This window comes from Dendropsophus ebraccatus, chromosome 8, assembly GCF_027789765.1.
Source record: "Dendropsophus ebraccatus isolate aDenEbr1 chromosome 8, aDenEbr1.pat, whole genome shotgun sequence".
In the NCBI taxonomy this organism is placed as follows: Eukaryota; Metazoa; Chordata; class Amphibia; order Anura; family Hylidae; genus Dendropsophus; species Dendropsophus ebraccatus.
In genome coordinates, this window is record NC_091461.1 from 88,220 (window position 1) to 142,213 (window position 53,994).

Genomic DNA, 53,994 nt, shown 5'->3' on the forward strand with positions numbered 1-53,994 from the left:
TTATTCCAGTGCTATAATAAAGGTTATGTCTTTTTGCTGGTACTTGTCGTGTTTCTTCTTGATCAAAGTTCCATTTTACTCATAGTTGCCTCAGTGTCGGCAGACTAGTCACTGCCATTTAGTAGATCCATAACAGGTGCCGAGCTGCAGATAAACAAAGAGCAAAAAACGATGTTGCTGTCTTTGCTGATTATCTAATAAGATTTTAACATTGAGGCTGAAATGCCACAGAATAGATGCTGAGCCGCAGCCTGCACACCTCCTCCCCACCTTTTCGCTTACATACCCTCCCTTCCATGACTACTGATGTACACAGCTGGAGACTCAGCCCTGTTCACCAGTCAAGGTGGAGGGTGGGGGAGGTAGCGTGCATGCTGTGGCTCAGCATTACTTCTCTGCAAAGACAGCAGCAACATCATGTGTTTTACCTCCCTATCACCTATCTGCCTGTGTCTGCAGCTCTGTACCTGGTACCAACCCGCCAGATTCCCTTTAACCCCTTAACAGCAGCGTGTGTATAGTTACGCCCTCAATGGGCTTTCATGTGGAAATGTCCACCATTCCGGGGTATAAAAGTGAACTAAGGAGCTGAGCTCGCTTCATAGTGGGTAAGCAATGGCTGCTATTAGCCATCTTGATGCAGTCGGTCAAACAACGGCCATTGTTTCACACAATGTATTGTATTGCTACGGCCGTCGAAATAATAATCATGTCAATTATTTCTGCCCATTGTCCATAGACTTGAATGCAATTTTTATTGCAAACAAGGCCATTTATTTCTGTAAGCATATCCAAAGGCTGCATTAGCACGATTTGTGAAATATTCCACGACCACAGGCGACTTTAGGTCCCATGGAGCCTATTCAGACGATCCGTGCCGCGGAAAATTAGGACATGTCATTTATAGGAGCGGAATCGCGGCACAAATCCCCCCACTAGATCCCAGTGACCCCAGAGATTCCTCCTAGCAGCCCGCACATTCTCACGATACAGTCACTGAGAAGATGGCTACGGCCGGTGTCAGACCCCTGTACACTGAGTCCTCTAGGGTCCGAGCACAAACCATAGCATCACTGCTGGTTACTATGGAGACGCTAGGACCCACCGCCGCATACAATGGCGGAGCCTGAGCTCAACCTTCACCGTCACACCGCCTGGGAGTTGTAGTCCGCTCATTGTGACATCACAGACATTACAAGACTTCTTGGTAGGCAACATAATTGCGGTCGTATTTTTGTATATTTTGCGACAAGACTCATCGGAGAAGACTGCGCATCACTAAAGCAGAAGAAATCACCTACTATCTGACCGGAAGACTACAACAAAATGGCGACCGCGAGACAGGGCGGGAGAATCAGAGCGGAAATGGAAACTGCTTGGGGGACATTATACTTCCGGGGGGAAAGTCAGCAGTCGCCACGACGGGGAAGAGTTCTAGGTAAGAACTGTAGTGTCCAATATTACTTCAGTTTAATACAGAAGGAGGAGAGGACTGCTGTGTATATAATAGAGAAGGGGGGGAGGAGAGGACTGCTGTGTATATAATACAGGAGGGGGAGAGGAGAGGACTGCTGTGTATATAATACAGGAGGGGGAGAGGACTGCTGTGTATATAATACAGGAGGGGGAGAGGAGAGGACTGCTGTGTATATAATACAGGAAGAGAGGAGAGGACTGCTGTGTATATAATACAGGAGGAGAGGACTGCTGTGTATATAATACAGGAGGAGGAGAGGACTGCTGTGTATATAATACAGGAGGAGAGGAGAGGACTGCTGTGTATATAATACAAGAGGAGAGGACTGCTGTGTATATAATACAGGAGGGGGAGAGGACTGCTGTGTATATAATACAGGAGGAGAGGAGAGGACTGCTGTGTATATAATACAGGAAGAGAGGAGAGGACTGCTGTGTATATAATACAGGAGGAGAGGACTGCTGTGTATATAATACAGGAGGAGGAGAGGACTGCTGTGTATATAATACAGGAGGAGAGGAGAGGACTGCTGTGTATATAATACAGGAGGAGAGGAGAGGACTGCTGTGTATATAATACAGGAGAGGGAGAGGAGAGGACTGCTGTGTATATAATACAGGAGGAGGAGAGGACTGCTGTGTATATAATACAGGAGAGGGAGAGGAGAGGACTGCTGTGTATATAATACAGGAGGAGAGGAGAGGACTGCTGTGTATATAATACAGGAGGAGAGGAGAGGACTGCTGTGTATATAATACAGGAGGAGAGGAGAGGACTGCTGTGTATATAATACAGGAGGAGAGGAGAGGACTGCTGTGTATATAATACAGGAGGAGAGGAGAGGAGAGGACTGCTGTGTATATAATACAGGAGGAGAGGAGAGGACTGCTGTGTATATAATACAGGAGGAGAGGAGAGGACTGCTGTGTATATAATACAGGAGGAGAGGAGAGGACTGCTGTGTATATAATACAGGAGGGGGAGAGGACTGCTGTGTATATAATGCAGGAGGGGAGAGGACTGCTGTGTATATAATACAGGAGGAGAGGAGAGGACTGCTGTGTATATAATACAGGAGGGGAGAGGACTGCTGTGTATATAATACAGGAAGAGGAGAGGACTGCTGTGTATATAATGCAGGAGAGGAAGAGGACTGCTGTGTATATAATGCAGGAGAGGGAGAGGACTGCTGTGTATATAATACAGGAGGAGAGGAGAGGACTGCTGTGTATATAATACAGGAGGAGAGGAGAGGACTGCTGTGTATATAATACAGGAGGAGAGGAGAGGACTGCTGTGTATATAATACAGGAGGGGGAGAGGACTGCTGTGTATATAATGCAGGAGAGGGAGAGGACTGCTGTGTATATAATACAGGAGGAGAGGAGAGGACTGCTGTGTATATAATACAGGAGGGGAGAGGACTGCTGTGTATATAATACAGGAAGAGGAGAGGACTGCTGTGTATATAATGCAGGAGAGGAAGAGGACTGCTGTGTATATAATACAGGAGAAGAGGAGAGGACTGCTGTGTATATAATACAGGAGGAGAGGAGAGGACTGCTGTGTATATAATGCAGGAGGGGGAGAGGAGAGGACTGCTGTGTATATAATACAGGAGGGGGAGAGGAGAGGACTGCTGTGTATATAATACAGGAGAGGAGAGGACTGCTGTGTATATAATACAGGAGGGGGAGAGGACTGCTGTGTATATAATACTGGAGGGGGAGAGGAGAGGACTGCTGTGTATATAATACAGGAGGAGAGGACTGCTGTGTATATAATAGAGAAGGGGGAGAGGAGAGGACTGCTGTGTATATAATACAGGAGGAGAGGACTGCTGTGTATATAAGACAGGAGAAGGAGAGGACTGCTGTGTATATAATACAGGAGGAGAGGAGAGGACTGCTGTGTATATAATACAGGAGGAGAGGAGAGGACTGCTGTGTATATAATACAGGAGGAGAGGAGAGGACTGCTGTGTATATAATACAGGAGGAGGAGAGGACTGCTGTGTATATAATACTGGAGGGGGAGAGGAGAGGACTGCTGTGTATATAATACAGGAGGAGAGGACTGCGGTGTATATAATACAGGAGGGGGAGAGGACTGCTGTGTATATAATACAGGAGGAGAGGACTGCTGTGTATATAATACAGGAGGAGAGGACTGCTGTGTATATAATACAGGAGGGGGAGAGGACTGCTGTGTATATAATACCGGAGGGGGAGAGGACTGCTGTGTATATAATACAGGAGGGGAGAGGACTGCTGTGTATATAATACAGGAGGGGGAGAGGACTGCTGTGTATATAATACAGGAGGAGAGGAGAGGACTGCTGTGTATATAATACAGGAGGAGAGGAGAGGACTGCTGTGTATATAATACAGGAGGAGAGGACTGCTGTGTATATAATACAGGAGGAGAGGACTGCTGTGTATATAATACAGGGGGAGAGGACTGCTGTGTATATAATACAGGGGGAGAGGACTGCTGTGTATATAATACAGGAGGAGAGGACTGCTGTGTATATAATACAGGAGGAGAGGACTGCTGTGTATATAATACAGAAGGAGAGGACTGCTGTGTATATAATACAGGAGGAGGAGAGGACTGCTGTGTATATAATGCAGGAGAGGGAGAGGACTGCTGTGTATATAATGCAGGAAGAGAGGAGAGGACTGCTGTGTATATAATGCAGGAAGAGAGGAGAGGACTGCTGTGTATATAATAAAGGAGAGGACTGCGGTGTATATAATACAGGAGGAGAGGAGAGGACTGCTGTGTATATAATGCAGGAAGAGAGGAGAGGACTGCTGTGTATATAATAAAGGAGAGGACTGCGGTGTATATAATACAGGAAGAGAGGAGAGGACTGCGGTGTATATAATGAAGGAGAGGAGAGGACTGCTGTGTATATAATACAGGAGGAGAGGACTGCTGTGTATATAATGCAGGAAGAGAGGAGAGGACTGCTGTGTATATAATAAAGGAGAGGACTGCGGTGTATATAATACAGGAAGAGAGGAGAGGACTGCGGTGTATATAATGAAGGAGAGGAGAGGACTGCTGTGTATATAATACAGGAGGAGAGGAGACGACTGCAGTGCTTTATGCCTCCTGGGTTATGGGGGTCAGTCCTGTATTTCTCACTTCTGATGGTTTCTCTCTCTTACTTGCAGATCATTTCATCTTATTCCTCAGCGTGTCGGTCGCTGGGTCCTCAGATTCTGCGACGTGTCAGGTACAGTTTTTGTCTTTCTTACGGGGGCTGTGAGATTGCTGATAGTGTTTGTGTGGCTCATCTATGACCCGTCGTGTAAATCTCATATAGTCTCTGGACAGTCAGCAGAGCACTCGGGATTCCTTATGTTCGGGGTAGTAGTTGCAGGAGATGCAGTCCAATGTGTGGTCGCCATGTTCTAGAGCTGATGAGGCTTTGGCGCCATGTTCTAGAGCTGGAGGAGAGATAATCATTGTTGGGGTTTTTTGCACCTTCTTGGCTTAGGAGTCCAATTGGCGGTCCTTTTCAGTTTAATCATGGTTCTCTGTGTGCACATTGTTATATAGGGCGGTCAGTCATGTGCCCCGCCCACTGGACTATTAAGCCTAAAATAGGTGAAGGAGATAAAGGACTCACAATTCTGTTTTTGGCACATTTCCGCAGTCAGTACCCTATGGTTAGTGTCCGTACTGCTCAGTTGGTTCTGTCCCTCCCTTTGGTAGACAGTGAATGGCGCCGTCTTGCACACACTCAGTCATCGCTCTGATTAGACTTCTGACTGTGTTCACGGAGTGATCAGGGTCTCAGAACCTTTATCCGAGGAATCGGTGGGGCCCCAGTGGTCAGTTTAACCCTTTGTGTCCTGTGGATAAGCAGAAAAGTCATGAATCTCATTCTAGAAAAGCTCTTTAACCCCTTGTTGCTCTTGTTGGATGGTGTGTCTGTGTCTTCAGTGCAGTCCTGCAGATAGTCCTAGCGTACTGGATGAACACAGAAGCTGCCTGCAACCCAGAGCGCTCACACTGTGGTCACTACTAAATACAGCAATCAACTCCAAAAGCAACATAGGTGCGGTGAGGTGCAGGTCACACGGGTCAGGATAAAATGACCTTCATTAATAACACACAACTATTTTTAAAACTTTCGATTTCTCGTTTAGGTGTGAAGAAACGGCACGGTTTCGAACCATGTTTTATGTTATTAATAAAGGTGATATTTTATCCTGACACGTGTGACCTGCGCCTTACCGTACCTATGCTGTTTGTGGAGTGCTATATTGGATTTGATCCCATGGAGGATATCATAGGAGTGACTGCAGTCCTAACATACTCTGGAGAGTACCTTGTCTTTGCACAACTACTAATGGTGTTTTCCCCCATATGCCCTCGCCCTCTGGTCCACTGTGTATTTGGAATTCTGCACCATTAGAGCGCGGTCTGTTTCTATTCTGTATATGGTCACTAGACATGAGCAAATTTACACTACAAATGAAGTGAATTTCATTGTTAGCTTTGCAGTCAGCTTATCAGCCGCCTATGAGCTCCGCGCTGAGAGCCTGGAAAAGCTAGATCCAGTCCTGGGAAACTTCTCCCACTTTTGGGTACTAATCTGCAGCGTCACGTGTCCTGCGGGAGTAATAATCTGCAGCGTCACGTGTCCTGCGGGAGTAATAATCTGCAGCGTCACGTGTCCTGCAGGAGTAATAATCTGCAGCGTCACGTGTCCTGCGGGAGTAATAATCTGCAGCGTCACGTGTCCTGCGGGAGTAATAATCTGCAGCGTCACGTGTCCTGCGGGAGTAATAATCTGCAGCGTCACGTGTCCTGCAGGAGTAATAATCTGCAGCGTCACGTGTCCTGCGGGAGTAATAATCTGCAGCGTCACGTGTCCTGCGGGAGTAATAATCTGCAGCGTCACGTGTCCTGCGGGAGTAATAATCTGCAGCGTCACGTGTCCTGCGGGAGTAATAATCTGCAGCGTCACGTGTCCTGCGGGAGTAATAATCTGCAGCGTCACGTGTCCTGCGGGAGTAATAATCTGCAGCGTCACGTGTCCTGCGGGAGTAATAATCTGCAGCGTCACGTGTCCTGCGGGAGTAATAATCTGCAGCGTCACGTGTCCTGCGGGAGTAATAATCTGCAGCGTCACGTGTCCTGCGGGAGTAATAATCTGCAGCGTCACGCGTCCTGCGGGAGTAATAATCTGCAGCGTCACGCGTCCTGCGGGAGTAATAATCTGCAACGTCACGCGTCCTGCGGGAGTAATAATCTGCAACGTCACGCGTCCTGCGGGAGTAATAATCTGCAACGTCACGCGTCCTGCGGGAGTAATAATCTGCAACGTCACGTGTCCTGGGGAGTAACAATCTGCAGCGTCACGTGTCCTGGGGAAGTAACAATCTGCAGCGTCACGTGTCCTGCGGGAGTAATAATCTGCAACGTCACGTGTCCTGCGGGAGTAATAATCTGCAACGTCACGTGTCCTGGGGGAGTAACAATCTGCAGCGTCACGTGTCCTGGGGGAGTAACAATCTGCAGCGTCACGTGTCCTGGGGGTAGATACACTAGGGCAGTCTCTGGTAGAGAACATCATAATATAGTTAATAAGGTTGAAACAGACAACAAGTCCATAAAGTTCAACCTCCAGAAACCCCACTGTGCTGACGCAGAAGCCAATTGCCCCATCACAGGGAGAGAAATTCCTTCCCGACTCCACTATGACGATGAGAATAATCCCTGGATCAGCGTCCTATCACATGTCATGTAGTGTCCATAACCAGGGACGGTTTTAGGTCAAATGTGGCCTTGGGCAAAATTTAATATTGGGGCCCCAAGTGCTAAGATATTACACCACTGCGTAGTCAAAGTTAAATTAAGAAGGTGGTTGCTGGGGTCTTAAAAGATCAGGAGCACAAGCCCCCCAAATATTTCTATGCATTGGTACCAAATAAGTACAAATCTATGCTGTCGCTGTGGCTACGAGGGAGACAACAGTGCGGAATACTTACCTGTCCCGCTCTGCCGCTGCTGCCAGTTTTGGAGCGGCCCGCTGTCCGACAATGTCATCATTTTGACTATTTCCACTGATGTGTCGTTCCTACAGGAAACATGCTCAGCATAGACAGCGTTATACTGTGCCGTACGCTATACTGTGCCATGCTGAGCGTCCATTTCATGTCAAAATGATGACGTCGTCAGGCAGCTTAAAAAGCAGCAGCAGAGCGGGGCAGGTAACTATACCGCACTGTAGTGTCCACCGCAGCAACAGCATAGATTTTGTAGTAAGATTCAAAGAGATCTGTTATCTGGAGTATCCCATAATAAGATATGTAGAAGGAGGTTCTACAGCCGAGCAAAAGGTCCGGGACTTTGGTGGCCTTGACGGCATCCGATGGATTTTTACTCCTTGAATGATAGGAGTAGTAGTGGTGGATGTAAAATCAAAACTTTATTGCAAGAATTATGCGTTTCAAGGCACAGCCTCTTCATCAGATTCGTATAAATAATTCATATACATAACATACATTTCTAACATACAAAGCACACTATATACACATATATCATACATGCACAATGTTCAGATGACACACACATATAATATTTTGCAGGGAGCAGATCTAGAGGTGATGGACGGAGCAGACAAGGAAAAGAGCAGGGATGTGGGGGCACTTTGCACATATCCTCTGCCCTTCCATACCTTCCCGACCTGTGAAGACCTGAAGCTAGAGGCAGAGGGGAGGGGGGATTTCTTAAAGGAGCTTATTTAAAGGGGTTATCCAGTGCTACAAAAACATGGCCACTTTCCCCCCACTCTTGTCTCCAGGTCAGGTGTGGTTTGCAGTTAAGCTCCATTTGCTGCAATGGAACTGAGTTTCAAACCCCACCCAATCTGGAGACAAGAGTGGTGCAAAAGTGGCCATGTTTTTGTAGCGCTGGATAACCCCTTTAACCTTTGCTGCTGGCTGAAGTTCAGGCTGCCTGCTCCACCTTAAATGAGCTCCCTTAAGAAATCCTTTCTCCCCTCAGCTCATAGAAGCTCCCAGGACCTAAAGGATAGGCAGGGGATGTGTGCAGACACATGTGACTCTCTCCTCTCATAATAAACATTGCTGCAGCTTGCTGTCATCATAGCAGGGGGCCCTCTTAGAGATTGGGCCCTTGGTGTTTGCTTCCACCTAATGTCGGCCCTGCCCATAACCTGTAATATTATATCATGCTTCCCCTGTACGTATATAATGAACTGAACTCCAGTTCTTCCCTGTGGAAACGCGTCCAGTCTTAGGCCTCCCGGCAGGCGTGCGGCCTAATCTGCGTCCACCGCGGCCTTCTCACTGCCAGCGGCGGTAAGTGTGCCATTTTTTTGCTTCACTGAGAGTTGTGGTGCAGTACTTGTGTATTTTCACCTTTTTCAACTCCACTCTCTCTGGCTGCCCACCTGCTGGTTTTCACTAGGTGTTGGGGCTCCATGAGACTAAACCTGCGTTATTCATGCCTAGGAGAAAGAAACCACTCAGAGGAGAAAGCGAAGGCTCCTCCACCACCTGCAAGGAAGTGTATTAACTGTAATACCAGACTGCCATCTTCCTTCAAACGTAACATCTGCACGTCTTGCATAAATGAATAAATGCTACTCCTTCTCAACCTTTGGTCTCGGCTCCACCGGTTGATATTGCACCCGCCATTATATCCCCTGGATGTTCTGGCTCCTCTATGACTTCTATGAAATCTAAAAGACATAGATCACCATCTTCCTCCTCTGTCTCAGATGTTTAATCAGGTCAGATATCTGACTCGGCTGTTCTGTCTGAAGTATCTGACACAAAGGAAGAGAGGAGAAAATATTTTTTTCCCTCCAATCATACCACTCCTCTATTAAAGGCAGTAAGGAATGCTTTAAGCATTTAGGATAAACAGGAGGAAGTCTCGGCCGCGGATGAATTATTTGCAGGTCTTAGGGCTAAGAAAAAGGATCAAGCTCAACGTCCCAAGTAGGGATGCACGATGCACCGAAAAATCGATTCTACTATCGATTTTTGGGGCATATTTTCGGTTCGATACCAGGATTTCCTGGTATTCAATACTTTATGATAAGCCGCGCAGCAGTGCGGCTTATCGTAAAGTACACAGCAGAAGACATGGCGGGCAGTGAGTTGAGTGCCTGCCATGTGCTCTGCGTGGCCCCCCTGGTGTCACCTCCTCTGTCCACCCGCCCTCACTCTCTCCGCTCCCGGTGGCGCTAACTTCCAATAGCCGGCACACAGCGATCGTATGTGCCGGCTATTTAACTGTATACATGCCGCTGTCACACTGACAGCGGCATTATCCCCCTCTCCTAGCCTGCTCCCTACGTAGCAGGGGTCGCCTACTGTGTGTAGCAGACACCCGCTACTAATGACTGCGGCCGGCAGTCATTTACCCTTTAGTCCAGAGGGAGAGCGGCCAGCGCTTCATGAAGAGAAGACTGAGGGCCGGGAGGAGATGCGGCCACTACATCACTACACTGTAAGGTGGGGGCCACAGGACTATGAGGGGACGGCAGGCCGGGGCCGACAAGACACTCCCGGGGCAGACATCAGCTATGTGAGAGAGGTGAAGAGGGGGTCGGCCTGGCTCTCACTGGGAAGGGGGGGTCTGCAGCCTGCAGTTTACCTTGCTGCCCAAATCCAGGTCACCCTGCTGGGTCAGTGGTCACCATGCCCTGACAGCAGGAATACAGCTCCCATCATCCCCGATAGCTGGTGTGTGTGTGTGTGTGTGTGTGTGTGTTACATGACTACAGCTCCCATCATCCCCGATAGCTGGTGTGTGTCTGTGTGTGTGTGTGTGTGTGTTACATGACTACAGCTCCCATCATCCCCCCTGATAGCTGGTGTGTGTTACATGACTACAGCTCCCATCATCCCCCCTGATAGCTGGTGTGAGTGTGTGTGTGTGTGTTACATGACTACAGCTCCCATTATCCCCCTGATAGCTGGTGGGTGTGTGTGTGTGTGTTACATGACTACAGCTCCCATCATCCCCCCTGATAGCTGGTGTGTGTTACATGACTACAGCTCCCATCATCCCCCCTAATAGCTGGTGTGTTACATGACTACAGCTCCCATCATCCCCCCTGATAGCTGGTGTGTGTTACATGACTACAGCTCCCATCATCCCCCCTGATAGCTGGTGTGTGTTACATGACTACAGCTCCCATCATCCCCCCTGATAGCTGGTGTGTGTTACATGACTACAGCTCCCATCATCCCCCCTGATAGCTGGTGTGTATGTGTGTGTTACATGACTACAGCTCCCATCATCCTCCCTGATAGCTGGTGTGTTACATGACTACAGCTCCCATCATCCCCCCCCTGATAGCAGGTGTGTGTTACATGACTACAGCTCCCATCACCCCCCCCTGATAGCTGGTGTGTGTGTGTGTGTGTGTTACATGACTACAGCTCCCATCACCCCCCCTGATAGCTGGTGTGTGTGTGTGTTACATGACTACAGCTCCCATCACCCCCCCCTGATAGCTGGTGTGTGTGTGTGTGTGTGTTACATGACTACAGCTCCCATCATCCCCCCTGATAGCTGGTGTGTGTGTGTGTGTGTGTGTGTGTGTGTTACATGACTACAGCTCCCATCACCCCCCCCTGATAGCTGGTGTGTGTGTGTGTTACATGACTACAGCTCCCATCATCCCCCCTGATAGCTGGTGTGTGTGTGTGTTACATGACTACAGCTCCCATCATCCCCCTGATAGCTGGTGTGTGTGTTACATGACTACAGCTCCCATCATCCCCCCTGATAGCTGGTGTGTGTGTGTGTGTTACATGACTACAGCTCCCATCATCCCCCTGATAGCTGGTGTGTGTGTGTGTGTTACATGACTACAGCTCCCATCACCCCCCCCCCTGATAGCTGGTGTGTGTGTGTGTGTGTTACATGACTACAGCTCCCATCACCCCCCCTGATAGCTGGTGTGTGTGTGTGTGTGTTACATGACTACAGCTCCCATCACCCCCCCTGATAGCTGGTGTGTGTGTGTGTGTTACATGACTACAGCTCCCATCATCCCCCCTGATAGCTGGTGTGTGTGTGGGTTACATGACTACAGCTCCCATCATCCCCCTGATAGCTGGTGTGTGTGTGTGTGTGTGTGTGTGTGTTACATGACTACAGCTCCCATCACCCCCCCCTGATAGCTGGTGTGTGTGTGTGTTACATGACTACAGCTCCCATCATCCCCCCTGATAGCTGGTGTGTGTGTGTGTTACATGACTACAGCTCCCATCATCCCCCTGATAGCTGGTGTGTGTGTGTGTGTGTTACATGACTACAGCTCCCATCATCCCCCTGATAGCTGGTGTGTGTGTGTGTGTGTGTTACATGACTACAGCTCCCATCATCCCCCTGATAGCTGGTGTGTGTGTGTGTTACATGACTACAGCTCCCATCATCCCCCTGATAGCTGGTGTGTGTGTTACATGACTACAGCTCCCATCATCCTCCCTGATAGCTGGTGTGTGTGTGTGTGTGTGTGTTACATGACTACAGCTCCCATCACCCCCCCTGATAGCTGGTGTGTGTGTGTGTTACATGACTACAGCTCCCATCATCCCCCCTGATAGCTGGTGTGTGTGTGTGTTACATGACTACAGCTCCCATCATCCCCCCTGATAGCTGGTGTGTGTGTGTGTGTGTGTGTTACATGACTACAGCTCCCATCATCCCCCTGATAGCTGGTGTGTGTGTGTGTTACATGACTACAGCTCCCATCATCCCCCTGATAGCTGGTGTGTGTGTGTGTGTGTGTGTGTGTGTTACATGACTACAGCTCCCATCATCCCCCCCGATAGCTGGTGTGTGTGTGTGTTACATGACTACAGCTCCCATCATCCCCCTGATAGCTGGTGTGTGTGTGTGTTACATGACTACAGCTCCCATCATCCCCCTGATAGCTGGTGTGTGTGTGTGTGTGTGTGTGTGTTACATGACTACAGCTCCCATCATCCCCCTGATAGCTGGTGTGTGTGTGTGTTACATGACTACAGCTCCCATCATCCCCCTGATAGCTGGTGTGTGTGTGTGTGTGTGTGTGTGTTACATGACTACAGCTCCCATCATCCCCCCTGATAGCTGGTGTGTGTGTGGGTGTTACATGACTACAGCTTCCATCATCCCCCCTGATAGCTGGTGTGTGTGGGTGTTACATGACTACAGCTCCCATCATCCCCCCTGATAGCTGGTGTGTTTGTTACATGACTACAGCTCCCATCATCCCCCCTGATAACTGGTGTGTGTGTGTGTGTGTGTGTGTGTGTTACATGACTACAGCTCCCATCATCCCCCCTGATAGCTGGTGTGTGTGTGTGTGTGTGTGTGTGTGTTACATGACTACAGCTCCCATCATCCCTGATAGCTGGTGTGTGTGTGTGTGTGTGTTACATGACTACAGCTCCCATCATCCCTGATAGCTGGTGTGTGTGTGTGTGTGTGTGTGTGTGTTACATGACTACAGCTCCCATCATCCCCCCTGATATTTGGTGTGTGTGTATTTTACATGGCTACAGCTCCCATCATCCCCCTGATAGCTGGTGTGTGTTTGTGTTACATGACTACAGCTCCCATCATCCCCCCTGATAGCTGGTGTGTGTGTGTGTGTGTGTGTGTTACATGACTACAGCTCCCATCATCCCTGATAGCTGGTTTGTGTGTGTGTGTGTGTTACATGACTACAGCTCCCATCATCCCCCCCTGATAGCTGGTGTGTGTGTGTGTGTGTGTTACATGACTACAGCTCCCATCATCCCCCCTGATAGCTGGTGTGTGTGTATTTTACATGACTACAGCTCCCATCATCCCCCCTGATAGCTGGTGTGTGTATTTTACATGACTACAGCTCCCATCATCCCCCTGATAGCTGGTGTGTGTTACATGGCTACAGCTCCCATCATCCCCCTGATAGCTGGTGTGTGTTACATGACTACAGCTCCCATCATCCCCCTGATAACTGGTATGTTACATGACTACAGCTCCCATTATCCCCCTAATAGCTGATGTGTGTGTTACATGACTACAGCTCCCATTATCCCCCTGATAGCTGGTATGTGTGTGTGTTACATGGCTACAGCTCCCATCATCCCCCTGATAACTGGTTTGTTACATGACTACAGCTCCCATCATCCCCCTGATAACTGGTGTGTTACATGACTACAGCTCCCATCATCCCCCTGATAGCTGGTATGTGTTACATGACTACAGCTCCCATCATCCCCCTGATAGCTGTTATGTGTTACATGACTACAGCCCCCATCATCTCCCTGATAGATGAAGTGTTAGGCCTCTTTCACACTATCCGTGCCGCGACCCGGCACGGATTACCCCCCTGCCACCCAGCCGCAGAGCATGATGTGCTCTCCTGTCATCTCATCTACTACTCACCTACTCCCTGCACTGACCGGCTACACGCGCTCCCTGGAAGTGGCCGGGACTACGCTGCCAGGAAAAGGTATCATAGTCCAGGCCACTTCTGGTGAAGATGAAGCCAGTCAGCACAGGGAGTAGGTGAGTAGTAGATGAGATGACAGGAGAGCACATCATGCTCTCCTGTCATCTCTGCGGCTGGGTGGTGGTGGGGGAGATCCGTGCCGCGATCCGCACTACGACATGTCCTATTTTTTCGCGGCGCGGGTCGCGGCATGGATCATCGTGTGAATGGTCACATTCACTTTAATGGGCCGTAAAATTGTCCGTGGTTGCTGGTCCGTGGACGTGTGAAAGAGCCCTTAATGTAATGTCAACTTTATTTTTAAAGTTAAAAAAATAAAGGAACATAAATTGGTTCCATCGGACCTGACAGTTGGGGTTTGCGGGGGGGGGGGGGGGAGGGGGGGCATTTCTAATATTGCGGGTTTTTTTGTGTTTTTTTTTAAATATAATTTATTAAGTATCGAATTGGTATCGAGCATTGAAAAAAAAATGTTGGTATTGGTATCGAACTCAAAATTCTGGTATCGTGACATCACTAGTCCCAAGTATCAGGAACAATACAAGGGAAAATCCTCGTTGGAGCTATTCAAAAGGGAGCAAGAATTCTAATATTTTTTTCAAGCCCCGTGATTCAAAGGACAAACAAGGACACAACCTTAGTCGGGGGGAGACTGTCTGAGTTCTGGGAGACTTTAGCGGAAGTCACGAAAAATCGCCGGATTCTGGATATTATCCGAGACGGAGACAAGGTAGAATTCATTCAATCTCCCCCAAAAAAGTTCAGAATCTCCCAACAATTCACTCAGTCCCTTTAGTTGAAGCTTATTCAAAGTGTCAGAAACTTGATAAGCTCCAATGTAGTTATCCCTGTTCCAGTGAAGCAAGTAGGAAGGGGACACTCTCTGTCCGGGGAGAGAGGGGTTACAGCTATGGAGAGATTACCTCCACAGTCCTGTCCCCTGATGCAAGCACCAGCCTGAACATGATATGCTATGATTGGGAAGGTGAGGGAGACTTCCTGGGTCAGAGTACAGGGCTGTAGACCCTGCTATGCAGACCATGCCCCTCCTCCACTCCCCCTCCCACCCAGTACAAGGAGCGCTTAAGCCAAGTCACAATTTTGAACAACTGTGAGCTCTTAAACCAAAACGCTCTTAAACCAAGGTAACACTGTATACTAGAAGTCCCCCTGCATAGATCAATGAAATAGGCACTGGATTGCTTTCAGCTGCTTTAGCCGAAAGCAATCGAGTGCTAAGCCGAGATCAGCGCCATTACGGCGCAGACCTCGGCTGGCCTCAGACGTGGATGTCGCTACTCAGCGACACCATCATGGAGGGGGAGGGGGGGTTGGCGGCGATCTACCCCACTAGACACCAGGGAGTGGGATAGCAAGCATTTTAAATACAGCTGTCAACATTGACAGCTGCATTTAAAATGCTGATTAGCGGGCAAGGCGATCGGACTGCGCCTGCTAATAGTTGCGGTCCCGGGCTGCATGAAGCACCCAGGACCGTGGCGGTTCAGAGCGGGGTCACCGCACGTCCCCGCTCTGAACTCCCCAAGGCGACCGCAGGGCATAAATATACGCCCGCGGTCGTTAATAGGTTAAAAAGAATTAATGATCACAAACAAGATGGTTTATCGTGAACCTGAAATTGTTCTCCATATTACACAGAACGATAGTCGTTACTATGATCGCAAATGGTGCGTTTACACAGGCAGATTTATCTGACAGATTTTGGAAACCAAAGCCAGGAATGGATTTCTAAAGAGGATAAATATCATTCTTTCCTTTATGACCCGTTCCCTGTTTATGGTCTGTTCCTGGCTTTGGCTTCAAAAGTCTGTCAGTTAAATGTGCCTGTGTAAATGCACTATTACTCCATCTTATCCCAGCAAGTGACGGAACGATGTGGAATTACACTGAACAATTAGTGAATGAATGGAAAATGACTGTGAATGATTAGTGAACGAATGGGGAATTACGGTGAATGATTAGTGAAAGGATGGGGATTATCATTTAAATTTGAAAGATAATTTGCACAATAATCGTCCTGTGTAATAGGGCCCTAACAACACAGTACTAAATTCCTGCAAGAAGAATCTGAGGTTCTGACCAGTGTCAGGCAGCTGCTTGTAAGGCCACAGGATACAGGGACCTCTAGTAAAGATCTGGGCTAACTTCTAGAATACGCATTTACTTTAGATATTGACTATTAGTGTAACTGGTGGCTTCCTGTGTTGTTGGCTTTTTTTTCCACCCCATAACCCCCTGAAAGTGTAACCACTCATGAAGAAGCTCAAAGCACCCCAATATATAGTAATAGATTCTCTGAGATTATTGGTTACATAGTTGAAGCTGCATTTTTTTTTTTTTTGTGATTTTAAATTTTTATTAATTTTCAAACTTTACAAAAATTTACATTAATAAGTGTAAGAGAGGCATGGTTTGGGAGCACAGATATCTGCCACTGAAGTGGTTAAACTGTGTCTGGTAAGCCCTGGGTGTGTCTCTGGTAACCATGGGGTTAACCCAGACACAGGTAAAGCAGGATTGATAGCCTGGTTGTCTGTGTTGGCCATAGCTAACATAGACTGATTGTTAAAATACGTACTGGGAGCTGCTTTTTCTGGAGTGAGTGAGGTTGGCAGTGGGACGCTCACTCCACCCGGGCTTCGGTCCTGGGCTTCCATAGCCCACAGCTGGGGGTCATCAGGGCCTTAAAAAGAAGCTGACTGCAGTGCTGAGTGTGGCCGGACCTGGAGAACTGTCTGCTGGAATACGGAAGGGATTGCATGGGCCGCACCATACTCTGTTATTTGTACCCGTGGGCTGGAGTGCTGGTCCCACGTATAGTCAGGGAGCGGTTATGTACTAGTAAGTGCTCAGCCGAGCAGGGTTTGTTTGTGTTTAAGCCTTTGTTAAGGTTTGCTTTGTGTTTTGACGCTAAGTGTGAAATAAAAACACTTAAATTGGACGTTATCCTGTCTGTGTCCCTGCTTACTGCACTGCTACCTAGGATCGACCAGAGCTATTCCCCACATAAGGTATATAAGAATGAAAGAATGAAATGAAGAATGACAGAATGATATTTTTCCTCTTTAGAAATCCATTCCTGGCTTTGGTTTCCAAAATCTGTCAGATAGATCTGCCTGTGTAAACGCACCATTTGCGATCATAGTAACGACTATCGTTCTGTGTAATATGGAGAACAATTTCAGGTTCATGATACAAAGCAAACACATAAACAATTATAAGCAATACTCTAAGTCCCCCCCCCCCCGCCCCGGACATCTGATTCTCTATGTTAGCCTGTTACTTTATATATCACTAATTCTATTGGGGTAGAGCTGCAAATAGTACATGCACCATTTTTGCCAATGTTTATGGGATCTTATAATCCCATCCGTTCCTACAGCTATTGCAGTTTCCATCTTATAATTGTGTTGTACCTTAGCTATAACCTCCAATGTAGATGGGATTTCACTAGATTTCCATCTTCTAGCTATGCTGCTTCTTGCTGCCATTAATACATGCAGCAATATTACCCTGTCTTGGGGTGGAATGTCCTCAGTATCCATTGAAATCAATGCCAGACCTGGACCCCAATTTGGTGGGTAACCAAGTATACTTCGTATGAGGTCCTCTATTTGGGACCAGAACATCTTAATTAAATGGCATTCCCACCATATATGAAGCAGAGTGCCATTACTCTCATGACACCTCCAACATACCGGGGACGTATTTAGAAAAATTTTTGCTAACTTATATGGTGTCCTATACCAAAGGTATAATAATTTGCGGGATGCTTCTAGGTGTCCAATACAATGTGAGACTCTAGATGGAATACTATATACCGTGTCCCATTCATCCTGTGTAAATATATGACCTAGGTCCTCTTCCCATTTCTTTGTAAATGTAAATGATTTTCTTTGAGATGATAAAATCCTATATGTTAGGACGAGGCCCTTTTGACTTTCTTTTAAGTTGTATAGGAGTTCTTCATTTTGTTGTTTTAAGATCAGATAATGAATTATTTGATTTGATCATGTGAACGCAGTGCCTCAGTTGAAGGTACTTCTAGTAATCTTTATTGGAGATACCATATCCATCAGCTATTTCTGAGAATGGTTTAAGACTAAGCCTATTGCCTTTACAGATATCACCCAGATTCTTTATTCCCTTTTCCATCCAAGTACTATAATCAGAATCTAATATCAGTAATTCCATGGTTCTAAGTGGAATCCTTGGTGGTCGTGCAGGTACTAACACTGCATTTTTTACTACAAATTCTAGCATGCCAAGCCGCCGGCCCTTCTATATAACTTCCTGTGTAAATAATACCCTCAACTACATATAACAGCAATATCACATGTACTTGTCACATCCTCAGCACTGTATACATGACCTATACCTGATACCTCACAGTGTGCAGAACCTGCTAGACTATATACTCCCTGGGTGTAGCTGACTCCTCTGACTGTAGACATTGTAGCTGTATTCTCCCTGGGTGTAGCTGACTCCTCTGACTGTAGACATTGGAGCTGTATTCTCCCTGGGTGTAGCTGACTCCTCTGACTGTAGACATTGGAGCTGTATTCTCCCTGGGTGTAGCTGACTCCTCTGACTGTAGACATTTTGTCTTGCAGCATGCCTGTTTGCATTGTGAATGGATGTCCATCCGGAGGACGCCAGAAGGAGCATGGAGTCATCGTTCATGTTTTCCCAAAAGACAAGAATATGATCCGAGCGTGGCTAATCCAGACACAACAAGACTTCGGAGATCTGGACCAGTTTGTGAATAAGGTTTATGAGGGGAAAAAAACCGACAGCTACCGTCTGTGCTCCAAACACTTTGCCCCTGAATGTTATACGCATTTAGATGGATGGCGTAAAGTTCTGAGAAAGGACGCCATCCCCACCATTTTCGAGCCACCCAGTCCGTCTATTCCTTTAGGGGTCAATGGCAAAATTCCTGCGAGAAAAAGGCGCAGAGCACCGGATGGTTACGCAGGACCACTTGGTTTTTGTGAACATTGTGGGCAACAATCAGTACGGGTCCCAAAAGCAGTTTCAGTTGGGGTTAACACAGAATCTGTCATTGTAAGGTGGGACCGGTCCACGCACACTGATCCAAAAATGAACACCAGGGCAGTGGCTGTGGAACATAAAATAAAGACATACCGCAAAAAAATACAGTGTAACTTGCCCTTTAACAGAAACAAAATAAAATCTAAAACTAGTGATGGCAACAAAGTTACACACGCCAGTGCTGTTTCCAATGCAAAACTACATGCACAGGGTGGGAATGTGGTACCCACTCATGATTCTCATCAATCAAGCCGTAACCCTGTAGAAAGAGCAGTCTCTGTGCAGAATATTGTAGCAAGGAGCCCAGGTCTCGGGTTACAGCATGAGCCTAAGCCTCACACCTCAGACTGCATGGACTCTTCCACAGTTGATGAGGTGGCTGGACCCCAACACAAAAAGTATAGCCACAAGCCGGAGATCAGTGTGAGTCCAGAGGGTGTGAATAGAAACTTCATGAATGAAAGAAAATTTATTGTTTCTGAATCGTGCCTGGATGCCCTTATCACGATGGTGTCCTGCAGGGGGCCTGGCCCTTGTGGCAAGCCCATTGTCAAAATCTTCAAAAAAAGAGTTGGGACCTTTGTTAGTGTATATGTCACTTGTGTTGACAACCACCGTACACATCTGTGGGAAAGCCAACCGAAAAAAGGCCACATGCCGGTGGGGAATCTTGCCCTTTCAGCAGCCATCTTATTTAGTGGCTCCACCTTTAGGCAGGTGCACAATATGTTTTACCTTATGGGCCTTGAATGTGTTAGGAAATCCACTTACCACAAGTATCAAAGAAAATTTTTATTTCCAACAGTGAAATACCATTGGGCGAAGGACCAGGCAAATAATTTGTCAGCTTTGGGCAACTCTTCTGTGGGCATCGTGGGGGATGGTCAGTGCGATGGCCCAGGCCGCAATGCTAGATATTGTCTGTACACATTAATGGATGCGTCCACTAAGAAAATCCTCAACTTTCAGATTGAGCAGCAGCGGCCAGGAATCTTATCCACCCACTTGGAGAAAGAAGCCTTCCAAAAATCCATAGAAAAACTTCAAAAGAAAAAAGTCCACATCAAAATTATATGTACTGACAAACATGCTGGCATTAGAAAGATGATCAAAAAGAACTTTACCAAAATGGTCCACCAGTTTGATGTGTGGCATGTGGCCCGATCCATAGGGGCAAAGGTTCTGTCTGCAAGTCGAAGAAAATACTGTGAAGACCTGAGCCCCTGGGTGAGTGTGGTCAGAGATCACCTGTGGTGGGCCGCTAGCACTTGTGATAACAATTCAGAGCTCCTTCTTGAAAAGTGGAACTCTGTGATAAACCATACAGCAAACGAGCACTCATGGTGCGGCAACAAGCTGTACCACCACTGCGAGCATGAATCTGTGCAGGATCGCCAAAGGAAATGGCTTCACTGGGGAAGCGCTGCCCACAATTCACTGCGAGAAATTGTACTCAATCCAGACTTGCAGAATGATCTAAAGCACCTCTTCACTTTTTGTCACCCGGGAGACATAGAACTGTTCCACAGTGCAATTTCTAAGTACCGTCCCAAGAAAGGCGACTTTGTTAGGGACAGTGTGAAGGCCAGGATTCGATTGGCAGCCCTACACCACAACCATAACATTCACAGAGTCCAGCATGAAGTCAGAAAAGTGGTCACAAGAGCTGCAATCAAAAGGCGGCTGGCTGTTTGCAACAGGGATAGGAAGCGTCAGTTCCTGTGTGCAGTTTATGAGCCAAGCAACCAAAGTTTCTTATTGGAAATGCTGAATGATGTTTTGGAATTGGCTGATGGAAACAGAAGCTTTGGATGTACATGAGACTATGAGATAAGGGATCCCGGTAAAACCAGTGACTACCATCTATCCTATGCTGTTGACATCACCGGGTTTACTTACTTTCTTCTGTTAATAGATTAATAACTCATTTGTTCGTTGGAAAAAAAAAATAAATATATGTTTTGTACTAAAATTATAGATATATTTGTAGATGGCTTTTTCCAGAAACAGGTGAAATACATATCAAAATCCTCAGATTATAGGGGAAATCTGGTCCCGGGACCCCTGCCCAACAGTGATAATGGTGCATGCTTTTCCTGGGACCCGTCCTCAGCAGTGACAATGGTGGGTGCTGGTCCCAGGACCCCTACCCAGCGGTGATAATGGTGGGTGCTCTTCCTGGGACCCCTGCCCATCAGTGATAATGGTGGGTGCTCTTCCTGGGACCCCTGCCCATCAGTGATAATGGTGTGTGCTCTTCCTGGGACCCCTGCCTAGCAGTGATAATGGTGGGAGCTTGTCCCAGGACCCCTGCCCAGCGGTGATAATGGTGGGTGCTTTTCCTGGGACCCCTGCCCAGCAGTGATAATGGTGTGTGCTGGTCCTGGGACCCCTCCTCAGCAGTGATAATGCTGGGTGCTGGTCCCGGGACCCCTGCCCAGCAGTGATAATGGTGGGTGCTCTTCCTGGGACCCCTGCCCATCAGTGATAATGGTGGGTGCTCTTCCTGGGACCCCTGCCCATCAGTGATAATGGTGTGTGCTCTTCCTGGGACCCCTGCCTAGCAGTGATAATGGTGGGAGCTGGTCCCAGGACCCCTACCCAGCGGTGATAATGGTGGGTGCTTTTCCTGGGACCCCTGCCCAGCAGTGATAATGGTGTGTGCTGGTCCTGGGACCCCTCCTCAGCAGTGATAATGCTGGGTGCTGGTCCCGGGACCCCTGCCCAGCAGTGATAATGGTGTGTGCTGGTCCTGGGACCCCTCCTCAGCAGTGATAATGGTGGGTGGTGGTCCCGGGACCCCTGCCCAGCAGTGATAATGGTGGGTGCCGGTCCTGGGACCCCTCCTCAGCAGTGATAATGCTGGGTGCTGGTTCTGACACTAGTAAACGGTGTTGTGTCTCTGCGGATATAAGAGAAACCATCAGATAGTAGACTTATTGTAACGGGGGCTTCAAATTGCCAGTTGATGTCGCGTTTCTGGGACAAACCTTTGTTACCTTTTTTGGAATATTTCTATGAAAAAACATCAAATGTTCTCTGAAGTTTAAGGGACGTTATTTAGTGTCCTGTAAATCAATAAAATCACTTCTACTATATATCTGCAGTTTTTCTTACGTTCATCCACAGACTATGACGTCATGGTTTTATTGGGTTATGTAGATGTGGTTTTTATTTCTTGTATGTTTATTCCTGTGGCGTGGTAATATTTTCTTCCCACAACCCCGGGATTTCATCAGATTTGTCTGTGTGCGTTCCCATTCCTGAATACACTTTTGGAAGTTAAGGGTTTATCTGGCCAGAAAGACACATGGCTCCTGCAGAATGTGTAAGGTCTTCTCCGTGACTTCTCAAAGTAAGCTTTATTTATAGGCATGAGCTTGGGGATGTGTCTTTACATCTCACATTACACTTCAACCAATAGGGCTCAGCCTTTAGAATATTGCATCCAATCAGAACTGCCTATTATATGTGTAAACACAGGATATATTGAGGACACAAAGTATAAATAACATGGAGACAAAGAAGTATTATGGAAGTAAGTAATATGGAAATAAAAAGCTTTAAAATACAAGGGAAACAGGTAGGGTTGTGTGCAAAGTTATACACCCCTCCCCCCCCCCCCCATAGAGGAAGAGACCACCTGTTCCCATTAGCTGCGTAACTACTATGTACATATATTTTCACACATAATATTTTTTTAATTCGCACATCAACTCCTCCTCTTAAGCATAATCTAACTTCATCCTTCATATTTTCACCCTTTCCACCTTTTCCAGGGTGCAGCTGGTCATCAGAAAAGGACGACCTTTTAATTGCTTTATAAAGAGATGTCCTATGGTAGCTTTATAAATGCACCCTTATTTCTAGAAATAGAGCTGTCTGATATGACCAGATGTACTGTATAGAAACTTCATAATGTGTTGGTGTAAATTTTTGAATCCTACATAATCTCAATCAATAGAATAAAAACTGACCCTCCCAGCATCACATAGAGGACACCATGCAAACTTCCAAAACCCATTAAACCCAACCAGCTGGATTCAACAAAGTACAAACAATAATTCTATGAGATGGTAACTATACTTCTATAGTGACCTATTACGCATGCTGTATCCACTAACCATAAGGTGTCACACATAGCTGTTTACCTGACTTGTTTCCTATTGGGTTATGGTACCACATACCAATTTACAATAGAATAGCCATTGTATTTTCTTCCCTTCATATCTAGTATTGGTCGAAATTATATACCCATTTCCAACTAGGGCTGCTTTTTAAAAACTGATTCTTGTATTTTAATCCCAAGTATTCCCTACTTTAGGGGCTCATTTACACTATCCGTGCTGCCCCCACCGAGATGCTCTCCTGTCATCTCTGCTGGCGAGGGTGGGGGGAGGGATTTGTGACGTGATCCACACTAGGAATATTTTTTCACGGTGCAGTTTGTGGCACAGATCATGTGAATGGCCACATTCACTTCAATGGACCCTAAAATTGTCAATGGTTGCGGATCCGCAACTACGGACAATTTCACGGGACGTGTAAATAAGGCCTAAGGGAGCTCACATCACTCATTTCAATTGACCATTCAACGAGGGACATTAACCTCGATACTCTTGGCACCATAATACTGGTGTTCACCCTCTGATTCTCTTTGTATGGTGTCCCATCTAGGTAACCTGAAGAACAGTATAAAGACTCTGCAGCTATCGGAGAATGTATACAGGTCTGGTGATGTGATAAATTATCATTTTTACAATAACTTTATGATGTGTTATAAACTTCTTGTCCCAATGAGCTCTCAGTAGCTCATTAAGTCCATTCATTAGTGCTATGAAAATCAATCGATGTAGACACTGAAGATTGACATAATGGATACTTTAGAGATACAGTTGCAGATCGGTTTTCCTTCTACTTTTATCCGTGTTAGAGGGACCAACATATGTGCAAAGTTCCCACATAATCCCCAGACTTGATGGAAGGTAACGGCTACAGTGTCTTATGGTGCGTTACACTGAGAGATTTATCGTACAATTTTTTTATAAGCCAAAGCCAGGAACAGGTCATAAAGGAAAGCCTGGGATCTATCCTCTTCTCAAATCCATTCCGGGCTTTGGCTTCAAAAATCTGTCAGATAAATTTCTGCGCAAATGCACCATTACTCTCAGGGATGTCTTATCAGCAAATGACCTAAGACAACTGGGTCTTGTCCATGTTATTTCCTGTAACTAAAAAGAGATGAATACAGACTGGGACATACTCAGACTGACCCACTTTATGTAGTTGAATGAAATCCACTCATAGTCTCTGAAACAGGTAAGCTAGGCATAGGCCATTAGACAGGTACCATTACTGTTTCACCTACGTTATAACAGGCACAGATGATACAAGCCTGTACACACTTTATTTCAGCATTGTTGAATCCTGGGCCACTAGTGTATGCATACTATAGTGTACATGACTTCCTGTGCTGAATGTGTGAAACCGTGTACCGTGTCACCATGGGGTACAAGGCTGTTAACAAAATACAAGATGTTATCACCTCTCCAGATGTCATCTTCACCCTGTACCACCACCTTCTCCTCATTCTATTGGTCTCTCTCAGCTTGTGCTTGTTTCTGCAAGAGACTGAAACCAGACATTTCCATATACCTCATCCACCTATACACTCTGTAATACTACCACAGGGAGAGACCGGAGCACTGCAGCCTATGCAGTCTCACCCATCAACCAGTTCTCTTGGCTTTTCATACTACTTTTATCTCAGCCTGAACTGTTGTTATAATGGCCATATTCTCTGGCAGCTTAAAGTGTACCTGTTGTTTGAAAACTTTTGACATATCATAGAGACAAGTCCAAAGATTAGTTTGGCCCTCAGTAAAGCCATGCTGGTTTGGATCAATCAAATTGTTGATTCTTAGGTGATCCATTATCTTCTTTTTTAGAAGAGTTTCCATCATTTTCACTACTACAGATGTTAGGCTCACTGGCCTGTAGTTACTGGGCTCTTCTCTACTCCCCTTATTATGGATTGGTATAACATTGGCCGTTCTCCAATCATCGGGGACATCTCCTGTTAGCAGGGATTGGTTATACAGATCTGTCAGGGGCAACAATCACAGATCCGAGTTCTTTAAGAACCCTGGGGTGGACACCATCTGGACCCATCGCTTTATTCAGCTTTATACGGGCAAGTTCCTCTGCAACTTTAGCCTCTGAAAATACTGGAGCCGAACCCATATAGCTGGAGGCAATGCTGTGTCCAACCATCCTGTGATTGTGAAGGCCGCCTTCTGAAAACACTGAGCAGAAGTAACTACACAAATAGTCAGCGACCGCCTTATCTCCATCAATAAACGTATTCTCCCCATTACTTATGTGATCCACCGGGTGATGTTATGACTGGTGGTTGTGTCAGCTCAGCCAAAGGTTTGTGTCGTGACGCCAGGGCTAGTCCAGCACACAAGTGTGATGTTGGTATCTGCTTTGTTGGTCTCCTGTCTTGGGCTCCTGTCACTGTAGTCCTGAGTGGCAATAGACCCACCTGGACTGTCGGTACCGCCACCCACGGAAAGGGGAAAAATAACCCAAGGTGTGTGTGTAGGTGCTGGTGCGTACGAAGTATGACAGAGTCCCAGTGTTGTAAAAATAGAACAGCTTTTACTATAAAATTCTTTAGTACAATACACTTTCACCAGTACATAAATCTTTGACACAGACTTTAGTGCTTAAACTCGTTTGTGCTCTTTCGGTAGATTTTTCCTATCCAAGCTATTTCCTCTTGTGTTTCGAGATACTGCCCTGCACTTTTTAGATGTGTTTTCAGCGTGGGTTAGGGTGTTCCTGGACTCTTCTCCCTCTAAAGCGACTCTGTTCCCACAATCTGTCCTCCCCAAACCACTTGTACTTTCGGATAGCTGCTTTTATTCCATTAGGCAGGTGATGCCGTTATTGTACTAAAAAACAACTTTTAAACTTGTAGCCCTGTGTCCAACGGCTGTGGCTTGGAGTATCTGTGCCCTAACTTTGCACCACCCCCTTCTCCCCACCCTCTTCACCATTTTTTCTATTCCTCTGCAGTGAAAACTGCACAGGTGCCTTAACAATCCAGCCCATGTGCCGTGCTCACACAGGTGATGAATAGTAGAAAATCTGCCTGGAGCGTTCCTAATGATGAGGAGGGCGGCAAGGAGAGATAGAGAGGTTGTGCCAGCCTAATGCGTACACAATTACACAATCTAGGCCACGGCTGTGGGGCACAGGGCTGCAAGTTTAAAAGTAGTTTTTTAGGACAATAACTGTATCACCTACCGAACGGACCCCAGGACAGATTTTGGATTAAAAGCAGCTATCTGAATGTAGAAGCGGTTTGGGGGTCAGATTGCATACTATTTATAGTAGAAGTAAATAAGGAACTGGTTGTCTGGAGCTGCATCTGTACACTTTTGTTGTTTCAGACTAGACTGAACTGCTCACTTCCTCCCACACAGAGCTAACTAATTCCTTCAGGGGGTAAGTGTGTGTGGAGAGCAGGGATAGGCAGAAGAGAAAGCACCGCTCCTATAGGTCAGCACATAACACATGGTACAACAATAACATTAACCCATTGCTGGCGGGGAGGAGGAGCATGAGGTGGTGCTAAGGCACGCCCTTTCCGCTGAGTGCCGGCGTACCTATGGTCCGTAGACCCGTTCAGCTTTGGGTAATGCAGGAGGTTTAGAGCCCTGGAATGAATGAGTGGAGGAGGCCATGGTGAACAAGGGCAATATTGTCTGGTATCTGCTTTCGGTGCTGGCTGGAAGAGGCGGCGGGACGAGCGGGAGTGTGAGCAGACGGCGGTCTGGAGGTCTGGATCTACGCAGAGCGCGTGGCTAGGCGCTGAACTGGTAATCCTGTGGGTGACCCTCTGCAGTAGCCGTATGGAAGCGCATCACGTGACAACGACCAGCGTGGAGATAGCGGCGCTCCGGAAGGAGTGGGACAGCTCGGGGAGCAAGCGTGGAACCCGCACTGGAGAAGCTCGCCGGTGAGAGCGGTGGGTGAGCCATATGTAGAGCGGTTCATTTTGCAGATTCCCGGTAAGCTTGGTCTGGTGCACAAGGGTGTGAGCCACCATTGGAAGGCAGAGACTTTGATCCTAATCCCAGACCGGTGAGAGCGGTGCTGGGTACTTGTACCGGGGATCCTCCAGAAAGAGGAGAGCCCTATTAGCCTGCATTAGTGAGAGTAATGCAGAGGTGAGGGCACAAGGGCTTGCCTGGGAGAAGCAAAAGAGTCAGTCCTATCTGGCTCATATCTTTTGGCTGTTAAATATAAAAGGAGCAGCCGATGTGACTGTGTGGGATCTATAACTCCCCAGGATAAGGGACTCTCTTCTTTCTCTCTGCTATATTCCTGCACACGTGGCTGGAGGATTCTGGCAATTTTTACGTGGGATAGTTTTATAACAAGTCCCTCAGGAAAAAGGAATTAACACGTTATGACAGTGTTGATCTAGGCTGGTAATCCTAATGACCCGGGGAAAAACTCTAAACTGGTATCGCGCATCCTAAAGTTACTAACTGTGAGTGAAAGTGAGAACTGTGTCTTACTAACCTTTGATAGACCTCCACAGGAACTTTAGCGGATGGACTAACACATTCATGGCTGTTTGTGCCTGGGAAAAGGAACTAACTCTTTAACATTCTACTCAAGTGTCTTTCCCAGGGGCCAAGGAAAAAAACTGAACTGTGTGTTCCCTGCTCCACTAAGCGTGAATGAAAATATAAATTGATTCAGATTAATGTGTAGTGGACTTTGGCAGAAATACTTGGATTAACACAATCACGGAAAATTGGTGTATAAAGTGCCTTTTACTGTTGTGGGGTTTTGGGTCGGCATTGCCCGGCGTTTTTCCTCCCCTAGTACTTTAGAGCAGAAAGATAGTGAAATAGGGGTAGGGCTGTAGAGATTGGAGACACGGTGGATGGGACCCAAGGTAAATAAGCACAGCCCAGTAAAATCGAATCTTAGAATAGATAAATATTTTGGCTCCCCCAACATGTCTGGCAAAGGGCGAGTAGGATAGGAGAGAGAGTGGGGGGGTGGAAGAGAAGAGCCCACAGGAGCAACCCAGCTGGCTTGGAGAGATCCTCAATGCAATAAAAAAATGTGATGGATCCATTGCAGATCTAGGCTCCGAGATAAGGGGGTATTAGCGCGGAGATCTCCATCCTGAGAAATGATGTGTCAAACATCAGGGAAAGGTTTACAGAGGTGGAATCCAGGGTGAGCACATTAGAGGATGATATGAGTGTGTTGTTTTTTTTTAAACGATATTTTATTAGTGGCTTATGTAATATTTGAACATACATATTGAAAATTCATGACATATTCAAAAAGAAAGTCGCTCACAGGCAACAAAGGATTGTATGTTTACAATATCATACAGATACAATGAGCCTTTGTAATAACCTTAAAAGACATATTATCATATACAATACCACGTAGTCTTACCAAAAACATAGGTAGAAAAACAGTAATTTATAATATCACCTTAAAACATGGTATAGATGTCAGATATTCAAATATGCTACCAATAGAATGGAGAGAATTGTCTGTAACAGAGAAAGGGAAAAGCATAAGATATTTGGAGTGCTCCCAGAGTTCCCTTATGGGTGGCCATGCAATACCAATCAGTGTCCTTAACCCTTTAAGGACCGGGCTAACTTTCGTTTTTGCGTTTTCGTTTTTTCCTCCTTGTGCTTAAAAGGCCATAGCACTTGCATTTTTACACCTACAGACCCACATGAGCCCTTTTTTTGCGTCACTAATTGTACTTCGCAATGAAAGGCTGCATTTTCCATAAAATATGCTGCGAAACCAGAAAAAAAATTATATACGCAGTGAAATTGAAAAAAAAAAAACGCAATTATTTTTCTTTGGGGGGGGGCTTCATTTTTACGCCGTGTGTCCTATGGAAAAACTTACTTGTTATATATGTTCCTAAAGTCGTTACGATTAAAACGATATATAACATGTAGGTTACATAACATGTAGGTTATATAACATGGAGGTGTCATTTTTTGCGCCATGATGTTTACTTTCTATCGGTACCTTGATTGCGCATAGGCGACTTTTTGATCACTTTTTATTACAATTTTTCTGGATTTGATGCGACCGAAAATGCGCAATTTTGCACTTTGGGATTTTTTTGCGCTTACACCATTTACCGTGCAAGATCAGTAATGTGATTAATTAATAGTTCGGGCGATTACGCACACGGCGATACCAAACATGTTTGTTTATTTATTTATTTTTATTTGTAAAATGGGAAAAGGGGGGTGATTCAGACTTTTATTAAGGGAAGGGGATTTTTTATTAATAAAAACACTTTTTTTTACTTTCACTTACAGTAATATGAAGCCCCCTGGGGGACTTCTATATACACAGAACTGATCTCCCATTGAGATCAATCCTGTGTATATAATAGAGCAATGATCCATCAGATCATGGCTCTATTATAATGGTCTGCTGCAGACCATCTAAATAGATTGCCGAGCCGGGAACAGCGTCGGAGCGACGCTGAGCCCCGGCTGGCTCAGTACAACGGATCTCCCCGCCGTGATCGCATAGACACCAGGGAGAGGGGCCACATTCACTGTTCAAATGCAGCTGTCAGCTTTGACAGCGGCATTTGAATGGTTAATTACCCAGCCGCGGCGATCGGCCGCGCCGGCTAATACACGCGGTCCCTGGCTGCACATAGCAACCGGGGACCGCGCGCTGCAGAGAGGGCTCACGCCGGGAGCCCTCTCTGTTTACCCTTAACGGCCGCATGACGGGTATACCCGTCATGCGTCGTTAAGAGGTTAAATTGGTTAATGACAGAGTCTCTCTCTTCTATAGTAAAATCATGAATTAGAAATTGTGTCCATTTGGACATAAATGTTTTTGTTGATTTTTCTTTGGTGCGCAATACATCCAAAAGTTCCCAATGAAAGATCAGAGCGGAGATTACCTGAGAAATGTCTGGTAGAGTATCCAGTATCCAGGGTCTTAATAAACATTTCAGGGAAACTAATAGAGTTACATGAATTCCTTTAGAAGTAAGTAATTTAGGAGAGGGAGTAGTAGAGTCTATATCAATAAAATGAAAAAGATAACTAATAGGGAGAAGTGGTATGGCATGGCCCCAAGTGGACAGAAGATGGAGCCGCACAGACTCGCGTGCCGGCCCAGGCACAATGACACAAGTCTGCTTTAGGAAGTGAACATTTCGGCAACTGTTTATGTGAGCAGTGTGGGAGTTGGAAAAAGGAATATTAACCCCTTAAGGTCCAAGCCAATTTTCGTTTTTGCGCTTTTGCTTTTTCCATTTTATGTTTAAAAGTCCATAGCGCTTGCATTTTTTCACCTAGAGACTTATATGAGTGCTTATTTTTTGCGAAACCAATTGTACTTTGCAATTACAGGCATAATTTTTCCATAAAATATGTTGTGAAACCGGAAAAAAATCATTTGCGCTGTCAAATTGAAAAAAAAACGAATTTGTTTTGATTTCGGGGAGATTTGCATTTACGCCGTTCGCCCTATGGTAAAACTGACTTGTTATGCATGTTCCTCAAGTCGTTACGATTACTATGATATATAACATGTATAACTTATATTGTATCGGATGGCCTGTAAAAAATTCAAACCATTGTTAACAAATATATGTCACTTAAAATCGCTCCATTCCCAGGCTTATAGCGCTTTTATCCTTTGGTCTATGGGGCTGTGTGAGGTGTCATTTTTTGCGCCATGATGCGTTCTTTCTACCGGTACCTTGATTGCGCATATACGACTTTTTGATCGCTTTTTATTACATTTTTTCTGGATTTGATGCGACCAAAAATGCGCAATTTTGCACTTTGGAATTTTTTTGCGCTTACGCCGTTTACCGTGCGAGATCAGGAATGTGATTAATAGTTCGGGCGATTACGCGCGCGGCGATACTAAATATGTTTATTTGTTTATTTATTTATTAATTTATATTTATAAAATGGGAAAAGGGGGGTGATTTGGACTTTTATTAGGGGAGGGGATTTTTTATTAATAAAAACACTTTTTTACTTTTTTTTTTACATGGACTAGAAGCCCCCCTGGGGGACTTGTATATAGACAGCACTGATCTCTCATAGAGATCAATGCTGTGTATATACACAGCAAAGATCCATGAGATCGGTCATAGATTACTATGGCCTGCTGCAGGCCACAGCAATCTATTGCCGAGCCGGGATCAGCGTCATTCCGACGCTGAGGCCCGGCACGGCCAGAAGAACGGATCTCCCCCCCGCGATCGCATCGTGGGGGGGAGATCCGACCCACTAGACACCAGGGACGTGATGTCTGAAGCCCTACAATGCAGCTGTCAGGTTTGACAGCTGCATTGAAGTGCTTAATTAGCCGGCGCGGCAACGGGACCCGCGCCGGCTAACAGAGGCACTGCCCGGCTGCACGTGTCAGCCGGGATCAGCGCCGGGACCCCGCTCTGAACACCCCCCGCGGCGCCATGACGTATTAGATACGTCATGGGTCGCTAAGGGATTAAAGGCATATATAGCCTTGTGTATAAAGCGGAAATGTATTTCACGTAGAACCACATTGGGAGTGGCAGAATGCACTAGTTGAGATCCTCGCAATATTTGTTGGGTCAGATCCTCTGAAAAAATTACGGAGGACCATTTTTTGAAAAAAATTTGTCTAGATAAATTCTTTTGACAGCGTGATCTAAGTTCTCCATATGTATGTGATAAAGAATTATGAACCGGTGGTGTTGGGAATAGATTATCAAATTCCATATTACTTTCTGCTTCTGCTATGTCCCGCACTCTGGAAGTAAGAAATTCAATTATAGAATCGTATTGAGGTAAATTAAATGAAGACAATTTAAATCGTGTTCTGACGATATCCCATGATAAGAAAGTGCTGGAATTAGTATCCAGCAGATCCCCAACAGAAGAAACATGTGCACTCTGCCACTCTGAGTAATCCAATTTGTCTGAGTCAGGTGGGTAAAGTGGTGAATGCCACAGAGGAAATCTTTTCGATAGGCAAAAGGGTAAACCATATAATTTTCGTATCGCCTTCCATGTGGCAATGGTGTCTTTAAAGATAACACTTCTCTTAATTTCTGGGGGTAGTTCTGGTAATTTAGCATGTAGCTGGGTGGGTAAAGGCCAAGGTGCTGTTAAAGCTTTCTCAATTAAAATATTGGAGAAATATGACGTGTCCATAATCCAATCTTTAGCATGGCGAAAGAGAGCGGCTAAATTATATAATCTAATATCTGGGCATTGAGCGCCACCTTTAGAAGTAGGGAGACAGAGTGGAATAGGCAATACGAGGTCTCTTTGATTGCCAAATAAATTTAGTGAAATATGATTGGAGTAGGGAAACGTCAGAATGTTTGAGTAAAAGGGGTATTGTTTGCATTGGACATAACAGTTTTCCAAAACACATCATTTTGATTAAGTGGGTACGGCCTAGGATTGACAATGGTAGAGATTCCCATCTCTGGAGATCTTGTTTTATTCTCTTAATTATAGGGCGATAGTTCAGGGAATATAGTGAGGAGGGAGTTCTGCCAATCTGGATTCCAAGATAAGTAATATAGGATTTAGCGATGGAGACCCCCGCAGGACCTAAAGTAGACCTCTTATGTGGAGTTAGGTAAAGAAGTTGACTTTTATGTATATTGATTCTATACCCAGAGAAGGAACCAAAAAATTTTAAGGCATCTAATACTGCCGGAACATGTAGATCTGGGTTATCTAAATATATTAAAGTATCATCAGCAAAGCATGTAACTTTGATGATTTGGGAACCAACCCGTATGCCTGAGAAAGTCAGAAGAAATAAGATATCTAGCAAGAGGCTCCATCGCCAAATTGAACAATAGAGGGGATAGGGGGCAACCCTGTCTGGTACCTTTTTGTAAGGGAAAGCTATCTGAAAGGAAACCCGGGGTATGAATTCTAGCTTTCGGAGATGTGTATATTGTGGAAATAAAATCTTTGAATTGACCTGTGATACCAAATTTTGTTAAGGTCATGTCCAGCCACTCCCAGCTGATATTATCAAAAGCCTTTTCGGCGTCAATTGCCAACAGACCTGGAGAGTGGCTGGAACGACCCCCAGATTGGACACCAGACTGGGCCGCTAGTACCGTTCTTATATTAGTGACACCAGAACGTCCTTTTATAAAGCCAACTTGATGGCTGCCTATTAGTGATGGTAGGATGTCTGCCAATCTATTGGTCATAATCTTTGCCAACAATTTTAGGTCTACATTTATTAAAGAGATTGGCCTGTACGAATTAGGAGATGTTGGATCCTTCCCCTGTTTGTGTAGTATTTTGATATATGCAGTATCTCCCGAGGGGAGCATGTGATGGTCAGTCAGAATAGTTTGGAAAGTAGAAAGAAGAGTGGGGGAGATGACAGAAGACATAGATTTATAAATTCTGCACTATAGCCGTCAGGGCCTGGAGCTTTGTTATTTTTAAGTGTAGAGATAGTGGCAGTAATTTCCTCCAATGTGACTGGGGCGTTGAGAGAATCAAGAGAAGGTAGAGTTAATGACTCTAGAAAGTTCTTACCAGCAGCCAGATCAAGCCTATCTTTGGAATATAGTGAGCGGTAAAATTGTTGTAAAAGTTGTGATATGACTTTAGGATCTTTTTGTATATTACCCGCTGTATCTTTGAGAGCAGGGATATGTGTAGTAGGTCTACGTCCTTTAGCAAGGTTAGCTAACATTTTCCCTGATTTATTACCATAGCGGAATAAACGGGATATGTATTGATCTCTATATATAGCATTGAGCTTTTCCTGTGCAATTTCGAAAGTTTGTCTAGCTGCTGTCCATTTAGATGTATTGTCATCTGTAGGGGAAGACAGGAAAAGAGTGTATGTAGAGCGCAGATCTTGGGAAAGTTGGAGGTAGTTTTTACGTGCTTCACGTTTCTGGGCAGCCACATAAGTAATGATTTGGCCCCTTAGAACGGCTTTTGCAGTCTCCCAGAAAAGTATTGGGGATTGTGTATGTTCAGCATTGTTAGAATAAGTCTGACCACCATTTTTTTAATAGTTTGATAAATGATTCATCATTAGCTAAATGAGAAGGAAATCTCCAAATAATATCGGATCCCTTCTGAAAAATATCTCTTAATATTAAACTAACAGGGGAGTGATCCGAAATGACTATATCATGAATTTCAGAGTCTTCTACTCTGCCAAGAGAGTCCGGTGACACTAAACAGTGGTCTATTCTTGACCAGGCCGTTTGGGAGTGACAGTAAAAAGAGTATTCTCTACCATCTGGGTGTAGATGACGCCAAGAATCAGATAGGGAGGTAGAATTAAGGAAGTTGGATAAAATATTATCTGATGAAGTATATACAGTAGGGGTCTTAGTTCTTTTTCTATCTTCAGTTGTATTAGAACAGTATTTAGGTCTCCACCAACTATTTTAAGATTATTGTCATCTTGCAGAATGAGGTTTTCCAATTTTTTTTAAAAAATCAGGTCTCTGAGTGTTGGGACCATAGACGTTATATATGCTATATTTGCCCGCTGGAGTGTCAATAAGAAGATGACATATCCTGCCTTCATCATCTTCATATTGAGATAATACCGTACAGACTAAATTTTTATGTGTAAGAATAACTACCCCGCCTTTACGGTTAACAGCTGGTGAACCATAAACTGCACCCACCCGAAAACGTTTGAGTCTGAAATAATCCGATTCAGTTAAATGTGTTTCTTGCAATAATACTATATCGGCCCTAAGTCTCTTAAGGTGTTTCAGTATAGAAGTCCTCTTAGATGGGGAACGTAGTCCCTTAACATTCCAAGTGATTAATTTCATACAATATTAATAGAAGAGGAGGTGTTAAGAAGAGTCCCTGGAAGCACAATAACATAGTGGGTAACCCTTTCAGGCAGAAAGAGAGGATAGCATGTAGCATATTCAGACAAACTAAAGGTGATATACCTAAGAATAAAACAGTTAACAATATAAACTAAGCGAATAAAGTGAGATGTGGACTTCACTTTTTTCGTATTGTCCAATGTTCGGAGCATTCGCAAACTCCGCATTATGGAGAAGAAATAAAGAGAAAGAAATAACTGGTGGAGAGGTCACATCAACCTCCGCTCCACTAAATGAGTATATATTAAAATTAAAGACATACACATCCCTACCCTCCTGAGAAATGTGTGAGTTGTCACAGGGAAGCAAATAAATAAAATAAAAGGGAGAGCCAGTATATAATGATTAGTACTTAAAGAAGTTGTACTTAAACCTAAAACCATACAAGGTGGAATTATACATATACATACATATACATGCACACACACATATACATATACATATACATACATATACACACACATATATATACATATACATGCACACACACGTATACATATACATATACATACATATACATGCACACACACACATATACATATACATATATACATAAATACATACTTACACACACACACCCAAATGCATTACTACCTAGACTAAAGAAAATAATAATGTAGTAACAAGGTGTCCCTAATATAGGATTTAGTCAACATATATAGGGCTAAATAGAGAAAAAATACTCAGTGTTAATGAGCAGCATAGCGTCCAACAGAATAGAGATGGCGTTCATAATCATTCCATTTTGTCTACCGTGTCAGTAGGACCATCCAAACGTCGTCTCTTGTGCTGGTCTTGGATAGGTGGAGTGAGACCCTTTACATCTTTAAGGGAAGAAATGGCTTCCTCAGGAGAACTGTAAAAGAGGCTGAACCATCCGATTTGAAGACTTTCAGTATGGCAGGATAAAGAAGAACAAATCGTATTTGATTTTTCACCAATGTTGAGCAGATGTGTGCGAAAGCTTTACGTTTTTGAACCACTGCTGCGGAGTAGTCATTAAACATGAGGATTTTGTGGCCACAAATTGCAACATCAACTGTAGATTTTTTAAAGCTTTGTAAAATGTTGTTTTTATCATTATAATTCAGATACTTGACAATCACTTGTCTGGGTTTCTGTTCCTTTTTATTTTCATCTTGCTTTCGTTTGGCTGGTGGGGGTCCCACACGGTGCGCTCTTTCCACAGTAATGTGACCGGGGATACCCAAGGCTTGGGGAATTTCTAGAGAACATATAGCATGTAATTGCATGGCTGGAATGGATTCAGGTAAACCTATAATACGTAAATTGTTGCGCCTAGAGCGGTTCTCTAGATCATCAGTCTTTGTTTGCAATGAAGCTGTGACATTCATATTCTGTTGTAGTTTTATTTTTGTAGAATGTATTTCATCTTCTAGCAGGCTGACTCTCTCCTGAAGGTCAGTAATCTGTGAGGTGTGCCTTGCTATATCTCCCTGTATGGTTGCTGGGGAGGAAACTATAGTGGCCTCAAGAGAGGATTTTATGTCATTTAATATCATCTTGGACACTTGGATTGCCAGTGCCTTGTAAGACATATTTAGTCCTGGTATTATGGTGTGACAGAGGTCCGGCCCTGGGGTTTGTGAGGTGTTTCCTCTGTGTGCCTCAGCAGCAGCACCTGGTGTGGGCGCCATCTTAGGTGTCCCTGTGACAGAGCTGTGAGGTAAATGAAGGAGGGCTTATGGGGAGGTGTATAACTGCTTCCCCGCTTAATGAAGTGCTGCCTCCGACTCCTCGGCACTTAGAGAAGTCAGAGATGTGGTCCGGCAGGGCCGGTAATGTCAGGAGCGGGGAGCGATATTATGAGCGGAGGGTGAAGGAGCTCACTCACACTGCTGCCATCCCATACGCGCCGGAACCGGAAGTCGAGATGAGTGTGGTTAAGAAGCAAGTAGAGACAGTGCTCAAAGAAAACCAGAGCTTGAGGAGTAAAATGGTGGAAATGGAGGACAGGGATAGAAGATGCAATGTGAGAATTGTTGGGATGCTGGAGGGGGTGGAGGGGAAGGACATGGCAGCTTTCATACACAATTGGTGTTTGGATATATTGGGGAAAGAGAATTTATCTAATGTTTTTTTGTGTGGAAAGGGCTCACAGGGTACCTGCTAAACCCTACCCCCCGGGGAGTAGACAGAGATCCATAATTGTAAAACTTCTGTGCTACAGGGACAGGGAGAAAGTACTCAGGAGGGGAAGAGAAATAGGGGAACTAATGTACAACAATGAAAATTTTTTTCTATTCCCTGATTATGCAGCAGAGACGCAGACAAAGAGGTACTCTTTCCTAGAGATAAAAAGGAGATTACGGGGGAAAAAAATAAAGTATGCACTGATGTTCCCCGCGCGTCTTAGGGTAATATACGAGGAGAAAGTCATGTTCTTTAATACTCCTGAGGAGGCTGTACAATGGATGGACGGGAAGGGTCTATAAGAGTAATGGAAATAATTATAAAGATAACAGCCGGTACTTAGCGGAAAATGAATGCTCAAGTTGAGAAACCCAGGGAGGGAATCTGCCTAGAGTTGGAGGGAGGGGGGGTGTAGGGGGGGAGGGGGGTTGGTTGGGAGTGGGAGGGGGGTGTAGGGGGGGAGGGGCGGCGGTTGGGAGTGGGAGGGGGGAGTGGGGGGGAATTGAGGGGAGGAGGGGCCTGCCAGGGTTTTTTTTTTTTTCTTCTTTTTCTTTCTCCCAAAAAGATGGTTAAAATTTTAGTATGGAATATTAGGGGGCTTTCTGATAGACTGAAAAGATTATCAGTGATGAATGTCCTAAAAAATTTTCTCCCCTGTATTGAAGTTTTGCTTGAAACCCATTTAGTAAAAGAGTCAATGAGTGTCCTTAGTAAAAACTGGTGGTCGAACCAATATCATTCGATATTTTCTAACTACGCAAGAGGGGTGTCTGTTTTAGTGCATAAAAGTATAAAATGGAAATTATTTGATTGCAAGAATGATATGGAAGGTAGATTTGTATTTTTACATTGCAAGGTAGATAATATGATCTGTATTTTAGCTTTTGTTTATATTCCTCCCCCTTTTAAGCCCAAGGTATTGGAAGAATTATTTGATTATAGTAAGAATAAAGATCCTTGCCCCATCTTAGTAGTAGGAGACCTGAACATAGTAATGGATGAACAGAAAGACAGGTTACGGTTAGCTGACCTCAGGGGGGACATTCGGAACACTCCTTTGGGTAGCATCTTGAAAGAGTTAGGGTTAAGGGACTTATGGAGAGAAAGAAACCCAGAACTAAGCACTTTTTCTTGTTGGAATAAAACTGCACGGACTATGTCCAGAATAGATATGGGATTGGTTAATGATACTATGGCACAGAAAGTAAGGAGGATAGAATACTTGCACAGGTGTATCTCTGATCATGCACCGCTAGTAGTAGAGTTACAGAATAGTATAGTAAAATTGTCACGTAATATAAGAATTAATCCACATTGGTTACACATAATAGAGGACACTAAAAAGTTAGAAAGGGAATTTGGGGATTTATGGGATATAAATTATAATACGGCTAAGGGGGGGGGGGTAGTATGGGACACGATTAAAGCTATAATGAGAGGGAAGTATTATGGGGTTATTTGCATGTTGAAAAAGAAATTTAGGGAAAAGGAAAGGGAATTAGTGGGCAAAATTAAAAAAGTAGAAGAAGAAATTAAAATTGCACCATGACTTCAGTTGGAGAATATGCTTAGGGAAAGGGAAGGAGAGTTAGAAAAGTACTTGGGAGATTGTAACCGGTTGCTTTTGATAATAGTCGGAGAAGGCTATAACCACACAGATTTATAGAAAAATAACCTATAAAACAACACACTGCGACCACTCATTGGCCAAAACCTGGTGAGGAGCTGCTCCCCCCCTACAATCTCCACATCCATGAAGCCACTTGCTTCACTTCTTTTTCTTGTTTGTCTCTCTCAATTCGCGCCAGCAGACAGATCCATCCCACATCTGCTGCCGTCTTCTGCCATTCAAGAGACATAACAAGGCACCACCAGCCGACTGGGGTCTGTCCGCTGTCATGGTGTCACCACCTCGAGTGCTGGGTGCCCAGGGTCGCGAACTACACACCCACCAGGGGACTGGACTCGCTTTGTCATCTACCCCACAACTACACATCTCAGCTAACACATACATTATATTCTATTATATAGTTATAGCAATTCCTGGACTATTATCCCACTTCTGACACCATTATGTAACCGGTTGCTTTTGATAATAGTCGGAGAAGGCTATAACCACACAGAATTATAGAAAAATAAGGGATTTATTACAAAGAACAATACTTAGCTGTAGTTACAGATGGTACAGATGCATAGTTGTTTTATCCACAATGAGATGGGGAGCCCCATTGTATATTATGGTCTAATATACACCCATTTCCCTCGATGACCTCCAGGGTGCTGGGCACCTTCCATCCATGGTCCCAGCTGAGGCTGACTAGAAGCTACATACCCCGACCTGTATAGTAAGTTTGGGTGGGGGGTGATGTGCTTGTATGTCTATGTAGACCACTGATGACCATGGATGGAAGTTATCTGATGTCTCCCCGGCCTTGTACATATTTACCAAGCACAATGGGGACCCAGTTTTACAATTACAGCTATAAGGTTCTTTCAGCCATAGAACAATAGCAACAAACAACTGTATCCTCCAATGTCCACACTATTGTGCAGGTATATGGCCGGACAGCTGACATAGGTGTGACAGTATACATACACACACACAACTACAATGACTTCTACACACATAGCCATACGAATAAATATATATACACACACAAGACATTAAAATAATACATTCCTTCTCATTACATCAATAAGACACTTTAATTTTCTGAAATGACCCCATCTGGTTACACTCCACCCCTTGTCTTATTGATGTGATGTAAGGAAGTTACAAAACATTATTTGTGACGCCATTTACACATTCTTCTGATATCATCCTCATTTAACCATGTGATTGCTCACTTCCTATTCTCTCTTACATTGGTCGGTTGCTACAAACAGAAACTGGTGCGGTCACAGCTGAGGCTTAAAACCAAAAAAGAAAAATCAAATGTCCAGTAATACAAAATACAATATCCATTCTGGTGGGAATTTTCTTTCTTCTGATCTTCTTAGACCCCAATCTCAGGTGCAGGGAAGCAAGGGGATTATTGTGCCCTCGCCACAGGGGCCTATTGCTCAGGTAACGTCACTACTTCCATGGTTGGCCAAAGGACAGATCCTCAGTAGGCATCTGCCCCCACTCTTTACATGTTCAGAAGTCTGTCTCATTCCTCCCCTCCCCCTATGTATCTCTGGTGATGGATCAGGGGGTTGCAGGTATGGCTGGAGGTGCAGGCTGTAGAGCCCCTCTGTATCTCTGGTGAGGGGTCGGGGGGGTGCAGGTATGGCTGGAGGTGCAGGCTGTAGAGCCCCTCTGTATCTCTGGTGAGGGGTCGGGGGGGGGGGTGCAGGTATGGCTGGAGGTGCAGGCTGTAGAGCCCCTCTGTATCTCTGGTGATGGATCAGGGGGTGCAGGTATGGCTGGAGGTGCAGGCTGTAGAGCCCCTTTGGCAGTGCTGTTCCAGGTACATGGTCTTCCGTCACTCGTGCATCATCTTGGCACCTTGGAGAGAAGACACTGTAGATCTCGGGATGTCAGCTCTTCAGGCTCTCTGCACTTGCTGAGTTTTAAGAGGGGTCAATATCCAAATAGGAATGAATCAACAAATCCCCAGCAGATAGGAAACATGGCGGCTTTAGACTCAGTCACATGAGAACAGAAGGTCATTTGCGAAGTCTCTGTAAACTCTGTATAAAGTCCTGTATATTTTCTTGGTGGTCGCTCATTCCTTCCATCAAATGGAGAACACAAAAATAAAAATCCAAATGTCTTTCTTAGGGAAAAAACAACAACAAATCCAATCTCTGCCCAGGAAAGTGTTTCTTTAGAAGGACAAGGACATGTAACAATGGCGATCTACCTAATCCCATTACCAACATGTTTATCGTCAAACAACATTCTTAAATTTCAAGCATACAAACTAAACATATAGTATATGACTTCAGTCTATTGGATGAATAAACAAATCAAGAGTATACACACATATCCTTTAATATGCATCCCATGTAAAGCAAACCCATCATCCTGTATTGGAGATATATATATATACACACATACATATATAGCTATATCCAATGCAGGCATTTTCTCAGTAATGGTTACCCATACATATTTGCATTTTCCCAACACAATTCACCCACCCTTATTGTTTTCTTTGTAAACAATCTTGAACGTTCTGAACTCATTCAGTTTATTACTTCAATATTGATTAATTTTTATCCCAAAACCAATTTCAGTGAAATATATTCAATTCAGCATTCAGATACCCCACTTGTATAACACCAGGTAGGCATCTGAAGACAATTCAGACTTCTCAATCTTATTTCCCTCTCAGGGTTTCGGTCTTTAGGAGGGACAAAGGGCGGCTGGTATATCCAAACCTAAGGGGCTGTCACTCTCCCTTTCTCCTCCCACCTTTCTATGTCATTTGTCACCACCCCCATAGTCCAGGGCTTTGTACTGTCATACTTCAGGTCAGTCGTCTGCAACCTTGGGACCATAAAAGCCTACTAACCTTCTTGTGGTATCACAAGACAGACAACACATATAACAATACAGACATGTACAAACATAAAACACACATGGGCCCATTCATTCATAACATATAATTCACACAAAAGAAATGTTAAAAATAAAACAAAACAAGGAGCTCCTTTAAAAAAAAAAAAAAAAAAATTAAAAAGCTTCATGAAATGCCTACAAAATTGTGGTTAACCATATCAAAAAATGTCTCTTTCATGTGCAAATCCTAAAATATAAATGGACAATTGATGGGCATTTTCACACAGTTGAAGTTCTCGGTGTCCTTCCTGCCAAACTGTGAAAAAGCAAAACTTTTCATTAGGGCAAAACTTTCCTCCAGCTGTGGAAATAAACAAAACTCATGGTTATTTTTCCAATCTTATAAGGTGTAATCAATATCACCAGGTGGATTTTTCTCTTTCTATACCCCAATTTACATTTACCAATATTACAAGTTATACACATACTATATACTGTATAGCAATACTCCTTCAAGAACCTGCAAATAAAACCCAGACATATTAGTTATATCATAGATTACATAATCCCATGAAGTCATCAGATTATCGTCTATCTGACTGGTCCACAAACACTAAAACAATGGACAGAGGACAACACTTTGCACAGAGATTACGTTTATAGCTCTCAGACACAAAATCTTCCAATGACAAACAGAGAGTCCTCAACTAATCTTTCCAGAGAAGTCACAAAAAGAAAACCTTCCTGCCGCAGCAGAGCTACATATTGTCATTTATCAATTACTATGAGATGAAACCTCCTGTGAGCTCCGCACCTTCTATTGTTTTCTTCCTGACAAGCTGCTTCTCACTCTGCTCTCCCAGGTACAGAGAGAAACTTTTCTGCAGTGTAAAAACACATACAACGTCATTATAAAAACATATACAAGCCGTCATATATGGCTGGAAGTTACACTTCTCACTATCACACTGTTACCTTCTACACATTAATCGTTCCAATACCGGTAATACAATAACCTCCATTCTTACCGGCCAATAACACACAACTTCTACTCATCCTCTTTGCAAACACATTACTACAGGTTTCACATCCCTCTAACACTTACCATGAGTTACTTCAAACCTATAAACCAACACACTGCGACCGCTCATTGGCCAAAACCTGGTGAGGAGCTGCTCCCACCCTACAATCTCCACATCCATGAAGCCCACTTGCTTCACTTCTTTTTCTTGTATGTCTCTCTCAATTCGCACCAGCAGACAGATCCATCCCACATCTGCTGCGGTCTTCTGCCATTCAAGAGACATAACAAGGCACCACCAGCCAACTGGGGTCTGTCCGCTGTCATGGTGTCACCACCTCGAGTGCTGGGTGCCCAGGGTCGCGAACTACACACCCACCAGGGGACTGGACTCGCTTTGTCATCTACCCCACAACTACACATCTCAGCTAACACATACATTATATTTCTATTATATAGTTATAGCAATTCCTGGACTATTATCCCACTTCTGACACCATTATGTAACCGGTTGCTTTTGATAATAGTCGGAGAAGGCCATAACCACACAGATTTATAGAAAAATAAGGTATTTAATACAAAGAACAATACTTAGCTGTAGTTACAGATGGTACAGATGCAGAGTTGTTTTATCCACAATGAAATGGGGAGCCCCTTTGTATATTATGGTCTAATATACGCCCATTTCCCTCGATGACCTCCAGGGTACTGGGCACCTTCCATCCATGGTCCCAGCTGAGGCTGGCTCAAAGCTACATACCCCCGACCTGTATAGTAAGTTTGGGTGGGGGTGATGTGCTTGTATGTCTATGTAGACCACTGATGACCATGAATGGAAGTTATCTGATGTTTCTCCGGCCTTGTACATATTTACCAAGCACAATGGGGACCCAGTCTCACAACTACAGCTACAAGGTTCTTTCAGCCATACAACAATAGCAACAAACAACTGTATCCTCCAATGTCTACACTATTGTGCAGGTATATGGCCGGACAGCTGACATAGGTGTGACAGTATACATACACACACACACAACTACAATGACTTCTACACACATAGCCATACGAATATATATATATATATATATATATATATATATATATATATATATACACACACAAGACATTAAAATAATACATTCCTTCTCATTACATCAATAAGACACTTTAATTTTCTGAAATGATACCATCTGGTTACAGAGATAAAGCTAAAAATAAGGCGGAGTTCATGAGGTCTAGATACTTTCTGGGGTCAGGGAAACCAAATAAAGGACTAATGGCATTGGTCAGTAATCAGAAGGATAAGAAAAACATAGAAGCAATAAGAACTGACTTGGGGAGGATTATTAAAGGACAACTCCCGCGGGACCCCAAAAAAAAAAAAAACACAGACACACACAGACACCATACTCACCATCTCTCCGGTGACGATCGCCACTCGATTCGCCCGCCGTCCGCCTCTCCGTCGCCGCCTTCCGCCATCCAGCGATGTCTCCAACTTCCGGGTCCAGGGGATGGAAAAGGCTGCCAGTGCGCTTGCGCACCGGCAGCCTTTTCATTGGCTGGAGCGCATCACATGGCTTCCAGCAAGCTCAGCCAATCAGGGCTGAGCAAGCTGGAAGCCATGTGATGCGCTCCAGCCAATGAAAAGGCTGCTGGTGCGCATGTGCACCAGCAGCCTTTTCATCCCCATTCACTTTGCATGAAGACGCCGAGGAGGAAGAAGACCCGGACCGCCCCTCGGCTCTGACGTCGTCGTCACCAGATGCCGCCCCGGAGAAGAGGACCGTGACGATCGTAATAGGTAATGTATACATTCCTTAACTTCCGGGGTGGGGGGTCGGGGGTCCGAAAGTGGGGGAAGGGGGCCAGGCCGGGTATTTAACCACATTACAAAGTTATATAACTTTGTAATGTGTGTTAAATGAGCAAAAAAAATTTTTTGTGGGAGTTGTCCTTTAATGATCCCATGGAGGTGAATGGGGAATTTAAAAAATATTATGAAAAACTTTATACAACTGAGAATAGCTACAACAGACAAAAACTGGTAAACTTCCTGAGAGGAATAGATTTTCCTAAGATCAACACTCAGCAGAAAGATGTATTAGACGCCCCTCTTTCCCTGGATGAGCTGAAGGAGGCTTTGGCTTCCATAGCGGGCGACTCTGCGCCGGGTAGACATGGGCTGCCTTATGAGTTATACAGGGTGCATAAAGAATTTTTGTTACCCTGCCTGCATAAGATATTAGTAGAGGCGGTGGAAGAGAAGGTGTTACCACCATCTATGGAGGAGGCCTCTATAATTTTGCTTCCTAAACCAGGAAAAGACCATCTAGAAGCTGAATCATACAGGCCAATTTCGCTGTTAAACAGTGATGCGAAACTTTTTTCAAAGGTGTTGGCACTGAGATTAGGGAAAGTTATAGGCAGCATAATTCACGAAGATCAATGCGGGTTCATTCCTGGGCGAATGGCGAAACACAACATCAGACGTCTCTTTGTAAATATGCAAATGGCAGGGAGTGAGGGCCCCCACTCCATCCTGTCTCTTGATGCAACTAAGGCATTTGACAGGATGGAGTGGGAGTACCTGTGGGAAGTGCTAAGATGTTTTGGGGTCGGAGAGAAATTAATAGGGATGGTGCAGGTCGCTCTTAAAGGGACCAATTTCACTCTTAAAGGGACCCAGGTCGCTCTTAAAGGGACCAATTTCACTCTTAAAAGGACCCAGGTCGCTCTTAAAGGGACCCAGGTTGCTCTTAAAGGGTCCTAGGTCGCTCTTAAAGGGTCCCAGGTCGCTCTTAAAGGGTCCCAGGTCGCTCATAAAGGGTCCCAGGTCGCTCTTAAAGGACCCATTTTGCTCTTAAAGGGACCCATTTTGCTCTTTAAGGGACCAATTTCACTCTTAAAGGGACCCATTTTGCTCTTAAAGGGACCTAGGTCGCTCTTAAAAGGACACATTTTGCTCTTAAAAGGACCCATTTTGCTCTTAAAGGGACCCAGGTTGCTCTTAAGTCCCATTACTTCCGATATGAGGGGATTGTGGGTCAGCTTTATTCTTAACAGCCTCACATTTTTATGCAATCATTTGTTCTCCCTGATTTAAAGCTGAAAATCTGCACTTCTCTGAATCTGATTCATTGTGGTAAAAGATCAAAGACTAGAAAAATTCTCTCTCTGGGCAAATATTTATGGACCTAAGTGTATAGCATACAGCTGGAACGGAAAGTATTCAGACCCCTTAAAATTTTTCACTCTGTTTCAGTGCAGCCATTTGGTACGTTTAAAAAGTTAATTTGTTTGCTCATTACTGGACACTCTGCCCCCACCTCCCCCCTCACAGCCTGTGCTCAGTAGTGAGTAGAAGCCCCCTCTTCCCTGTGATCGGTAGTGAGTAGAAGCCCCCTCCTCCCTGTGATCGGTAGTGAGTAGAAGCCCCCTCCTTCCTGTGCTCAGTAGTGAGTAGAAGCCCCCCCCCCCCCTCTGCTCAGTAGTGAGTAGAAGCCCCCCCCCCCCTCTGCTCAGTAGTGAGTAGAAGCCCCCTCTTCCCTGTGATCGGTAGTGAGTAGAAGCCCCCTCTTCCCTGTGATCGGTAGTGAGTAGAAGCCCCCTCCTCCCTGTGCTCCGTAGTGAGTAGAAGCCCCCTCCTCCCTGTGATCGGTAGTGAGTAGAAGCCCCCTCCTCCCTGTGGTCCGTAGTGAGTAGAAGCCCCCTCCTCCCTGTGCTCCGTAGTGAGTAGAAGCCCCCTCCTCCCTGTGCTCGGTAGTGAGTAGAAGCCCCCTCCTCCCTGTGCTCAGTAGTGAGTAGAAGCCCCCTCCTCCCTTCTGCTCAGTAGTGAGTAAAAGCCCCCTCCTCCCTGTGCTCAGTAGTGAGTAGAAGCCCCCTCCTCCCTGTGGTCAGTAGTGAGTAGAAGCCCCCCTCCTCCCTGTGCTCAGTAGTGAGTAGAAGCCCCCTCCTCCCTGTGGTCCGTAGTGAGTAGAAGCCCCCTCCTCCCTGTGGTCCGTAGTGAGTAGAAGCCCCCTCTTCCCTGTGATCGGTAGTGAGTAGAAGCCCCCTCCTCCCTGTGCTCCGTAGTGAGTAGAAGCCCCCTCCTCCCTGTGGTCCGTAGTGAGTAGAAGCCCCCTCCTCCCTGTGCTCCGTAGTGAGTAGAAGCCCCCTCCTCCCTGTGGTCCGTAGTGAGTAGAAGCCCCCTCCTCCCTGTGGTCCGTAGTGAGTAGAAGCCCCCTCCTCCCTGTGGTCGGTAGTGAGTAGAAGCCCCCTCCTCCCTGTGCTCTGTAGTGAGTAGAAGCCCCCTCCTCCCTGTAGTCAGTAGTGAGTAGAAGCCCCCTCCTCCCTGTGCTCAGTAGTGAGTAGAAGCCCCCTCCTCCCTTCTGCTCAGTAGTGAGTAAAAGCCCCCTCCTCCCTGTGGTCAGTAGTGAGTAGAAGCCCCCTCCTCCCTGTGGTCAGTAGTGAGTAGAAGCCCCCTCCTCCCTGTGCTCAGTAGTGAGTAGAAGCCCCCTCCTCTCTGTGGTCAGTAGTGAGTAGAAGCCCCCTCCTGTCTGTGGTCAGTAGTGAGTAGAAGCCCCCTCCTCCCTGTGCTCAGTAGTGAGTAGAAGCCCCCACCTCCCTGTAATCGGTAGTGAGTAGAAGCCCCCTCCTCCCTGTAATCGGTAGTGAGTAGAAGCCCCCTCCTCCCTGTGCTCAGTAGTGAGTAGAAGCCCCCTCCTCCCTGTGGTCAGTAGTGAGTAAAAGCCCCCTCCTCCCTGTGCTCGGTAGTGAGTAGTAGCCCCCTCCTCCCTGTGCTCAGTAGTGAGTAGAAGCCCCCTCCTCCCCTCTGCTCAGTAGTGAGTAGAAGCCCCCTCCTCCCCTCTGCTCAGTAGTGAGTAGAAGCCCCCTCCTCCCCTCTGCTCAGTAGTGAGTAAAAGCCCCCTCCTCCCTGTGGTCAGTAGTGAGTAGAAGCCCCCTCCTCCCTGTGCTCAGTAGTGAGTAGAAGCCCCCTCCTCTCTGTGGTCAGTAGTGAGTAGAAGCCCCCTCCTCTCTGTGGTCAGTAGTGAGTAGAAGCCCCCTCCTCCCTGTGCTCAGTAGTGAGTAGAAGCCCCCACCTCCCTGTAATCGGTAGTGAGTAGAAGCCCCCTCCTCCCTGTAATCGGTAGTGAGTAGAAGCCCCCTCCTCCCTGTGGTCAGTAGTGAGTAGAAGCCCCCTCCTCCCTGTGCTCAGTAGTGAGTAGAAGCCCCCTCCTCTCTGTGGTCAGTAGTGAGTAGAAGCCCCCTCCTCTCTGTGGTCAGTAGTGAGTAGAAGCCCCCTCCTCCCTGTGCTCAGTAGTGAGTAGAAGCCCCCACCTCCCTGTAATCGGTAGTGAGTAGAAGCCCCCTCCTCCCTGTAATCGGTAGTGAGTAGAAGCCCCCTCCTCCCTCTGCTCAGTAGTGAGTAGAAGCCCCCTCCTCCCCTCTGCTCAGTAGTGAGTAGAAGCCCCCTCCTCCCCTCTGCTCAGTAGTGAGTAGAAGCCCCCTCCTCCCCTCTGCTCGGTAGTGAGTAGAAGCCCCCTCCTCCCTGTGGTCGGTAGTGAGTAGAAGCCCCCTCCTCCCTGTGCTCGGTAGTGAGTAGAAGCCCCCTCCTCCCTGTGGTCAGTAGTGAGTAGAAGCCCCCTCCTCCCTGTGGTCGGTAGTGATTAGAAGCCCCCTCCTCCCTGTGGTCGGTAGTGAGTAGAAGCCCCCTCCTCCCTGTGCTCGGTAGTGAGAAGAAGCCCCCTCCTCCCTGTGCTCGGTAGTGAGTAGAAGCCCCCTCCTCCCCTCTGCTCAGTAGTGAGTAGAAGCCCCCTCCTCCCCTCTGCTCAGTAGTGAGTAGAAGCCCCCTCCTCCCCTCTGCTCGGTAGTGAGTAGAAGCCCCCTCCTCCCTGTGGTCGGTAGTGAGTAGAAGCCCCCTCCTCCCTGTGCTCAGTAGTGAGTAGTAGCCCCCTCCTCCCTGTGCTCAGTAGTGAGTAGTAGCCCCCTCCTCCCTGTGGTCGGTAGTGAGTAGAAGCCCCCTCCTCCCTGTGCTCAGTAGTGAGTAGAAGCCCCCTCCTCCCTGTGCTCGGTAGTGAGTAGAAGCCCCCTCCTCCCTGTGGTCAGTAGTGAGTAGAAGCCCCCTCCTCCCCTCTGCTCAGTAGTGAGTAGAAGCCCCCTCCTCCCTGTGGTCGGTAGTGAGTAGAAGCCCCCTCCTCCCTGTGGTCGGTAGTGAGTAGAAGCCCCCTCCTCCCTGTGGTCAGTAGTGAGTAGAAGCCCCCTCCTTCCTGTGCTCAGTAGTGAGTAGAAGCCCCCTCCTCCCTGTGGTCGGTAGTGAGTAGAAGCCCCCTCCTCCCTGTGGTCGGTAGTGAGTAGAAGCCCCCTCCTTCCTGTAGTCAGTAGTGAGTAGAAGCCCCCCCCCCCTCCCCTCTGCTCAGTAGTGAGTAGAAGCCCCCTTCTCCCTGTGGTCAGTAGTGAGTAGAAGCCCCCTCCTCCCTGTGGTCAGTAGTGAGTAGAAGCCCCCTCCCCCCTGTGCTCCGAAGTGAGTAGAAGCCCCCTCCTCCCTGTGGTCAGTAGTGAGTAGAAGCCCCCCCCCCCTCTGCTCAATAGTGAGTAGAAGCCCCCTCCTCCCTCTGCTCAGTAGAGAGTAGAAGCCCCCTCCTCCCTGTGGTCCGTAGTGAGTAGAAGCCCCCTCCTCCCTGTGGTCAGTAGTGAGTAGAAGCCCCCTCCTCCCCTCTGCTCAGTAGTGAGTAGAAGCCCCCTCCTCCCTGTGGTCGGTAGTGAGTAGAAGCCCCCTCCTCCCTGTGGTCAGTAGTGAGTAGAAGCCCCCTCCTCCCTGTGCTCAGTAGTGAGTAGAAGCCCCCTCCTCCCTGTAGTCCGTAGTGAGTAGAAGCCCCCTCCTCCCTGTGGTCCGTAGTGAGTAGAAGCCCCCTCCTCCCTGTAGTCCATAGTGAGTAGAAGCCCCCCTCCTCCCTGTGCTCAGTAGTGAGTAGAAGCCCCCTCCTCCCTGTGGTCAGTAGTGAGTAGAAGCCCCCACCTCCCTGTGCTCAGTAGTGAGTAGAAGCCCCCTCCTCCCTGTGGTCCGTAGTGAGTAGAAGCCCCCTCCTCCCTGTGGTCAGTAGTGAGTAGAAGCCCCCTCCTCCCTGTGGTCAGTAGTGAGTAGAAGCCCCCTCCTCCCTGTAGTCAGTAGTGAGTAGAAGCCCCCTCCTCCCTGTGCTCAGTAGTGAGTAGAAGCCCCCTCCTCCCTGTAGTCAGTAGTGAGTAGAAGCCCCCTCCTCCCTGTGCTCAGTAGTGAGTAGAAGCCCCCTCCTCCCTGTGCTCAGTAGTGAGTAGAAGCCCCCTCCTCCCTGTGGTCGGTAGTGAGTAGAAGCCCCCTCCTCCCTGTGGTCAGTAGTGAGTAGAAGCCCCCTCCTCCCTGTGCTCAGTAGTGAGTAGAAGCCCCCTCCTCCCTGTGGTCCGTAGTGAGTAGAAGCCCCCTCCTCCCTGTAGTCCATAGTGAGTAGAAGCCCCCCTCCTCCCTGTGCTCAGTAGTGAGTAGAAGCCCCCCTCCTCCCTGTGCTCAGTAGTGAGTAGAAGCCCCCTCCTCCCTGTGCTCAGTAGTGAGTAGAAGCCCCCCTCCTCCCTGTGCTCAGTAGTGAGTAGAAGCCCCCCTCCTCCCTGTGCTCAGTAGTGAGTAGAAGCCCCCTCCTCCCTTTGGAGCTAGTACCGTGTTTCCCCAAAAATAAGACAGTGCCTTATATTTTTTCCCCCCTCAAAAACAGGCACTAGAGGGAGATTTATCAAACTGCTGCGAAGTAGAATTGGCTCAGTTGCCCCTAGCAACCAATCAGATTCCACTTTTCCTTCCTCACAGAGGCTTTGAAAAATGAAAGGTTGAATCTGGTTGCTAGGGGCAACTGAGCCAATTCTACTTCGCGGCAGTTTGATAAATCCCGTCTTATTTCTCCCCCAGTGCATCAGCGGCGGGACATGTGGGGGCCATGGACCAGGCTGCCCGCGGCGCCAGCTTAGAGGCCCTTAAGGGGATTAGGTGAGTCATGGGTGGCCTTACTTTTGATGGTGCCCTAGTTTAGAGTAGGGGTTGCCTTATTTTCGGGAGGATGCCTGGAAGGAAGGTGTTTTATTTTGGGGGAAACACATTATAGCCAGGAGTAGGGCTGGGCGATATTGGCCTAAATCAATATCACGGTTAATGGCACATGTAGCCGCAGCAACGATAATTGATCGATAATTATGACATGCCCCCTTTGCAAGCCACACCCACCTGACCGTGCCAATCTGGGGATATTTTTTTTCAATAGAGTGAAAAACAAAAACAATCTGCGTATACACAGGTAAATAGCTATGTACACACTACAGGACGTGTATATACAGGTATACAGCCATATACACACTACAGGACGTATATATACAGGTATACAGCCATATACACACTACAGGACGTGTATATATATACAGGTATACAGCCATATACACACTACAGGACGTATATATACAGGTATACAGCCATATACACACACTACAGGACGTATATATACAGGTATACAGCCATGTACACACTACAGGACGTGTATATACAGGTATACAGCCATATACACACTACAGGACGTATATATACAGGTATACAGCCATATACACACTACAGGACGTATATATACAGGTATACAGCCATATACACACTACAGGACGTATATATACAGGTATACAGCCATGTACACACTACAGGACGTATATATACAGGTATACAGCCATGTACACACTACAGGACGTGTATATACAGGTATACAGCCATATACACACACTACAGGACGTATATATACAGGTATACAGCCATGTACACACTACAGGACGTGTATATACAGGTATACAGCCATATACACACACTACAGGACGTATATATACAGGTATACAGCCATGTACACACTACAGGACGTGTATATACAGGTATACAGCCATATACACACTACAGGACGTATATACACAGGTATACAGCCATATACACACTACAGGACGTATATATACACAGGTATACAGCCATATACACACTACAGGACGTGTATACACAGGTATACAGCCATATACACACTACAGGACGTATATATACAGGTATACAGCCATATACACACTACAGGACGTATATATACAGGTATACAGCCATGTACACACTACAGGACGTGTATATACAGGTATACAGCTATGTACACACTACAGGACTTGTATACACAGGTATACAGCCATATACACACTACAGGACGTGTATACACAGGTATACAGCCATGTACACACTATAGGACGTGTATACACAGGTATACAGCTATGTACACACTACAGGACGTGTATATACAGGTATACAGCTATGTACACACTACAGGACTTGTATACACAGGTATACAGCCATATACACACTACAGGACGTGTATACACAGGTATACAGCTATGTACACACTACAGGACTTGTATACACAGGTATGCAGCCATATACACACTACAGGACGTGTATACACAGGTATACAGCTATGTACACACTACAGGACTTGTATACACAGGTATACAGCTATGTACACACTACAGGACTTGTATACACAGGTATACAGCTATGTACTACATAGCTCTATACCTGTGTATACACGTCCTGTAGTGTGTGACAAGCGGCAGTGAGGGACCTGTAGAAGGGGGGCTCATAAATGGTATGTCCTCCTCCCCCCGGGCACACATGCTCCTTTCCTGGCCGCCACCTCCCTGCTCCCCGGGACAGCCGCTGGACCCGTCTCACATACCTGACACTAAGCACACACGCTCCCCTGCTGGCTGTTTGCGCACGGAGGTCCCTGGAGACCATGGGATCGGGTGATGCTGCGGGTGCTGGAGATGTACAATGGGATAGGGGGCGAAGTGCAGACCCCCGCTCCTGCTGTACAGCTCCAGCACCCGCAGCAATGGCATCACCTGATCCCGTGGTCCCTGGGGCCAGCATGCTTCAAGCGGTCATACTATGGAGGCAGGGGATTCTCTCTATGTGCGCCCTGGCTGGGTTGTGGAGGAATCAAGAGTGTTAACTCTCTTCCCCCCAGGAAGCAGAACATAATAACCCTAGCAGGGTAGGAGCGCCGACAATAGGGGACTGAGGATGCGGCCACCGGATGAGAAATACCACAGATAACGACCTGGCAGAGTTGAGGTCGGTTAATCGACGCCAGGGACGGTATCGGTATTTTCATGGTATACCGCCCAGCCCTAGCCAGGAGTTTTCTTGGAAATGATGCAATAAGTGTTTCCCCCTGGATTTGGGGGTTCTCCATCATTCTTTCTAGCAGATCCTCTCCGCGTCCCTCAGGTTGGATGGTGGACGTTGGTGGACTCCATTTTCAGGTCTCTTCAGAGATGCTGCATTGGGTTTAGGTCGGCTCTAGCTGGGCCGGTCAGGAACGGTCATAGAGTTGTTGTGAAGCGGCTGCTTAGTTTTTAGCTCTGTGCTTAGGGTCACTGTCTGGTTGGAAGATGATGAAGCTTCGGCCCAGAGCTCTGGAAGAGGTTTCCATCCAGAAGATCCCTGTACTTGCTGACGGAAGCCGCTCCTCAGTGACAGACATATGAAAGCCTCATCCACACAAGAAGGACGCCCAGACTATGAGATTCTCTGCTCTGATGAGACGAAGATTGAACATTTTGGTGTTAATTCTAAACGGGATGTGTGGAGAAAACCAGGAACTTCTTCATTACCCGCCAAATACAATCCCAACAGTGGCACAGGGTGGTGGCAGCATCCTGCTATGGGGGAGACAGACAGTGAGACATGGTGGTGGCAGCATCCTGCTATAGGGGAGACAGACAGCGACACATGGTGGTGGCAGCATCCTGCTATAGGGAGAACAGACAGTGAGACATGGTGGTGGTAGCATCCTACTATGGGGGAGACAGACAGTGAGACATGGTGGTGGTGGCAGCATCCTGCTATGGGGGAGACAGACAGTGACACATGGTGGTGGTGGCAGCATCCTGCTATGGGGGAGACAGTGAGACATAGTGGTGGTGGCAGCATCCTGCTATGGGGGAGACAGTGAGACATAGTGGTGGTGGCAGCATCCTGCTATGGGGGAGACAGACAGTGAGACATGGTGGTGGCAGCATCCTGCTATGGGGGAGACAGACAGTGACACATGGTGGTGGCAGCATCCTGCTATGGGGGAGACAGTGAGACATAGTGGTGGTGGCAGCATCCTGCTATGGGGGAGACAGACAGTGACACATGGTGGTGGTGGCAGCATCCTGCTATGGGGGAGACAGACAGTGACACATGGTGGTGGTGGCAGCATCCTGCTATGGGGGAGACAGACAGTGACACATGGTGGTGGTGGCAGCATCC

At 46.3% G+C, this 53,994-nt stretch overlaps 1 protein-coding gene across 2 annotated transcripts; it reads left to right on the top strand.

Moving 5' to 3' along the window:
- Positions 1–1,121: 1,121 nt before the first annotated feature.
- Positions 1,122–22,147, top strand: LOC138798923 (uncharacterized). 2 transcript variants are annotated; one of them, XM_069979542.1, is made up of 3 exons: positions 1,122–1,438; positions 4,660–4,721; positions 18,608–22,147. In XM_069979542.1, the coding sequence occupies exon 3, from the start codon at positions 18,609–18,611 to the stop codon at positions 20,868–20,870; it is 2,262 nt and encodes a 753-aa protein (XP_069835643.1). In that variant the 5' UTR covers positions 1,122–1,438; positions 4,660–4,721; position 18,608; the 3' UTR covers positions 20,871–22,147. The 2 variants fall into 2 exon arrangements, with proteins under 2 accessions (XP_069835643.1, XP_069835644.1); XM_069979543.1 differs by lacking the exon at positions 4,660–4,721.
- Positions 22,148–53,994: the final 31,847 nt, after the last annotated feature.

Excerpts from the sequence above, each read along its gene's own strand:
- LOC138798923 (XM_069979542.1), top strand. The coding sequence starts at position 18,609 with ATGCCTGTTTGCATTGTGAATGGATGTCCATCCGGAGGACGCCAGAAG.